The sequence below is a fragment of the Rutidosis leptorrhynchoides genome, chromosome 2, assembly GCF_046630445.1.
Source record: "Rutidosis leptorrhynchoides isolate AG116_Rl617_1_P2 chromosome 2, CSIRO_AGI_Rlap_v1, whole genome shotgun sequence".
In the NCBI taxonomy this organism is placed as follows: Eukaryota; Viridiplantae; Streptophyta; class Magnoliopsida; order Asterales; family Asteraceae; genus Rutidosis; species Rutidosis leptorrhynchoides.
This window is the reverse complement of record NC_092334.1, coordinates 9,481,991-9,554,079: the sequence shown is the minus strand read 5'-3', so window position 1 is coordinate 9,554,079 and position 72,089 is coordinate 9,481,991. Positions and strand designations below refer to the sequence as shown.

The 72,089-nt window shown below is 35.7% G+C and overlaps 2 protein-coding genes and 3 long non-coding RNA genes across 18 annotated transcripts in view; 3 read left to right on the top strand and 2 right to left on the bottom strand.

Moving 5' to 3' along the window:
* Positions 1-8,390: 8,390 nt before the first annotated feature.
* LOC139894273 (uncharacterized) lies at positions 8,391-10,286 on the bottom strand. The gene is made up of 3 exons (XR_011774872.1): positions 9,919-10,286; positions 9,112-9,233; positions 8,391-8,935 (listed from the first exon to the last, which is right to left on the bottom strand). It is a non-coding gene; the product is annotated as an uncharacterized lncRNA (long non-coding RNA).
* An 8-nt stretch (positions 10,287-10,294) lies between these two features.
* On the bottom strand, positions 10,295-14,695 carry LOC139894271 (uncharacterized). Of its 13 annotated transcripts, none has more exons than XR_011774869.1 (10): positions 14,507-14,695; positions 13,369-13,691; positions 12,461-13,075; positions 11,973-12,343; positions 11,769-11,861; positions 11,553-11,682; positions 11,417-11,445; positions 11,197-11,321; positions 10,884-11,033; positions 10,295-10,424 (listed from the first exon to the last, which is right to left on the bottom strand). XR_011774869.1 is itself a non-coding variant. In XM_071877477.1 (10 exons), the coding sequence occupies exons 6-9, from the start codon at positions 11,814-11,816 to the stop codon at positions 10,968-10,970; spliced, it is 447 nt and encodes a 148-aa protein (XP_071733578.1). In that variant the 5' UTR covers positions 11,817-11,861; positions 11,973-12,343; positions 12,461-12,740; positions 12,851-13,075; positions 13,369-13,691; positions 14,507-14,695; the 3' UTR covers positions 10,295-10,424; positions 10,884-10,967. The 13 variants fall into 13 exon arrangements, 9 of the variants coding, with proteins under 9 accessions (XP_071733578.1, XP_071733579.1, XP_071733581.1 ...); XR_011774870.1 differs by having other exon boundaries at positions 11,553-11,636; XM_071877477.1 differs by having other exon boundaries at positions 11,197-11,445; positions 11,553-11,636; positions 12,461-12,740; positions 12,851-13,075.
* A 3,017-nt stretch (positions 14,696-17,712) lies between these two features.
* Positions 17,713-31,408, top strand: LOC139890535 (uncharacterized). Its single transcript, XR_011773358.1, has 6 exons — positions 17,713-17,759; positions 17,878-18,010; positions 18,107-18,180; positions 18,312-18,421; positions 18,505-18,561; positions 31,356-31,408. It is a non-coding gene; the product is annotated as an uncharacterized lncRNA (long non-coding RNA).
* A 15,720-nt stretch (positions 31,409-47,128) lies between these two features.
* Positions 47,129-48,027, top strand: LOC139890534 (uncharacterized). The gene is made up of 3 exons (XR_011773357.1): positions 47,129-47,540; positions 47,633-47,691; positions 47,908-48,027. It is a non-coding gene; the product is annotated as an uncharacterized lncRNA (long non-coding RNA).
* A 24,026-nt stretch (positions 48,028-72,053) lies between these two features.
* Positions 72,054-72,089, top strand: part of LOC139890533 (uncharacterized) — a 2,808-nt gene continuing 2,772 nt past the window's right edge. For both annotated transcript variants that reach the window (XM_071873411.1, XM_071873410.1), the window contains exon 1: positions 72,054-72,089. This exon is cut by the window's right edge and continues 85 nt beyond it. The gene's annotated coding sequence lies outside the window, so the exon portion shown is untranslated.

The window sequence follows — 72,089 nt, the reverse complement described above, 5'->3', positions numbered from 1 at the left end:
ATCTAGGGAACAATGTTTTATTAAAATGACAATCAGCAAAACGTGCTGTAAAAACATCACCCATCATGGGTTCAATATATCTTATGATTGAAGATGTTTTATATCCAAAATATATTATCATCTTTCTTTGAAGAACCATTTTATTGTGTTGTGGTGATACAATTGGAACATACACTGCACAACCAATGTTTTAAGGTAGAAAATATTTGGCTTTTGGCCAAAATCAAGTATTAAGTGAAAATATTTACGACTTCCACATGGTATAATGCGAATTAATGTCGCAGCATGTAAATTTACATGTCCACATATAAATATTGAGAGATTTGTACTCATTATCAATTGTCTAGTTATTAGCTGTAAGCGTTTATCTATTGATTCAGCTAAACCAATTTTGTGTATGCACATGAGCAATTGGATGTTCAACAACAATCCCTGTAGATATATAATGATCATTAAATGCTTGAGATGTTAACTCACCAGCATTATCAAGTCTCATCCTTTTAATGGTGTAATCAGAATAATGTGTTCTCAATTTAATAATTTGTGCAAGAAACTTTGCAAATGCCATATTACGGCTTGATAACATACAAATATGAGACCATCCGCTAGATGCGTCTATTAGAACCATGAAATATCAAAATGGTTCACATGATGGATGAATTGGTTCATATATCTTACCTTGAATTCTTTCAAGAAACATTTGTGATTCTTTTTCACAATATACTTTTCATTAATCACCATATGTGCTTTCCATTAATCACCATATGTTTTTTTTTTTTTTTTTTTTATAAATCACCATATGTGTTTTTTTTTATCATATATCCTTTTCACCATATACGCTTTTAATCATATGCGCTGTGTTTTTCACCATATGCGCTTTTAATCATATGCGATTTTCATCATATGCGTTGTGCTTTTCATCATATTCGCTTGTTATCATATGCGCTTATCATATGCGATGCGCTTTTTATCATATGCGCTTTTTTATGTGAATAGTAAATTAATTAATTTCGTTTTACTATTCATATGAATTAATTTAGATTTACTATTTTGTTAATTGAGTAATATATATATACATCATATACTTGTGACTCCGAAGGCTCAAATGAATTTGACCATATAGTTATACGTTGTACCTTGCACATTAATTTTCAGTAGAAGCTTTAGATGCATATTATTTTCAGTAGAAGCTTTAGATGCACTTTTTTTTTTAATCACCAAATACCACAAACACTTTGTTTGCGTTTGTTCATAGTCATCAATGAAAACCATTTTCTTTAATTTTATTTTATACAATAAAATTAACGCATCATTATTCTTTTCAAAAACAATAATCTATTGTTATTGTTCACTTGTGCCATGTTTAACAATAAAAGTCAACAACCTCTGTCTTGTTTGTTGTGGCAACCAAAAACAACCTTTGCTTTTGTTACCGAGAATCCAAGACCAAAAAAAAAATAATTAATTTTTAATTAATCTTTTATCAAAACCATAAATGATTTTATTGATCTACGTTGATATGGCCATAAAGAATTGACGGCTGACCTACTTTTGTAAGTGTATTTCGGCTATCATCCCGAAAACGCACAACGACCTTTTTTTTTATGAACTATTTGTTTCATATCTAGCTTAGGCAATTATTGTGAACATTTGGTCCCTATAAGAGCATTTATTTTTTAGACTTTTAGTTGATTTGTACTTGTCACAATTAGGGATAGCACCCGCGGGTCGTGGATGCGGATCCATTGGATCCATCACCCGTATCCGCGGATTTTTTTTAAGAGACATCCAATTGAACCCTTGTTCGTTGAAACAATTTTACTATATTTTTACTCCCCATTATTAAACGGGCCATTTTGATGCACACTCTTAAAAAAATAATTTGTTTTTTAAGTTTTATTATTCAACCTCCTTTTTTCAACGGTCACGTTTTTAACAAAACATTTGACAAGTTTGGAAAAAAGTTTTTTATTGATTATCATCAAAAGTTTTCTATTGTCACTCTACTGGATGGAATTATGGCATACAACCAAAATTGCAACCCAACACTACATAAGAACAAAAAGGTTGTTTTTAATTAACATATGTATATGTGTTAAACTCGGAATAATAATAACTTATTTTAGAAAATTAACATAAGACATGTTGAAACATTTTTGTCACATTTAGCTCATCAAGTCTAATACTTATCATTGATAGATTTTATCACGTCTAGGAGATGTTTACTTTTTTCTTGTATTAAGTCCTACTTTCATTTACCTTTGTTTGGAAAAAAGTTTTTTTTTTTACTTTGCTTTCCCCCTTTCTGTAAAACTCATTTAAACACTTTCTTTGTTTTTTTTTTTAAAAAAAACTTCCTTTTTTTTACGTTACCCGTAAATTATAAATATATAAAAAAAACTTTTTGTTTAAATTTTTTTTCTAGTTTTTAAAATGCCACTTGACCAATTTTTTAATTCTTTCACAACACATGATATCGTGATCGTGACCTTTCACCAAAGCAAGAGATATTCTTGATAAACTAAACACGGACTCGTGTTTGAAATTGTCGGCCACAAAAAAATTCATTTGATAAAAGTATATATATATTTTTTTTAGTTATAGAAGGAGACCACTTCATTTTCAATACTTCATTTTTGACAAAAAACTATTCCATTTTACCATCCCTTTTTTTTTTTTCTTACTTTAACTTTTAAGATATACTTTTAATAAAAATACAAACTACTTTTTCTTATTTTAACTTTTAAGATTTACTTTTAATAAAAATACAAACTACTTTTTATATTTTAACTTTTAAGATTTACTTTTAATAAAAGTACAAACTACTTTTTCTTATTTTAACTTTTAAGATTTACTTTTAATAAAAATACAAACTATTTTTTTTATTTTAACTTTTAAAATTATAAATTTAAGAATAAACATTAGTATGCATGAAATAAATAATGATTAATTGCATAAGTAATCATAAATGTTAGATAACATATAAAGACCCCGTCGTATTCGTATTGATCGGAATTAATCTCGACCCATGGTACCGTGTTGTCAAATGACGTGTTGCGTACATAAAGTACCGTGTTGTCAAATGACGTGTTGCGTACAATCATGAGGTCTTATTAACATAAATATAAATGTTAGTGAAGTTAATAAGAGTTAGATTACAGAAAATATAATTCAGGTAGTATAACCGACCATATATAACTTAAATAACATAAATATAAATGTTAGTGAAGTTAGTAAAAGTTAGATTACAGAAATATAATTCAGGTGGTATAACCGACCATATATAACTTAAATAACATAAATATAAATGTTAGTGAAGTTAGTAAAAGTTAGATTACAGAAATATAATTCAGGTGGTATAACCGACCATATATAACTTAAATAACATAAATATAAATGTTAGTAGTCCAAAATTTGATATATTCGAGTCTGAAAATTATTAATAATTTCATACCTTGATTAGTGATTCGTGATCGTTTGAGATATCTTTTAATTACACTAATCTTTTCGTGCTGATAACGTGTTATAATTCAGTAGGCTTATAACTACCTTTAATGGTTATAAGAACAAAGAGAGAAAAAGAGAGAAGGAGAGAAGAAATATTGATATTGATATTTCAAGAGAAATGGTGCACCTTAAATGGCTACCATACATGTCTATTTATAGTATAAAATATTACTATGCAAGAAATATAATAATAATAAAATTAACATCCAATCTAGATATTTTATAACAAAACCCTTATTTTAACCCTTATATACTAAATGTGGTGTCAATATTTGTAGTTTTAGTTATTATCGATTGTAGTTTTGAGTTTGCGTTCACATTACAACCGGTTACTCAACTTCAGCGATATTTACACAACGGCTCAGGGGTAAAAAGTGTAAATATATAATTTTATTAATATAAAAGAAAATAATTTCACCTAAATTTATAACGGGTCTTATCTTCTCGCTCGACGCGAGTTAAATTTTTCCGAGACCACCGTTCAACTCGAAAAAATCTTACGAACCCAACGGGACTAACTATACGCGAAACGGACACTTCTCAAAAAACGCTAAACAAAACGACAGCCCGTATCTTTCCGCTCGCCGCGAGTTAAATTTTTTTCGACATGAGCGTCATACTCGAAATAATTTTATGAACAAAACAATAAAAAGTACGTTTGAAACGGACACTTTTTAAAAAACGCTAAAAACAACGACAGCATGTATCTTCCTGCTCGCCGCGAGTTATATTTTTTCGCCAGCACCCTCAGACTCGAAATAATTTTATCAACAAAACGAAACTAACTATGTTCGAACCTGACAGATTTTAAAAAACAGTAAAGACGACAACACCAACAACGACGCTTAACACATTGAGCGTTTTCCCTTCTGTAAATACATAAAGCTACGCTAAAATGAATACGCGGGCCGAAAGCCCCCACCGCATCGCGCGGGCTGGACTAGTTGTAATTATAATTATGTTATAACATCAATAATAAAAAATAATAATAAAAGTGGCTGACATTGTAACGTATTTTCTGTTTTTAATAAAATTTTAGTTTTATATTAATACTTTTTATGTCTAATTTTAATTATTTAATTGTTTAGAAAAAAATAAAAAGTAATTAAAAATTATGTAAGAAAAGTGTAACTCTTGAAAGTGTTTAGAGGGTTTAGTTTTGAGAAGAAAGTGCTGATGTGACGTCTAGTCGTGAAGGACTAAGATCAAACCATTAGAAACACTCTTAGAACACTCCTCTCCCGTAACTCTCTCTATGGACACAATAGCATTTTCAATCTATATAGAGTACTTTTTCAGAAATTAATTACGGTAGCTCTAGTTTTGTCCAAATCACGTTGACTATTCACCCAAGGTTTGATACTTATCTTTATAATCTTTAACTTATCACTAAATTCTTGTTCCTCCATAAACTCTTGAGAGTTAACCACCCCCTTAACCAACTCGTCATGACCAACAAGGGAAAGCCAAGAATGAAATCATTTAAATGGAATTGGCCCGAGGTCCAATTTGTTATCATGAAGCAAGATTGGCACATGATCCAAGAAACCTTTTGGTAAGACATCTAGCTTCAAATCTGGAAACACATCCAAAACACATTACTCGATACCATCACTCTATCTAACCGACTCATTTTAGAAGCCGATTTATTCATCCACGTAAATTTTCGGCCACCCAGCGGGATGTCAACCAAGCGTGCATTTCCCACGAAAGAATTAAAATACCCCTCATCTCTGTTTATAATCTACCCGGATCGTTCCTCTGCGTTTCTAACTGTTGGGAAATTACGGTCTCACTAATTCCCACCACCCAGCCCAACAATAATAGTAAAGAAATAAGAACAATACACAACACAAGATTTAACGTGGAAACTCCAAAACAGGAGAAAAACCACCGGCCCCCAAAGAGAGAAAATACACTATATCACAAATTGTTACAATGATATAGACGACTCTCTTAAGCCAACTACACTCTCCAAAATATTTAACTAATACAACTCTCAAACAAGGGTAAGAAAGAAAGAAATAATCAAATACTTAAAGTGTATTGATTGGTGCAATTTGGAATGAAGACTTAGCCCCTCTTATATAACCAAGTCACTCACCCCTCACATCTTCCTCCCACCAATGTGGGATAAACATATCTTCTACTAGCCAAAATAAACCAACAAATCTCCACATTTTGGATAGAAGAAGATAACCATGCTTCCACATTGCTAGGATAACCGATGTAGACGCTTCCTCGACGACAACTTCAAGATCCTCATCTTTATGCCGTTGACATTATCTCCCAAGAGACAAAACTTGCATCTTCATCGAACATTGTCTAAACCGACAATCATTGTCATCACAGACAAGCATAACTCTTAACAAGAATTATCATACTCCACCATTAAGAGTATAGCACTTAGAATATCACATTCCAAGCATTTCACCTCGGCACATGTTGTTGAACAACCAGCTGAAACTTTATGGTGCAACTTCCCTGTTTGGCTTTTCCGAAAGTCCCATCAGCTACAACATCAGTTTCCACCACACAACCTGCATAAATGCCAAACCAATGCCCATGTGTAATTGTGGAACCGCTAACGAACATCCCTTTCCACGGTGGCGCGGACACACCATGAGGATGACGTGACTTCAGAGGAATTCGTCACTCTCCGTAACAACGGAGACAATGTTAGCATCTTTGGAGCCATTTGCCGGATTAGCTCCACCGGGACAATTAACCCTTACATGCCCAGTCTTCCAGCATGTCAGATTCTTTCTAGAGTTTCTCTTCTGCCTATCCGAACACAACAGTACCGTAGCTTCTGATGACGAGACCCCGTTACCTTCCAATCTTTTCTCCTCGGATAGGAGCTTGCTAGTAACATCTTCAAACTTCAACGTTTCTTTCCCGTACATTAGAATAGGTTTCATGTGCTCATAGGACGATGATAAAGATAATATCAACCTCAAAGCTTTATCTTCATCATCCGTTTTAACTCCAATAGCCTCCAGTTCCGAAACAATACCGTTAAGAATACTTAGATGATCTGAAATCTTTGAACCCCCATCCATACGCAGAGTATGAAATTGTTCTTTAAGACACAACCGATTTGAGATGCCCTTGCCCTGGTACAACTGCTCTAGTTTAACCCAAAGCTCATTTGCCGTTGATAACCCGTGCACATTTGCAAGCACGTTCTTTGCAAGACACAAACGAATCGCACTTGCTGCCCTCAAATCCATATCATCCCATTCTTCTTCATCAAACTTACTGCTAGAATCACTGCCAGGAAACAAAGGTGGGTTTACCTTTCAATGCCTTGTGTAACCCGGACTGAATCAACACATCCTTGACTTGAACCTGCCATAAGCCAAAATTGATCCTCCCATCAAATTTCTCTACATCAATCCTCATTGGACTGAACTTCGACATCGTATCCGTATCCTATAGACAACAACTTTCTCTGATTTTGCTCACGTTTCGAATAGCCAAAAGATGTAGCAGGTAGCCAGGACCCTTTAAATCGGAAATCCACAACTAGGCCACTAACAAATCCAACTATTACTACGAATCAGAAAAAATATTGTCTAACCAGATACCCTATACGATCAATAGAACTCGTTTCTGATGTGGACGATCCACTCACGTGGCAACCACAGAGCATACTCCGACTCCTATAACCGAGACCCCCGTCAAACCTGACGCTCTGATACTAGTTGTTGGGAAATTACGGTCTCACTAATTCCCACCACCCAGCCCAACAATAATAGTAAAGAAATAAGAACAATACACAACACAAGATTTAACGTGGAAACTCCAAAACAGGAGAAAAACCACCGGCCCCCAAAGAGAGAAAATACACTATATCACAAATTGTTACAATGATATAGACGACTCTCTTAAGCCAACTACACTCTCCAAAATATTTAACTAATACAACTCTCAAACAAGGGTAAGAAAGAAAGAAATAATCAAATACTTAAAGTGTATTGATTGGTGCAATTTGGAATGAAGACTTAGTCCCTCTTATATAACCAAGTCACTCACCCCTCACATCTTCCTCCCACCAATGTGGGATAAACATATCTTCTACTAGCCAAAATAAACCAACACTAACCACGTTGAAATCGCCAAACAATACAAACTCACCATCATGATTATTAATGAAACTCAATAAACGGTTCCATAACCTCCTTTTTTTCCCCGAACTTTGAGGGCCATATATATTAATCATAAAAAGTTGAGTTCACCCATTTAAATATAAGTTAAGATCCGATATACTGATAACACCCCCGAGAAACCAGGGGACAAACTACAAGCATAATCGAAGGCGTAGTTCCCTCACATAGTCTTAATACGAAACACATCCAGCCTCGCCATTTTCGACTCCTGAACACCAATAAACTGAACAGTATGTGCGTAACTCATCCTTTAATCCACACCCTTTTCTTCCTCTATTTGCACCCACGGATATTGATCGATAGGAGCTTCATTTATTAAACATCAAAACCACCACCGACTGAGCTACATTCGAAAAAGGTTCTTGACATTTCGGTTTATCTAATCCAGCCTTAATCCCCACCTGCGAAAACACTTCCAAATTCCTTCTTTGACCAATCACCCTTAATCGACTTGGATGCTTGTGGGTTCGATGACACCCCCTTTTTACATTTGGATTGATGGTAACTCTTCTCAAACTCATCTTCTACCTCAACATTAATTTTAGTCCCCTGGTCTACTGAGTTGCAGTTTTGATCAGCCTCATTTACATTATTGTTGCACTCATATTGAAAATATGTTTCCTCAACAACAGACTCATAATTAGTCTCTGGAATAGTCGATGTATCATTTCTACCTCCTCCTCCTCCTCCTCCTCCTCCTCCTCCTCCTCCTCCTCCTCCTCATCCTCTTCTTCTTCTTCTTCCAATTTGATGGACCAAGAGCGCACCTCAAGAACGAACACTTCATACTCCACCCCGTTAATGCCAACCCGAATCCCCTCATTGATAAACATCTTGAGTTGTGTTTGCAATACACATCCTTCCCAAACACATTACGTCGTTACTCTCTTTTACCAAAAAACACAAACCGACCAAACAAACCCGCGACTTTCTTAAAAGCGCTGGATTTCCAAGCACATAATGGGATGCCGGAAATCTCCACCCAAGCAAAATAGGTCTCATAATCGAAAAAACAGTTTTCATTGTACCGTTTAATTTGAAAGCAGTGCAAGCATGTACCGAAGGAAACTTTAACCATAACCATAAGCCCCCAACATAATGGATTGACATGTCTTCAAAGCCTTCCTCCTTGCATACCGTTCGAATACTAGTCATTGTTTGCACGTCTTTCAATTTGACAATTATAGTCTCCATCGGGTTAGACATTTGAACTGAACCAAATTCAGCGTTTTGATCGGGGCAGTAGGTGTCTTCGCCTGAGAATTATTGCCAGAAATAACGTTAACATAAAAACCCATACCTTGTTTTGAACTTTCCGATTGAACAGTGTAATACATGCTAGCAGTCAAACACATATCTCGGCTTATAGTATGAACTAAGAGAAGTAGTACATACAGATATACAAATAACTAAAGTAGGGATATAGGGTTACCATTCATTAGATAAGTTGTTTCCTTGGTATCTTGTGTACGTATTGAACAAACAATGAAGAGACAGAATAGAAACATGACTGCCACAAACTAATACAACTTCAAACCAAGCAATTGTTGCTACCTGCAAAACTCAACATTTAATGGGGATTTTCTTATTTGCATTTAGTGTGATGATGAATAAAACTACAATTAATTATCAATTATTAACCATGAGAACCGTTAGTGAAATAAGTAATCACAATATATTAGGAGTAATTATTAAAGATATGTGTCAACTGTTTTTAAAAACATATAGTACAACTCAAAATTTATAAAACATCCGAACCATTTTTTGGAAATGCAAGCATAGAATGATATGGATATTGTACGGTAACCTGGGAAAGAACCGTTAGTGAAATAAGTAATCACAATATATTAGGAGTAATTATTAAAGATATGTGTCAACTGTTTTTAAAAACATATAGCACAACTCAAAATTTATAAAACATCCGAACCATTTTTTGGAAATGCAAGCATAGAATGATATGGATATTGTACGGTAACCTGGGAAAGGGGGCGCATATATGAATAGTATTGACATTGACAAAAACAGACAGTTGGCTAAGAGAACTAATTACATGAATTAATACGTCAGCAACAAGAAGTAGACACAGTGACAGAATGTCATAACTTAAAATATCATTAGACTACATAAATGTTAATTCAGTTTACCCTGAACAATTCTATTAAAGGAAGATACACAAGCAGCAAGCAAACGAGAACATGATGAAGAGAAATATCTGAAAGTATGTATGAGAATGACTTACCAACATCTCCTACCAGTTGCGCCGGTGAGCATTAAACACCAGACCCAGTTCCACCACCCACATCATTAAACACCATGAAACCCTGGGGACCAGTGCAGTTATCAGCAAGTTTTCGGGTGTGGTCCAGACATAAGTCAACAATAGCTACAAACGAAACGGATTTTTTCAAGAACCGATGATGAAAGAATGTACTTCGGCCCAACTTGAACTATATAGAACGCCCGATAGCCTCTTCCAACTAAACTCACTTCCTTCAATGTGTTCTTTTTTGTTTCTTGATTAAACCGGGACACAATGGAACAAAAGGAAGTCTAAATATGGCTTCCAATTCTCACAAGACTTGAACTTGAACCAATGACTATTCCCATATCAGCAAGTCTCCAACCGACCGTTCAATTCTTTTTCTTACTTTTCTCACTGTTTTACTTTTTCAGAATGTCGCTAAAAGCTTTAAGCTTGTCAATGGGAGACTCGACCTTTTAGGTGAGTAATACTGCTGACTTTAACTAAATATCAAAAATAATAATCACATCAAACGAATAATTAATAATTAATAATTAATAATGTATATTATATCAACAGCAAAAAGTGCAGTCGTGAGAGCTTTAAAGGTGTAGTTTTAGGTGAGTAATACTGCTGACTTTAAATGGAGCAAGATAAATGAATTCCAAAAATTTAATCATGTGAAGCTTTAAGAGAAGGCACAATTACAACTTATACTGACCTCGTAAACTTCGCTAACAAATTCAACGAGAAAAACAAAAGTTTAAGTGGAAACGAATAATTAATAATTAATAATTAATAATGTATATTATATCAACAGCAAAAAGTGCAGTCGTGAGAGCTTTAAAGGTGTAGTTTTAGGTGAGTAATACTGCTGACTTTAAATGGAGCAAGATAAATGAATTCCAAAAATTTAATCATGTGAAGCTTTAAGAGAAGGCACAATTACAACTTATACTGACCTCGTAAACTTCGCTAACAAATTCAACGAGAAAAACAAAAGTTTAAGTGGAAACCGAAGATGCTTGTTGCCATCCTGAGCAAGATCATGTAGGGTGGACACTTTTGTATTGTCTAGGAGCGATCATAGCAATTTCCTTGGTTTCTTTGACCTACCAACCATGCAAAAAAACATGATTTACTGAGGAAACTCACTTTATAAGAATCGATCCTGGTCCAAGACAGAAATATAGCAGCATACTATTATAGTGGTATGCCTCAAGCGTAAAATATATATGTATTCTCGATGAATAAACGACTGTTATTATCTATTACCTCTGTCAAACAAAGCCCTGGCTTAATTAAACTTGTAATATTAATGCAACCAAAGGGTAATGCATTTATAACGGTCAGACAGATATGAGATGTGCAACTCAAGGAAGTGACTGCTTGAATTTTACCTTCAAAAATAAATAGAAAACGGTCAAGCAAAGGGTCCCACGAAATTGAAAAAAAAAAAAACGTTAAGCCCTGCCCTTGGATAACCCATACATACATTGTAGATGCGCCTTCCTTGTTCAAAGCCTGAAAGGGGATAAGCAATGCAACTTCAAAAGTAAATCACGGATCATAACTAGTTGTTAAGGATATTGACGATAGATACTATAAAGCCATATCGCAAATATACCTACCAGTAGTAGTATTAGTGTACCAAGCATCTTCAAGAATGAGAGAACATGAACCACATACATGACCATATCTAACAGAAAAGATACCTATAAAACTTACGAACATCCCATTTTAGTTCACAGGGAAAGAACCCTATACCACAACATGCAACACATGTGAAGGAATATAAAGAAATATGAAAGCCAATAAAAAGCTAGAAGAATAAGATACGAACAAACCTTCAGATAGATAGGGAAGCACTGAAGTTTTAAAAACCTATCAACCATGAGAAAATAATCCTTTCTTTCGATCGGGTTTCCATTTTCAAGAACCTATCAACCATGAGAAAATAATACCGGCCCCGATTAGTTAAGTTTATTGTTGAAAAAACATAACACAACCAACCATCAAAGAAATATAAACATTGAAACGCTATATATCACCTTGTGAAGATGGAATACATAGATAGATAAGCAACAACAGCTTTTGCACCACCCTCTTAAATCTACGGTAATACCACTGTACACGTGGTCACAGTGACTACTGCTTGAAATTATCCTTGTAACAGACAAACAAACAATCCAATCAGACAAAAAAGTGCTTCTTCACGAAATCGATAAATATGTTTTGCCATTGAATAATCCATTCATTGTTGATGCACCCTCCTTGCTCGCAGCTTGAAAAGGGATAACAAAAGCAACTTGGAAATACGACATTTATATGTGATATAGCCACCCAACTTAAAGAATGCTACATGTTTCTCACAAATTTCTAATGTGATCTTTATGTCAATTAACCACAGCAAACGAATTACCTATATTACATCCACATCAAAAACTGCAGTCATGATAGGTGTTTTACTTGAAGTGAATTAATAAGAAGATGTAACTCAAGCAAGACTGAGTGAATTGAAGACGAACAAAATTTTTACCTCTTTATTAAAATAGATAAGAAGCAGCAAACAGTAGTCTATATCAAGATGATGTATGACAAACCTTAGAGCTCATCATGTCAATATCAACTAACGTAAACAACCCTAGAGCACAATAGTCAACATGTGAGAAATAGAAAGAAATATGAAAGCTACTAAAAAAAATACCTTCAAGCAGGGAAGCGCGATTTCATAACCATGAAGTTTTAAAAAAATGTCTCAATATCAGAAAACCAATTACTGTGTTTCTTTCAATAGGGTTTCATTTTCCAAATCCTATCTAGCATGAGAAAATAATGCCGACCCAGTAAGTGAAATTATACAGACACATGTTAAAAAGAAAGTAACACGGCCAAAAATTACAAAAATATAATATAGAACAGTTATTACCTTGTTAAAATATATATAGATAAGCAACAAGAGCTTTTGCATCTCCCTCTTGAATCTATGGTATATCATTCATACCCATGGTCGAAAGTGACTGCTTGAACTATATACCCTCGTAAATAGACAAACCAATCAAACAAAGCGCTTCACGAAAAACAATAAGACTGTTCGTTTAGCCATTGAATAATCCAAACAATGTGGATGCACCCTCAAATTACGCAAAGAACCCTACAGCTCAACAGGCAACATGTGAAGAAACAGAAAGAACTATGAAAGTCAATTGAAAGGTAGCAATAGATACGATAAAAATTCGGATAGGTAAGAGCATTTTCATAACTAGAAATTTTTAATAATGGCTCAATTTCAGGAAACTAAGTCTTTTATTCAAAAGGTAAGCTCATATGATAGTGTATAGGAGGAAAAATGTTAGTGTATTTAATTGTTGTTAACTTGTGCCCTTAGTGCACTAGTTAGCATTTCCCTATTACCAATAAGAAAAACTTGAACGTATCGAGTTGTACCTTATAACCATCAGATATGGAATGTAACTCGCTCAAGTCTGGCTGAACTGATGATCAAAAAAAGTCGATCTTTTTATTAGCAGAGACCAGCAGCTGCACACAGTTTATCTCATTGAGACGGAGATCATATCTCAGCTTGAAATCTTAAATTAATTAAACATCATGAAATGAGACAAAAAAAATATATAGTCAACTGAAGATAAAATAGATTATTATAAGTTTAAGCATGTGATGTAACAATTTGAACATCCTGAAGTGAAATTGGCCCTAAATCAGGAAACCTAACTTCTTTTGACTCTGCTCTATCAAGTTGGCTCTGGTAGCTACATATATAAATGTGAACAGTTAATTAGAACAAATAACTTACAAATTACAAGTCTAAGATGATATAAATTAAATAAACATACAACTTTCCTGAATAGACATATGTTCACCACTAAACTCAACCACTTAACCAAATCGATCTACAAACCAATCCCAATGAAAATATCATGCATAATTATGTAGACAATACAAGCTATTTATACACAAGTTTTCAACCTATCTCTTTCAATTAAAGACTTCTATACATCAAAATTATGTAAACGCATAAACTACTTCAAACAATGCCCTTTGATCTAACTATACGTATGTGTTACATTCAAATTATTACTCTTTCCCTTTCAAATACAACAATATACCTAAATTTATACTCATAGTCCAGTAATATAGTTAAATACAAAAACTAATGTGAATTCAACTACAAATTCAACATCTATATGTTTTTCTATCCATATCACTTGTTACAGACAATGTAGTAACCATTTCATTGAAACCATCAGTTAATAGACATACAAAATATATACGAAATCTTGTAAATCAAACATATACCTACTTTGACCAAAGTCAGAATCAAACATTTTAAGAAAGTAAAAGTCAAACATTCGAGAACATCATAATCAAATAATCAAGAAACTCAGAGTCAAACATTCAATAAATTTAATCACAATTCACACATTCAAGAGATTCGAAATCAAACATTCAAGAAATTCGGAATTGAAACATTCAAGCAAGACAGAATCAAATATTCAAGAAAGACAGGAACAAAATGTTGCAAAATAAATAAAGATATATAAACATATATATTAGAAATTAGTACCGGCAGAAGTGGAGCCTAATAGCTGCAGCGCCCGGAATATGTTTGCCCTAATTTTAATGGAGGGTTTTAGGTAGTGTGGTTTAGAACAATTTTGACGGCTATGGAGGAGTAGTAGAACTTGCGTGGACTATGGTGGAGAGTAGTGTTTCACCGGATATCATCGCCGGTTTTTGATCGGAGGGTTTTTGGGTGTGGTGTTAAAACAATTTGTGTTTAGGTGGGGTTTGGGGTGTTTTTATACAGCGTCTAATCATCACCGCGTATTTATTACCGTTACATATTTGCCCTAATTATCACGCGTAACTTGTTATCTGCTTGAGGATTACGCAAAATGCTAATATTACCGTTAACATAATTGAAAGAGTAGTGTCATGTTATGCTTAAAAAAGACTATAAGAAATTGATTGACAATCCTAAGAATTATTATTAAAGAATTTAAATAACCACATCTTTTTATGAAAAAAAATACCCACTAACTTGCAAATGTACAATTTTTATTGCATTAAAAAATTTCTTAATGACAACCCCAAGGATTGTCATTAGCATTTTTTAAAATTGAATTATATTTGTCACTCTTCTTTGTTTTTCTCTTTATTTAATTGGTGTTACTTCATTTTAGTCACTACAAATTAAAATTAAAATTAAATGCAAAAATATCTCCTCAAACAGAAAATAGTTAATTAAATCATCATATTGAAAATATACATGAAGTTTTTTCGATGAACAAATAAATAAATGTGTTTCAATCAATCTATACATGTAGGGGGTGTTTTGATTTACGTTTTAAAAATTAATTATGCATTTTAAATAATCATAATCAAATAATTAAGTGTAGCAAAAAGTGGTTTTGATAAATGATGTTTGAATTTGATTATGCTGCTTGAAATCATGATATTTAGATAATTATTTTCTGAGTGATTGATGAAATTAGATTATTTTGTTATTTAAGATGTAAATTTACCAAAAAGGAAGAATAAGTACACAAAAAAAAGAAAGAATAAAAAGATGAAAGAACATATAGATGTATATACATATATACACACACAAAGAAATTTATATTTATATGAGTATATAATTAACGTTAGTACCTTAACGACATGAGAGAGGGGATAGACGGACATATAGTGTGATTGAGTAGTCTTATACAACACTGACGGAATTTGTTTAATAGAGACCATCGCCAAAGGAGAACATCGCTCGAGAACATCGTCGAAGAGCATCGTCAGTCACCGTCGCCGTCGCTAAAGAACACCGCCAGAGACCATAGCCGTTGCAGAATGAGAGGGGAGAAAGAGAATGAGAGGGGAGAAAGGGGGGACTGATTTGCCCTAATTTAGATTGATGGTTTTATTAGGAAAGGGAGCATTTTAGTTTGTACTTATATATTTGTATCTACTTAATATATGTAAGCTAATAATATTACCGTTGGGGGATATTATTATTATTATTATTATTATAAAATAACATACGGAGTAAAAAATTAAAATCTATATATGATATATATATTTAATTTTTTATTTAATTAGTTAAAATTTAATTTAATTAGATTTGAGTGAATTTTCTATAATTTACATAATTAAAATCTATATATAATTTATAGATTGTTGAAAATATATTAACACTCTGAGTAGCCACCGAGTTGACCACTGAAACATACCACCCGAGTTCAAATTCTGGATATGCCATATTTGTTCAAAAAGAGAGTATGACTAGAGGGTGCCCATAATGCGCAATTTACCCGGTACCAGGTCTCGTGTTCGGGGGACTTGATTACCCGAGATTTTACCTTCTATGGGGAAACCAATGTGCTCGTTCATAGGAGAATTTACTCGCTTACCAATAAAATATATTAAATCGTTCTTATGAATAGATTTTAATTGTTGCACTACTCTGGTCGAATTCTTCACCTCAGATACAATAACAATTTGAATTTCAATCAAAAACAATTAAAATTCGGCTAGCTTTAGAGTCATTGTAATTTGTTATCAACTTTAATTTGGAGAATTATTCTACAAAATTCTCTTGTTTGTAATTTTTGTGCTTTTCATTCATTTGATGAAAAGTTCTCGCGATCTTTATATGTTCCCCGCTTTAACGCAAAAAAAAAAAAAAAAAAAAAAAAAAAAACAAGACAAAAAAAATAAATAAATAAAAAAGTATTGACCTGTTACTAATAATTTAGAAATGGTAGATTGCAGCGACGTAATAAAGTTAATCATTTGATACCGAAATAATAAAAGCGAAATTGACTTCTTCCCTAGTGAATTTATAGTAACAAATGCACGTACCAAAATAGACAACGTATGTTTAATCACCCGTTGATGTATCACTTAACACATGATCATATGAATTTTCAATCTAAGGAAGACCGAAAAACAGGTATCTCATGTGTAACTTGGGTGGGTGGCTTTTAATTAGGCCCTTAAATACTTTTCCGGCCAATAAAAGTGGCAGCTAGCTGGCTAGGTAGTTAATGGAGACGATCTAGCTAGTTCTGGCGGCAGAATGTGGTGGCCGGCGAGCAACGGTCAAAAGTTGAGGGAAGGGAGTGGTGTTGGGTTTAGGTTATTGAAGATATTGTAAAATGAATGAAAAGGAGAAAATGGGTAGGGGATGGCTAGGAAGGGTTATTATCATCTATCATATACATTATTTGTTTACTCCATAGTATTTTAATTGTAATAATATATATGGAATGGAAATAGAAATGATTGTTAAAAAAAAAAAACGGAACGGATTATGGACATACGGAAATATTATAGTTGACTTGATATTTAATCTAACTACCTTAATTTATTTATCTAAACCCGGTCTTTAAATTAAAGTCAATAGTATATCACATATGATGGTCAGAAAATGACCACATGATCATTTTTCAGGTATTCTTAACAAGTTACATCCAACAATTACATAAGTAGTATTAAGGTTTATCACTATCGTCTGAGTGAAATTAAACCCTCTTTCAGTAATCATATCCAACATCCAACATCTATCTATAGTTTCTATTAAATCTCTAAAATGATGACATCATAAATAAGCTTTTTCTTTCAATAAAAAAAATTAAAAAAGAAAAAGAAAAAAATGTAAGGCACTTGATGATATCATTAACACTAATTAATTAAATTTTAAAAAAATTAACAAAATATAAAAAACGCAGCGGTGTTTATATTTTGTAACCCTAATCCCTAAAATCGCAGTCGGTTCCCTTTTCCCAAATTCATTCTCCTTCCTCATTCATCTCTGTTCTCTACAGGTACAGATTGGAAAAAGAATCGCAGGCTTTCTCCTTAACCCATAAGCACGCCTGCCATATGCTATATTTCAACCAATCAAATATATCTCTGACAAATTCGTTTTGGTTGCGTCGTCAGGTTGATGTACCGGAAGAAGAGTATTTTCGTATATAGGTCGGAAAATGCAACTAGAATCTGCAAATCACGCGAGAATTGTTGTTGTTGAAGCTAAGATGAATCATATTTGACGATTGAAACAATTTCAGTGTAGGTATTGCTTCATATTATTATATATTCTAGAACTATCAATGTTAGTAATTTTTATTATAAATTGAGTAGTTAACATGGTATTGTACATACGATGCAGGGACTAATATCCAATAACAGAAAGAAAAAAAATTCCATGATTGAATGCTTATGTAGCTTCTTTATAGTATTGTTGTATGTTCTCTTTCTCATTTCAAATTACCTAACTTATCATGCTATGTATTTCCTATAATATACTTCAGCTCTTTTGCACATAAATCGCTTAAATAAGCTAAAAATCATGTATCATCTTCATTGCACACTAGATGTTCGATGAAATGACTGAGGTGAATTTGCGCTTTGTTAGCTGACTATTAAATTTGGATATCAAATCTAAGAAACAAGGTGTCCTGTTAGATTTCGAATTATACATCAGGTAGTATTTTCAAATTATACATCATGTTTATGTTTATTTTTATATTGACTGAATATCTCACATTATGCACATTTCTTTTGTAGTGATAAGGTTAAGGCTATATGGTTTATGATGGACTTTGCACTCAATGTTACATACTGGTATGATTATTTAAACTCAAATTGATACAAGTACATACCATCTATTTAAAGTAGCTTTGTGATATGACTTATGAGTAGATCATTGCTGGAAGTTTGTGTTGAAGCTTATAACGAGTTTCAGTTGAGGACACAGGGTGGTAAGGGAAAAAAATGCTAACTACTGTGATGCCCCGTACAAAACCATCGTGTACGAATCATCAACAACAGGATCATTACAAGGTTAAGTACTATATGCTGTAATTAAAGAAGTTGCATTCACGATAAAAAGGTGATGTCATAACCGACATCAAATGTTTTACATTTCAAAAGCATGCTTCACTAAGTAGAAGCAAATAATAAGTGTACGTGACCCCAAATGGTCGTTACAAGTCATAATTCAAAAGTACTAATGTTTGAATGCAAAGTAAAGTAGTTTCATGCGTGGACAACTCTAAGCAGCGGGTGTCTACAGCACAACAAGTAAGACAGCGGAAGCAACCTCAAGCACCTGAGAAATACATGCTTAAAAACGTCAACACAAAGGTTGGTGAGCTATAGTTTAAGTATAACAGTATGTAAGGTAGGCCACGAGATTTCAGTGCTACAAAGAGCGTTTCAAAACAGTATGATAAAGTATATGTTAACCGTGGGCACTTGGTAACTAACTTAACGTTTATACCCCCTGAAAGTACACTTGGCAAGTGCGTATGTCTACGAAGTATTAAACACTCGTTAAATGCTAGCGCGACTAGCCCGAGTGGGGATGTCAAACCCTATGGATCCATATCTAAGATTCGCGTTCATGGTTCAAAAACCAATGATTAAACGTTACCGAGCTAAAGGGAATATTTATGCCGTTGTATAACCCACACATATATAAGTTTAAGTACTCGTGCCTAGTATGTAAAATATAAAATCCGCTTGTATTCTCAGTTCCCAAAATAAGTTAAAGTAAAAAGGGAATGCTATAACTCACAATGATAATGTAGTCGTAAAGTCGGTCCGGTAAAGGTGTGCAAGTAAACGGTCCGAAGGTCCTCAACCTAAGGCAAATAATACTAAGTCAGTAAATCGTCTTAATAGATTTAAAAGTATGTATTTAAGGTCTTAAGGGTCATCATCAATCATCATTAAACAAAAGGCGTAAAGTAGGTTTCGTTTATGAAAGTAGCTTAAAACAAAGTCTGACTTCAGTCAGTCACCACGGCCTCTACCCTTACTGAATTAAGGTGAGACCAGTGGCCATGGCTCCGTCAATGAGTCCCTTAAGTGTGGTAAAATTTACAGAAGCAAACTCATCTTGGTTTGACCGTGGTGACGGTCTAAGTGCGAGTAGGTCAGAAATTTCTGCACAACGTTAAAGGACATAGTAACGATCGGAGGGCCATAAATCCTAAACCGTAACTCGGATTAAGACGAGTCCTATATGAAAAGTTATCTACTCGAAAAATTCTATCTAAAAATCAAGGTTAGAACATCCCAGGTCTACTGGTCTGTTCCAGAAGCATCAGGTCAGTAGGTTTTGGACAGAAGCAGTGAGTTTAAAAGGGTTCCGGTGGTCTTGGTGCTTGATGTTCATCATGGTTCTCATCCTTGATGCATATAGCTTCAAGTGTACAACTCATTGATGTATCTACATCATCTTAGCCGAGTCTTGACCATCATAACCCTAGTGCAAGTCTAAGACATGAAGCACAACTCACTTAAGAGTTGTAAGTGTTTTGATGAACCAAAGTTACATCAAAGTCTTAGTTTTAACACATACATGAAATATGAAAGTAATACAACTAAGTTTTGACAATTATAACACAAGTGTGAGTCTAAGACATGTAGATCAACTCACTTAAGAGTTGTATGAAGTTTGATGAACCAAAGTTACATCAAAGTCTTAGTTCTAACACTTTCATGAACTTTAAGAGTAAAAACAAGTTACAAACTTAGATTATCAACTAGTAAAGTGTATGTAAGCTTTAAAGCTCTTGTTTATAACAAAACATGTAGATCATAAGCTATAAAACTTAGATCCATTACAAGTATGTGAAGTTATAACTAAAGAGTTATACTTCTATGTTCTTGAAACTTAATAAAGTTAACTTTTGTTCAAGAGAAATGAGATCAAGACTAACTTGTAGTTCTTGACCAACAAACCAACAAACAAGTAATTTGAAGTGCATAAATGAAGTAGTAAACTTAAATAAACAAGAAAGATTCATGGTTGTTCATACTTTTAAAGATTCAACCAAAGTTGATCTTTAAGTAAAGTAAACTTTAAGTTTACTTCCATGACTTACAAGTATGATTTCAACAACAATGAACTTATAATCTTTTGAAACAATATATGTAGAACATAAACTAGTAAGTTTAGTTCTTGTGTTCTTGATAAATACAAGATATTATGAAGAATCAAACTAGTAAGTTTGATCTTGTAACTAGTAAAGATTAACTAACAATTACATGTAACAAACTAACAATAACAAGTAATCAATCTACAAGTAACAAAAGATTAAAAGAAACAAAGTATGATGATGATGATTTAGAGTGCTTTTGGTTTCGGTTTTAAGTCAAGAAAAGGAAGAAAGAAACTCATGCTACTTACAAGATTAGAGAGCAAAAGATGAGAGGAAGTTTTGAGAGAAAAAGCAAGTTAAGTGTGTGTGAGAAAATGAGAGAATAATCAAATGAACAAGTAATGAAGTTTGAAACAAAACTATCCCTTTACAAAGGGGTAGGCCGACGGTTTTTGGGTGGGGGAGGGAGGAGAGATTTGTTTGTTGGTCACTAGTGTGTAAGGCTTACAAAAGTGGGATATTAAGGGTATTTACATGGGGATTATATGCAACTAGATTCCAATTCAAAGTTAGCTAACTAGTTACCATTCAAACTAATACTTACAAGTTGAAAGAGTGGGCTAAAGGTCCATTAATAAATGTAGGGTGGGCTTATAAGCCCAAGTTCAAGAGTCCATTAGCTTAAAACAAGCTCAAGTTCCAATTATAACAAGTTAAGCCAAATAAAGCCCAAGTAACTAACTAGTCACCATAGTTAATTAAAATGATTAATAAAATTAATCATGAATGTAAATAATACTTGAAAATATTATTCGTGAAGTTTCGTGTGTCACAAAGACGTTTCGGTCTCTTAAAAGTCAAGTACGGGCAATCATGGCAACACGTAAATGTAATAACATACATTCGTCTAATCACACGTATTAATAACAATAATTATTAATAAATAAACGTTGGAAATTCCAGGGTCGTTACATTACCCACCTGTTAAACAAAATTTCGTCCCGAAATTTAAGCTGAGGTAGATGGAGGAGTCGGGAAAAGGTGAGGATACTTCCGCATCATTTGATCCTCTCGTTCCCAAGTAAACTCAGGTCCTCGTTTGTCATTCCATCGTACTCAGACGATTGGAATCTTGTTGCGTTTCAAAGTTTTGATCTCACGATCCATAATTTCAACAGGTTCCTCTACAAAGTGGAGTTTGTCATCAATTGTAAGTTCTTCCAGTGGTATGATAAGTTCTGGTGCAGCAAGACACTTCTTCAAGTTTGACACGTGGAAGGTAGGATGAACTGAGCTCAATTGTGCTGGTAGATCCAAACGGTAAGCAACGGGTCCAACACGTTCCAAGATTTCAAAAGGACCAATGTATCGTGGGTTCAACTTTCCACGTTTTCCAAAACGGATCACACCCTTCCAAGGTGCAACCTTTAACATTACACGATCACCAACGTTGAATTCAAAGTCTTTACGTTTAAGATCGGCATAACTCTTTTGACGATCACGGGCAGTCTTAAGTCTAGCTTGGATCTGAGCAATCTTCTCCGTGGTTTCGTGGACTACCTCGGGTCCGGTGATTTGCTTTTCGCCTACTTCGGCCCAACAATAGGAGATCGGCACTTACGGCCATACAATGCTTCAAAAGGTGCAGCATTAATGCTTGAGTGATAACTGTTGTTGTACGAGAATTCGGCGAGTGGCAAATGTCTTTCCCAGGCCTTTCCAAAATCAATGACACATGCACGCAGCATGTCCTCCAAGGTCTGAATCGTTCGTTCACTTTGCCCGTCAGTCTGAGGATGATAAGCAGTGCTCATGTCGAGACGAGTTCCCATGGCTTCTTGTAAAGAACGCCAAAATCTAGAAGCAAAACGGGGATCGCGATCTGAGATGATCGATAAAGGTACACCATGACGAGATACAACCTCTTTGATGTATAACTGAGCAAGTCTCTCCATTGTATCAGTTTCCTTCATCGCTAGAAAGTGTGCAGATTTGGTAAGGCGGTCAACAATAACCCAAATAGTGTCGTATCCGCCCACCGTCTTTGGCAGCTTAGTAATGAAATCCATTGTTATCCTTTCCCACTTCCATTGTGGGATTTCCGGTTGCTGAAGTAACCCAGAAGGTCTCTGATGCTCGGCTTTAACCTTCGAGCAAGTCAAACACTTACCAACATAAGTCGCAACATCCTTCTTAAGATTCGGCCACCAATACTGTTCTTTAAGGTCGTGGTACATTTTACCCGCTCCAGGATGAATCGAATATCTCGACTTGTGTGCTTCATCAAGTATCAGGTTCCGTAGATCTCCATAAAGAGGTACCCAAATTCTTCTGGCATAACATCGGAGTCCAGACTCCCTAACCTCGAATCGAGAGACAAGTATGTTCAAATGTTCATGAGATATATTCTCCTCCTTGAGAGCCTCATCTTGGGCTACTCTGATCTGACTGTTGAGGTTCGAATGAATGGTGATGTTCAGAGCCCTAACTCGAAGACGTGCCGTCCTCTCCTTTCGGCTTAAAGCGTCAGCTACAACATTGGCCTTGCCAGGGTGATAACGGATTTCACAATCGTAGTCATTGAGCGTCTCGATCCATCGACGCTGTCTCATATTTAGTTGTTTCTGATCAAAGATGTGCTGGAGACTCTTGTGGTCGGTGAAGATAGTGCTCTTAGTTCCATACAAATAATGTCTCCACAATTTGAGCGCAAAGACAACGGCTCCAAGTTCAAGATCATGTGTAGTGTAGTTCCGCTCGTGAATCTTCAATTGGCGGGAGGCATAGGCAATAACCTTTGATCGTTGCATCAGTACACAACCAAAACCACTCTTCGAAGCATCGCAATAAACAACAAAGTCGTCACTGCCTTCAGGAAGTGATAGGATAGGTGCGGTGGTTAACTTCTTCTTCAAAGTTTGAAATGCCGATTCGTGTGCGGGTTCCCAAATGAACTTCTTGCCCTTGTGAGTCAGTGCGGTCAAAGGACGCGCAATCAGAGAAAATCCTTCGATAAACCTTCGATAATAACCGGCGAGACCTAGGAATTGGCGAATATGCGTCGGAGTAGTGGGGGTCTCCCACTTGCTGATGGCTTCAATCTTGGCGGGATCAACTTTGATACCCTGGTCGCTCACAACATGACCCAAAAACTGTACTTCCTTCAACCAAAATTCACACTTGGAGAATTTGGCGTAAAGTTGCTCTTGTCTTAAGAGTTCAAGCACTAATCGGAGGTGTTGCTCATGTTCTTCTTCGCTCTTAGAGTAGATGAGGATATCATCTATGAAGACGATAACAAACTTGTCCAAGTAAGGCTTATAGACACGATTCATGAGGTCCATGAACACGGCAGGTGCATTTGTCAAACCGAATGGCATCACGAGAAACTCATAATGACCATAACGGGTCCTGAATGCAGTTTTCATCACGTCACTTTCCTTCACCCTCAGCTGGTGATATTCGGATCGCAAATCGATCTTTGAATAAACGCTCGATCCTTGTAGTTGATCAAAAAGATCGTCAATTCGTGGAAGAGGATACCGATTCTTGATAGTTAATTTGTTGAGTTCACGGTAGTCGATACACATACGGAAGGATCCATCCTTCTTCTTCACAAACAACACAGGTGCGCCCCAAGGCGAGAAGCTTGGTTGGATAAACCCTCGATCTAATAGCTCTTGTAGTTGACTCTGTAATTCTTGCATCTCGGAAGGTGCGAGTCTATAAGGTGCGCGAGCTACAGGTGCAGCTCCTGGCACTAAGTCAATCTGAAACTCTACTGCTCTCTGCGGCGGTAATCCAGGCAATTCCTCTGGGAAGACATCGGAAAATTCGTTCACAATTCGAACGTCGTTCACGCTCTTCACCTCAGTTTCTACCGCTTTCACATGTGCTAGGACAGCAAAACGTCCATTCTTCATAATCTTTTGCGCTTTCACGCAACTAATGAGGTTCAACTTCGAGGTACATCTCTCTCCATAGATAACCAGTGGTTCGCCATCTCTTTGTGGTATGCGAAGTGCTTTATCTCTACAGATAATATCGGCCTTTATCTTGCTCAACCAATCCATACCGACGATCACGTCAAAACTTCCTAGTTTGATAGGTATCAAGTCAATTTCGAAATCTGCACCAGCTATGTTGATAACAGCTCCACGACTAATATGGTCAACCTTTTCAAGTTTTCCATTTGCGACCTCGACAAGCATACTCTCTTTTAACGGGACTAATGACCAATTAATCTTATCGCAAAAATGTCTACATACATAACTTCTATCCGCACCAGTATCAAACAAGACAGAAGCTAAAAGATTGTTGATTTTGAATATACCTGTCACCAAGTCGGGGTTATCGCGTGCATCCCTTGCATTAACATTGAAGGCTCTACCTCGGGGTGGTCCTCCATCTTTTCGCTTGTTTGGGCACGAGTTTCTGAAATGGCCCGTCTGTCCACATTCATAACACTTCTTCGGTCCATTGGTGTTCGGTTTCCCATTCAAAGTGGTGACCTTGCAGTCCCTTCCGACATGCCCAGCCCGTTGGCACTTCTCACAAAAAACATTGCAATACCCAGTGTGGTGTTTGTAGCACTGTTTGCATTGTGGTAAGGTTCCTTTGTAGTTCGGGTTGGTGTTGGTGTTGTTGTTGGGATTAGGGTTTCCACCGTTGTTGTGCCTCTTGGCGGGAGTTTGATCGTAGTTTCTCCCCCTGTTGTTGTTGTTGTTGTTGTGGTTGTTGTGGTTGTTATCCCATTTCCTCTTTTCACTACTACCGGCTTCAAACTTAGCCTTCTCCGGCTCGTCAAGGATGATTTGATTCAGGAGAGTATGTGCCATGCGCATTGCTTCGGAGACATTCGGTGGCTTGGATGAGGTAACGTTACCCTTGATGGACTTAGGGAGTCCCGAGAAGTATTTCTCCATGCGCTTGAATTCGGGGGTGACCATGGTCGGACACATCAGTGCTAACTCCAAAAACCTACGATTGTAACTGTTAAGGTCGTTCCCTACGGCCTTCAACTGCATGAATTCAATTTCCATCTTCTGAATTTTGGTTCTCGGACAATACTCATCAATCATAGCCGCCTTGAATTCCTCCCATGGCGTAGCATACGCCTCATCGATACCTTTCGCTTGAGCTAACGTGTTCCACCACGTTAGCGCGCCGTCAGATAGCGTGCAAGATGCAAACTTGGTCTTATTATCCTCCGAACAGTTGCTAACTCGGAATACTGATTCAAGTTTCTCGAACCATCTGGTGAGACCAACTGGTCCCTCGGTGCTGCTGAAGTTATGCGGTTTGCAGCTCTGGAATTCCTTGTATGTACACCCATTTCGAACGGGTGGAATAACCGGTGGTGGTGGCGGTGGAGCTTCGAGATTTCTTTCTGCTAGGGCTGCAGCGACCCGTTCGTTGATCATGTCCTCAATCTGGGCGGCGGTAGGTGTGGACCTTCCGTTAGCCATGGTATTCTAAACAAAAATTTTGACTCAAGTCAAAATCCAGTATGCAAGTACTAATAATACAGTATATAGTGACCAACATGGAATCAAAACATCACATGTTATTAAATAATGCATCTAGGTACAAATACCACAGAATCATCGTACAGCAATGTAAATAGAATATCGTGCAAGAATTAAATAATGCAAAGTTCCATTCATTAATAATAATAAGTTTCATACATCTGAATAAGTTCGTACAATACATATGAAATACATGAAACTATATCTAGATTACATCATGAAATCTAAATACAAAGTCCTATGGTGAAGGCGGGTGAACTGCTCCTCGAGCTCAGTGACTCGAGCTCGGAGAGTCCCAATCTCCCTCATCAGTTCCTCGTTAGAGGGAGCTGGTGGGGCAGGCGGTGCAGGTGGGGCGGGTGGTGCCGGTGGTGCTGATGTAGATGGTCCGGCTCCGGATGTAGACGGTACGTCCCTAGATGTAAGTGATCCGTATCTAAATCTAGGTGGTACGGTTCCAGGAATAGTCAATACGTAACGGGGAACCTTACGTATCTGTGGGTCGGCAGGGTATGGCACAACTCGTTTACGAGCAGTAACCCTACGACGATGGCCAAATGCGTCAGTAAAAGCACGACCTCCATTCACCCCTGGAATGACGGTGCCGTCGAAATGGTATCGCTTCCTCGGCGGGGTGGAGGGTGCCTGAATAGGTCTATCAGCAGGATCCTCATCATCGCTGGAGTCGTCTGATGATGAAGAATCGGCGGATGATGAATCATCCGAATCGTGTGGTGGTGACACTGGTGGCTGAGCTGGTAATCCGAAGCGTCCGAAGGCGGCCAACATCTGTCTGTGTCTGCCTGGCGGAATCACGACTAAACGTCCGTCGGGAGTGCGTCAGCAAGGCGTGCGCATGTGGTTACGAAACGGCCCTTCCCCGAACTCCGCGGGGATCTCAATACCACCAATGCGGGGCTGTGACCTCGAGGGTCCGGGAACAGACACTGGGGCAGGTGCACTAGTACCCGCTCCGGAAGTAGAAGCACCGGGATCACTAGTGGGTGTCGGGGCCGGTGTATCGGCAGTAGCAGCAGCAGGTGTAGCAGTAGGTAGGGCGACGGGGTCTGAGTCTGTACTGCCCGAAATGCCAGCAGGTGGAACATCCGACATCTGAACAAGGAAAAATAAATTTTCCATGTCAGTATGTCATAAAGCAAGCAAATAATAGGCCAACAGTTTAAATCATGTATAACAGTAACTAGCATGGCAATAACAGTAATTCGTATGAAAGTAGCATGCAATCGAAAGCAAGTAGCATCATGCAGTAGTGAAATCATGTAGTAGCATACGGCATATAGCGGAAAAAGTAAGCAGCAGCATGTAGTAAGTTCAGCGGAAACAAGTAAACTAGCAAGTTGTAGATTAGTCCTATTAGTGAATCCTACTCGGGTCGGTCTTAGACTCACTAATGCAACCTAATTCCCTACAACCAATGCTCTGATACCAAATGTGATGCCCCGTACAAAACCATCGTATACGAATCATCAACAACAGGATCATTACAAGGTTAAGTACTATATGCTGTAATTAAAGAAGTTGCATTCACGATAAAAAGGTGATGTCATAACCGACATCAAATGTTTTACATTTCAAAAGCATGCTTCACTAAGTAGAAGCAAATAATAAGTGTACGTGACCCCAAATGGTCGTTACAAGTCATAATTCAAAAGTACTAATGTTTGAATGCAAAGTAAAGTAGTTTCATGCGTGGACAACTCTAAGCAGCGGGTGTCTACAGCACAACAAGTAAGACAGCGGAAGCAACCTCAAGCACCTGAGAAATACATGCTTAAAAACGTCAACACAAAGGTTGGTGAGCTATAGTTTAAGTATAACAGTATGTAAGGTAGGCCACGAGATTTCAGTGCTACAAAGAGCGTTTCAAAACAGTATGATAAAGTATATGTTAACCATGGGCACTTGGTAACTAACTTAACGTTTATACCCCCTGAAAGTACACTTGGCAAGTGCGTATGTCTACGAAGTATTAAACACTCGTTAAATGCTAGCGCGACTAGCCCGAGTGGGGATGTCAAACCCTATGGATCCATATCTAAGATTCGCGTTCATGGTTCAAAAACCAATGATTAAACGTTACCGAGCTAAAGGGAATGTTTATGCCGTTGTATAACCCACACATATATAATTTTAAGTACTAGTGCCTAGTATGTAAAACATAAAATCCGCTTGTATTCTCAGTTCCCAAAATAAGTTAAAGTAAAAAGGGAATGCTATAACTCACAATGATAATGTAGTCGTAAAGTCGGTCCGGTAAAGGTGTGCAAGTAAATGGTCCGAAGGTCCTCAACCTAAGGCAAATAGTACTAAGTCAGTAAATCGTCTTAATAGGTTTAAACGTATGTATTTAAGGTCTTAAGGGTCATCATCAATCATCATTAAACAAAAGGCGTAAAGTAGGTTTCGTTTATGAAAGTAGCTTAAAACAAAGTCTGATTTCAGTCAGTCACCACGGCCTCTACCCTTACTGAATTAAGGTGAGACCAGTGGCCATGGCTCCGTCTATGAGTCCCTTAAGTGTGGTAAAATTTACAGAAGCAAAATCGTCTTGGTTTGACCGTGGCGACGGTCTAAGTGCGAGTAGGTCAGAAATTTCTGCACAACGTTAAAGGACATAGTAACGATCGGAGGGCCATAAATCCTAAACCGTAACTCGGATTAAGACGAGTCCTATATGAAAAGTTATCTACTCGAAAAGTTCTATTTAAAAATCAAGGTTAGAACAGCCCAGGTCTACTGGTCTGTTCCAGAAGCATCAGGTCAGTAGGTTTTGGACAGAAGCAGTGAGTTTAAAAGGGTTCCGGTGGTCTTGGTGCTTGATGTTCATCATGATTCTCATCCTTGATGCATATAGCTTCAAGTGTACAACTCATTGATGTATCTACATCATCTTAGCTGAGTCTTGACCATCATAACCCTAGTGCAAGTCTAAGACATGAAGCACAACTCACTTAAGAGTTGTAAGTGTTTTGATGAACCAAAGTTACATCAAAGTCTTAGTTTTAACACATACATGAAATATGAAAGTAATACAACTAAGTTTTGACAATTATAACACAAGTGTGAGTCTAAGACATGTAGATCAACTCACTTAAGAGTTGTATGAAGTTTGATGAACCAAAGTTACATCAAAGTCTTAGTTCTAACACTTACATGAACTTTAAGAGTAAAAACAAGTTACAAACTTAGATTATCAACTAGTAAAGTGTATGTAAGCTTTAAAGCTCTTGTTTATAACAAAACATGTAGATCATAAGCTATAAAACTTAGATCCATTACAAGTATGTGAAGTTATAACTAAAGAGTTATACTTCTATGTTCTTGAAACTTAATAAAGTTAACTTTTGTTCAAGAGAAATGAGATCAAGACTAACTTGTAGTTCTTGACCAACAAACCAACAAACAAGTAATTTGAAGTGCATAAATGAAGTAGTAAACTTAAATAAACAAGAAAGATTCATGGTTGTTCATACTTTTAAAGATTCAACCAAAGTTGATCTTTAAGTAAAGTAAACTTTAAGTTTACTTCCATGACTTACAAGTATGATTTCAACAACAATGAACTTATAATCTTTTGAAACAATATATGTAGAACATAAACTAGTAAGTTTAGTTCTTGTGTTCTTGATAAATACAAGATATTATGAAGAATCAAACTTGTAAGTTTGATCTTGTAACTAGTAAAGATTAACTAACAATTACATGTAACAAACTAACAATAACAAGTAATCAATCTACAAGTAACAAAAGATTAAAAGAAACAAAGTATGATGATGATGATTTAGAGTGCTTTTGGTTTCGGTTTTAAGTCAAGAAAAGGAAGAAAGAAACTCATGCTACTTACAAGATTAGAGAGCAAAAGATGAGAGGAAGGTTTGAGAGAAAAAGCAAGTTAAGTGTGTGTGAGAAAATGAGAGAATAATCAAATGAACAAGTAATGAAGTTTGAAACAAAACTATCCCTTTACAAGGAGGTAGACTGACGGTTTTTGGGTGGGGGAGGGAGGAGAGATTTGTTTGTTGGTCACTAGTGTGTAAGGCTTACAAAAGTGGGATATTAAGGGTATTTACATGGGGATTACATGCAACTAGATTCCAATTCAAAGTTAGCTAACTAGTTACCATTCAAACTAATACTTACAAGTTGAAAGAGTGGGCTAAAGGTCCATTAATAAATGTAGGGTGGGCTTATAAGCCCAAGTTCAAGAGTCCATTAGCTTAAAACAAGCCCAAGTTCCAATTATAACAAGTTAAGCCAAATAAAGCCCAAGTAACTAACTAGTCACCATAGTTAATTAAAATGATTAATAAAATTAATCATGAATGTAAATAATACTTGAAAATATTATTCGTGAAGTTTCGTGTGTCACAAAGACGTTTCGGGCTCTTAAAAGTCAAGTACGGGCAATCATGGCAACACGTAAATGTAATAACATACATTCGTCTAATCACACGTATTAATAACAATAATTATTAATAAATAAACGTTGGAAATTCCAGGGTCGTTACAACTACAATGGAGACCTAATGAGAATATGAAAAGGGAAATTAGGGCACTTTTAATTTGAAATGGATAGATGTTACGAAAAGGAATTTTGGGGCACTTTTCTGCTGTTGTATTGAAATTGTCTTTACAATTCATTATTATCTCTTTTATGTTTCATTTAAGAGATAAAGTTCATGAAAAAAACATATGTTGTTTTGCTCAGATCTTATGTTAGAATTGCATTAGAAAATAGTTGGATTTCACCAACAGATTTGCAGTTACTAAATCGTTGTTTATTACTTGACCCATTACCCAAACCACTCATTTTGCTACCTTTACTATGTAAGTTGATGACACCATCTATGCATTTGATACCATATAAGATATTGAGCCCAAATATATGTATGCGGTATTCTTCCTTGAAACATTGCAATATATTTGAGATGGATACTTTTTAAAAGGAATTGATCATTTTTAGCACATGTATTATCAGATGGAAATTAGATGTGTTTGAGGATGTTGGATCACTTTATGCTCATCATAGAAGGATGGAGGTATTTGGCCTTATTTTTTGGCCGTTTTACTTATAATGAGTGCTTCGTATTAGTTTTTGATTTGTATTTCGAATTTAAAAAGAGATAGTTTATTGTGTCCTATCACAAGTATTCCAATGGTTGTACTAATAAGAAAGTTTTTTATCGTGGGCCACTTTTTATGTTACTACGGCCGGTTGGTCTCTAATAAAATTTTTGTTTCAGATTATTATCTTGCAGATACCACCATACATTCTTGCTTCAAGTTATGCGTTGCAATAGGTGGTCAGTTTTAGTTTGTTGATGCCATCTACAACAATCAAATTCTTATGTTGTGATTAAATATAGAGTTGAAGTTGATGTTAGAGCTTTATATTGTAAGTTTCTTAGTTCTGTTATCAACTCAAAATTATGAATATTTTTTTAAGCAATTCAATACTACACAGCTTACAATCCGTATTAATACAAAATTCAAAAATATAAATCCGAAAGATAGTTATACATGTGGTGGCTTTCTTAGTCATATGAATCTTTCAAAGTGGAAGGATTCTAAAAGTTCAAATGGGTCAAAATATTATTTTTTATATATACTTTTTGGATTTAGTTTAGAATAGATTTAGTTTAAATATTCAATTTTGACCCATAAACTATTTTTAATATCTAAAAACAATTTAGAAAAGAAGTGATTATGATAATGATTGAAAATAAAAAGTTGTTATAGGTTGATTCACTTGATTGAAAATTTGAATTCTAGACAGCTTTGTTTTTTAAGAATTGAACATGGCAATTTGTTGTATGTATGAATGCAAAAATAAAACTAACGTTTGGATGATGTTTGATTGTCATGGTAGCATGGGTCCTGTTTATGATGTGAAAATATTTTGGTTCGGAAATGTTAAAAGTTTTAGGTGGATTACTGGGTCAATACATGCCATTGTGATTTGTTTGGATTTTTTAGTATATGTGCAATTTGACCAAATTTGTGGTTTTGGTCATTAAGTTATGGTGGGGTTTCAAGATGGGAAGAGATAGAATGATCCGAAGAGAAGACCCAAAGACTTGCATATATGTTTTCTTCTATATCACCTTTGTCCCTCTTCAATGGATTTATTATAAATATAAGAAATGACATTATATAATTTTTAATTCTTATATTCACATAATATATTTGTTTGAATCTTTTTACCATCTTCTAATTTCATGTCAGCAGGTCTATTGCTACTTACTCCTCTATTGAGACTTGCACTTGAAATTGGATTCGATTACTAATATACTAGAGAGTACTCAGTAACAAATGTTAAGTAAGTTAACATTATGTTTTTTTTAGTTGTTCAAATGTCATTAAATTGTAGTCTTAGTAAGGTTAGTTTGACCTATATAGTATGCAAATATTTGATATAGTTTGGCAGTAGCTTTGTACATTGGTAAACTGCCCCATCTATAGAAATTGGTAAACTGACCTAGGGTGTGTCACTTTTTGTTGCAATTAGAAAATAGCTTACAATAATAATGATAGACTATGAGTATTGTTGATGAAATTTACTTTTTAGAATAATGGACCTATACAATGATGATCTGATACAAGTAGGGAAAACATCTACTGTTTGTGCTTTAAACTTAGTCATTCGTTTACACAAATCCGTGATTTAATAATGAAATTGTTGTCATTGATGTGCCGCCATGTCTTTATTTTGTTGTTGGTTAATTAGAGTTTTTGGCAATTGGCCTGAAATCATCATCAGTCATCGTCGTAAACGCTAGACGGTATTACTTTTTATGCTAATAGGTATATTTTTTTTTTGCCAATGTGTTTATTTTGTTGTTGCTTAGTTGATTTTTTTTTATATTCAATTTTGCCATCGACGTTGGTGAACTTAAGTGTTTATGTTCCTGGTTTTTAAGATTTTTACATACATACATAACATCTTCTGTTAGTTGTATATTTATATAATTTGGTAATGTACCAGGGATGTCTTATTTGTATGTGTTTAATATGCTTTTTTGTTTCCTGATCTGCAAAAAAAAGTGTTTCAGAGAGATCCTGAAATACATATTGAATGGTACATGTGTTCCTTTAATGTTGAATATGAAATATGATTGATAACAATAAAAATGAAGTCCAATGGTGTTTTTAATAAGGTGTATAACATATATGTGATGTTAAAAAGCTCATAATATTTAACATATATATCCCTATATATCAACAAAAAGCTCATAATATTTTTAATAAGGTGTATAACATATTGAATATACATATATATCCCTATATATCAACAAAAAGCTCATAATATTTAAGGTCCAATGGTGTTTTTAATAAGGTGTATAACATATATGTGATGTTAAAATACTATATGTCATATATTGGTAGGGCATATGTGTTGCAGTCATGGTTATCCCTACTGCTTTGCTTTCATTTAAATTGAAAATATACTTTTGCTCCGATTATACGTTGTGAGGAATTCTGAATTGTGATATAACTAATGTGACGCTGTGATTATCACTTGAGCCTTACAATGGGATAAAAACAGGTCATATCTGAAATGTTCCGTTCTTATTGATTAAAAACGTTCCATATTAATTGATTTCGTTGCGAGGTTTTGACCTCTATATGAGACGTTTTTCAAAGACTGCATTCATTTTTAAAACAAACCATAACCTTTATTTCATAAATAAAGGTTTAAAAAGCTTTACGTAGATTATCAAATAATGATAATCTAAAATATCCTGTTTACACACGACCATTACATAATGGTTTACAATACAAATATGTTACATCGAAATCAGTTTCTTGAATGCAGTTTTTACACAATATCATACAAACATGGACTCCAAATCTTGTCCTTATTTTAGTATGCAACAGCGGAAGCTCTTAATATTCACCTGAGAATAAACATGCTTTAAACGTCAACAAAAATGTTGGTGAGTTATAGGTTTAACCTATATATATCAAATCGTAACAATAGACCACAAGATTTCATATTTCAATACACATTCCATACATAGAGATAAAAATCATTCATATGGTGAACACCTGGTAACCGACATTAACAAGATGCATATATAAGAATATCTCCATCATTCCGGGACACCCTTCGGATATGATATAAATTTCGAAGTACTAAAGCATCCGGTACTTTGGATGGGGTTTGTTAGGCCCAATAGATCTATCTTTAGGATTCGCGTCAATTAGGGTGTCTGTTCCCTAATTCTTAGATTACCAGACTTAATAAAAAGGGGCATATTCGATTTTGATAATTCAACCAAAGAATGTAGTTTCACGTACTTGTGTCTATTTTGTAAATCATTTATAAAACCTGCATGTATTCTCATCCCAAAAATATTAGATTTTTAAAAGTGGGACTATAACTCACTTTCACATATTTTTACTTCATCGGGAAGTAAGACTTGGCCACTGGTTGATTCACGAACCTATAACAATATATACATATATATCAAAGTATGTTCAAAATATATTTACAACACTTTTAATATATTTTGATGTTTTAAGTTTATTAAGTCAGCTGTCCTCGTTAGTAACCTACAACTAGTTGTCCACAGTTAGATATACAGAAATAAATCGATAAATATTATCTTGAATCAATCCACGACCCAGTGTATACGTATCTCAGTATTGATCACAACTCAAACTATACATATTTTGGAATCAACCTCAACCCTATATAGCTAACTCCAACATTCACATATAGAGTGTCTATGGTTGTTCCGAAATATATATAGATGTGTCGACATGATAGGTCGAAACATTGTATACGTGTCTATGGTATCTCAAGATTACATAATATACAATACAAGTTGATTAAGTTATGGTTGGAATAGATTTGTTACCAATTTTCACGTAGCTAAAATGAGAAAAATTATCCAATCTTGTTTTACCCATAACTTCTTCATTTTAAATCCGTTTTGAGTGAATCAAATTGCTATGGTTTCATATTGAACTCTATTTTATGAATCTAAACAGAAAAAGTATAGGTTTATAGTCGGAAAAATAAGTTACAAGTCGTTTTTGTAAAGGTAGTCATTTTAGTCGAAAGAACGACGTGTAGATGACCATTTTAGAAAACATACTTCCACTTTGAGTTTAACCATAATTTTTGGATATAGTTTCATGTTCATAATAAAAATCATTTTCTCAGAATAACAACTTTTAAATCAAATTTTATCATAGTTTTTAATTAACTAACCCAAAACAGCCCGCGGTGTTACTACGACGGCGTAAATCCGGTTTTACGGTGTTTTTCGTGTTTCCAGGTTTTAAATCATTAATTTAGCATATCATATAGATATAGAACATGTGTTTAGTTAATTTTAAAAGTCAAGTTAGAAGGATTAACTTTTGTTTGCGAACAAGTTTAGAATTAACTAAACTATGTTCTAGTGATTACGAGTTTAAACCTTCGAATAAGATAGTTTTATATATATGAATCGAATGATGTTATGAACATCATTACTACCTCAAGTTTAGTAGGTAAACCTACTGGAAGTGACAAGAAATGATCTAGCTTCAAAGGATCTTGGATGGCTTGAAAGTTCTTGAAGTAGGATCATGACACAAAAACAAGTTCAAGTAAGATTTTTACTCGAATTAAGATAGTTTATAGTTATAGAAATTGAATCAAAGTTTGAATATGAATATTACCTTGAATAAGAAAGATAACCTACTATATATAAAAAAGGTTTCTTGATCTTAGATGATTACTTGGAATGGATTAGAAAGCTTGGAAGTAAATTAGTAAACTTGAAGGGATTTTTGAAGTGTTCTTGAAGTGTTCTTCCTATGATGATTATAGCTTGATTCTTGAAGTGATTTTTGATGAAGATGATGATTAACTAGATTTTTGATGAAGATGATGATTAACTACTGGAAAAATACGTTCATAATAGTGTGGGTGTGTTGAGAGAGAATTAGAAAGAGAATTGGAAGTGAAATGGAGTGAATGATGAGTGGTAATTGGTGAGTGGTGAGTGGGGTTAAAAGGAGTTCTAGTTAGTTGACTAGCTCATGGTAGAAGTTAAAATTGATTAGTCATACATGACATAATCAAGAGTGGAATCCCATGCTAGTTTCTATTGGTATATACCCATAGTAAGTACGTTTTGAAGCTGTGTATAATACGGGTAAGAATACGACTAGAATTCTTGATGAAAGAAAAGAATGGGAAAGTAACTGTAACCATTTTTGTTAAGTATGAGTGTTTTGATATATGTCTTGAAGTCTTCCAAAAGTATTTTAATACATCTAAATACAATACATGTATATACATTTTAACTGAGTCGTTAAGTCATCGTTAGTCGTTACATGTAAGTGTTGTTTTGAAACCTTTAAGTTAACGATCTCAATTAATGTTGTTAACCCATTGTTTATTATATCTAATGAGATGTTAAATTATTATATTATCATGATATTATGATATATTAATATATCTTAATATGATATATATACATTTAAATGTCGTTACAACGATAATCGTTACATATATGTCTCGTTTCGAAATCCTTAAGTTAGTAGTCTTGTTTATATGTATATAACTCATTGTTAATATACTTATGGAGATACTTACTTATCATAATCTCATGTTAACCATATGTATATCCATATATATATAGTCATGTCGTTTTTACAAGTTTTAACGTTCGTGAATCGCCGGTCAACTTGGGTGGTCAATTGTCTATATGAAACATATTTCAATTAATCAAGTCTTAACAAGTTTGATTGTTTAACATGTTGGAAACATTTAATCATGTAAATATCAATCTCAATTAATATATATAAACATGGAAAAGTTCGGGTCACTACAGTACCTACCCGTTAAATAAATTTCGTCCCGAAATTTTAAGCTGTTGAAGGTGTTGACGAATCTTCTGGAAATAGATGCGGGTATTTCTTCTTCATCTGATCTTCACGCTCTCAGGTGAACTCGGGTCCTCTACGAGCATTCCATCGAACCTTAACAATTGGTATCTTGTTTTGCTTAAGTCTTTTAACCTCACGATCCATTATTTCGACGGGTACTTCGATGAATTGGAGTTTTTCGTTGATTTAGATTTCATCAAACGGAATAGTGAGATCTTCTTTAGCAAAATATTTCTTCAAATTCGAGACGTGGAAAGTGTTATGTACAGCCGCGAGTTGTTGAGGTAACTCAAGTCGGTAAGCTACTGGTCCGACATGATCAATAATCTTGAATGGTCCAATATACCTTGGATTTAATTTCCCTCGTTTACCAAATCGAACAACGCCTTTCCAAGGTGCAACTTTAAGCATGACCATCTCTCCAATTTCAAATTCTATATCTTTTATTTTAATGTCAGCGTAGCTCTTTTGTCGACTTTGGGCGATTTTCAACCGTTGTTGAATTTGGATGATCTTCTCGGTAGTTTCTTGTATAATCTCCGGACCCGTAATCTGTCTATCCCCCACTTCACTCCAACAAATCGGAGACCTGCACTTTTTACCATAAAGTGCTTCAAACGGCGCCATCTCAATGCTTGAATGGTAGCTGTTGTTGTAGGAAAATTCTGCTAACGGTAGATGTCGATCCCAACTGTTTCCGAAATCAATAACACGTGCTCGTAGCATGTCTTCAAGCGTTTGTATCGTCCTTTCGCTCTGACCATCAGTTTGTGGATGATAGGCAGTACTCATGTCTAGACGAGTTCCTAATGCTTGCTGTAATGTCTGCCAGAATCTTGAAATAAATCTGCCATCCCTATCAGAGATAATAGAGATTGGTATTCCATGTCTGTAGACGACTTCCTTCAAATACAGTCGTGCTAACTTCTCCATCTTGTCATCTTCTCTTATTGGCAGGAAGTGTGCTGATTTGGTGAGACGATCAACTATTACCCAAATAGTATCAAAACCACTTGCAGTCCTTGGCAATTTAGTGATGAAATCCATGGTAATGTTTTCCCATTTCCATTCTGGGATTTCGGGTTGTTGAAGTAGACCTGATGGTTTCTGATGCTCAGCTTTGACCTTAGAACACGTCAAACATTCTCCTACATATTTAGCAACATCGGCTTTCATACCCGGCCACCAAAAATGTTTCTTGAGATCCTTGTACATCTTCCCCGTTCCAGTATGTATTGAGTATCTGGTTTTATGAGCTTCTCTAAGTACCATTTCTCTCATATCTCCAAATTTTGGTACCCAAATCCTTTCAGCCCTATACCGGGTTCCGTCTTCCCGAATATTAAGATGCTGCTCCGATCCTTTGGGTATTTCATCCTTTAAATTTCCTTCTTTTAACACTCCTTGTTGCGCCTCCTTTATTTGAGTAGTAAGGTTATTATGAATCATTATATTCATAGATTTTACTCGAATGGGTTCTCTGTCCTTCCTGCTCAAGGCATCGGCTACCACATTTGCCTTCTCCGGGTGGTAACGAATCTCAAAGTCGTAATCATTCAACAATTCAATCCACCTACGCTGCCTCATATTCAGTTGTTTCTGATTAAATATGTGTTGAAGACTTTTGTGGTCGGTATATATAATACTTTTGACCCCATATAAGTAGTGCCTCCAAGTCTTTAATGCAAAAACAACCGCGCCTAATTCCAAATCATGCGTCGTATAATTTTGCTCGTGAATCTTCAATCGTCTAGACGCATAAGCAATCACCTTCGTTCGTTGCATTAATACACAACCGAGACCTTACTTTGATGCGTCACAATAAATCACAAAATCATCATTCCCTTCAGGCAATGACAATATAGGTGCCGTAGTTAGCTTTTTCTTCAATAACCGAAACGCTTTCTCTTGTTCATCATTCCATTCAAATTTCTTCCCTTTATGCGTTAATGCAGTCAAGGGTTTTACTATTCTGGAAAAGTCTTGGATGAACCTTCTGTAGTAACCAGCTAGTCCTAAAAACTGGCGTATGTGTTTCGGAGTTTTCGGGGTTTCCCACTTTTCAACAGTTTCTATCTTTGCCGGATCCACCTTAATACCTTCTTTGTTCACTATGTGACCGAGGAATTGAACTTCTTCCAACCAAAATGTACACTTTGAAAACTTAGCGTACAATTCTTCCTTCCTCAATACTTCTAACACCTTTCTCAAATGTTCACCGTGTTCTTGGTCATTCTTTGAGTAAATAAGTATGTCATCAATGAAAACAATGACAAACTTATCAAGGTATGGTCCACACACTCGGTTCATAAGGTCCATGAACACAGCTGGTGCATTAGTTAAACCAAATGGCATGACCATAAACTCGTAATGACCGTAACGTGTTCTGAAAGCAGTCTTTGGAATATCATCTTCTTTCACCCACATTTGATGATACCCGGAATGTAAGTCAATCTTTGAATAAACAGACGAGCCTTGTAGTTGATCAAATAAGTCGTCGATTCTCGGTAGTGGGTAGCGGTTCTTGATGGTAAGTTTGTTCAACTCTCGATAGTCGATACACAACCTGAATGTACCATCTTTCTTCTTGACGAACAAAACAGGAGCTCCCCACGGTGATGTGCTTGGTCGAATGAAACCATGCTCTAAAAGTTCTTGTAATTGGCTTTGCAGTTCTTTCATCTCGCTGGGTGCGAGTCTGTAAGGAGCACGAGCTATTATTGCAGCTCCTGGTACAAGATCTATTTGAAATTCAACGGATCGATGTGGGGGTAATCCCGGTAATTCTTTCGTAAATACATCGGGAAATTCTTTTGCGACGGGAACATCATTGATGCTCTTTTCTTCAGTTTGTACTTTCTCGACGTGTGCTAGAACAGCATAGCAACCTTTTCTTATTAGTTTTTGTGCCTTCAAATTACTAATAAGATGTAGCTTCGTGTTGCCCTTTTCTCCGTACACCATTAAGGGTTTTCCTTTTTCTCGTATAATGCGAATTGCATTTTTGTAACAAACGATCTCTGCTTTCACTTCTTTCAACCAGTCCATACCGATTATCACATCAAAACTCCCTAACTCTACTGGTATCAAGTCAATCTTAAATGTTTCGCTAACCAGTTTAATTTCTCGATTCCGACATATATTATCTGCTGAAATTAATTTACCATTTGCTAATTCGAGTAAAAATTTACTATCCAAAGGCGTCAATGGATAACTTAATTTAGCACAAAAATCTCTACTCATATAGCTTCTATCCGCACCCGAATCAAATAAAACGTAAGCAGATTTATTGTCAATAAGAAACGTACCCGTAACAAGCTCCGGGTCTTCCTGTGCCTCTGCCGCATTAATATTGAAAACTCTTCTGCGGCCTTGTCCATTCGTGTTCTCCTGGTTCGGGCAATTTCTAATAATGTGGCCCGGTTTTCCACATTTATAACAAACTACATTGGCATAACTTGCTCCGACACTACTTGCTCTGCCATTACTCGTTCCGACACCATTTGTTCCTTTCGTTCTATTAACCCCTGGTCCGTAGACCTCACACTTCGCCGCGCTATGACCATTTCTTTTACACTTGTTGCAAAATTTGGTGCAGAACCCCGAGTGATACTTTTTACACCTTTGGCATAGCTGCTTCTGATTGTTGTTGTTGTTGCGGTTATTATTGTTGTTGAGATGATTGTTGTAGTTGCTGTTGTTGTTGTTGTTGTTGTTGTTGTTGTTGTTGGGCCGTTTGTTGTAGTTGCGATTGATGTTGCGATTGTTGGGATAATTGTTGCGATTATTGTTGTAATTGCTGTTGTTGTTGTATTGGTGATTCTTATCACTGTTTTCCTCCCACTTTCTTTTGACTTGCTTCACATTGGCCTCTTCAGCCGTCTGTTCTTTAATTTTTTCCTCAATCTGGTTCACTAGTTTGTGAGCCATTCTACATGCCTGTTGTATGGAGGAGGGCTCGTGTGAACTTATATCTTCTTGGATTCTTTCCGGTAATCCTTTCACAAACGCGTCGATCTTCTCTTCCTCATCTTCCAACGCTCCTGGACACAATAGGCACAATTCTGTGAATCGTCTTTCGTACGTGGTAATATCAAATCCTTAGGTTCGTAACCCTCTAAGTTCTGTCTTGAGCTTATTGACCTCGGTTCTGGGACAGTACTTCTCGTTCATCAAGTGCTTGAATACTGACCACGGTAGTGCGTACGCATCGTCTTGTCCCACTTGCTCTAGATAGGTATTCCACCATGTTAACGCAGAACCTGTGAAGGTATGCGTAGCGTACTTCACTTTGTCCTCTTCAGTACACTTACTTATGGCAAACACCGATTCGACCTTCTCGGTCCACCGTTTCAATCCGATCGGTCCTTCGGTTCCATCAAATTCCAAAGGTTTGCAGGCAGTGAATTCTTTGTAGGTGCATCCTACACGATTTCCTGTACTGCTAGATCCAAGGTTATTGTTGGTATGTAGCGCAGCCTGTACTGCGGCTATGTTTGAAGCTAGAAAAGTACGGAATTCCTCTTCATTCATATTCACGGTGTGTCGAGTAGTCGGTGCCATTTCCTTCAAAATAGTCAAATGGAACAAGTTAATCATACAGAATATTAAGAGTAGTTAATAGTATTTCGTAGCATAATATGAACTCATTTATAAAAGCTTTTTCTTCATATTAGCGTTTTATAAGTTTAAATTCGGGTAGTACCTACCCGTTAAGTTCATACTTAGTAGCTAATATACAATTTAACTACTACAATTCTATATGAAAAACTGATTATAATAATATTTCGCGTTCAAACTTTTACACAATATTTTACAAACTTACAATACCGCTTATTTTACATATAGCATGAAATATAGCACACAATAAATTTGATACAAGATGGTTGTGAAGATAATTCTAGCTAGTACACAATTCATACGTCCAGAAACAAGTCATGCATTCTGGTTTTACTAGGATTACTTCCCATCCTTGGTCTTGTGGAACATAACCGTTATGGCCGTTGATAACACAGCGTGTTGTAACGTCGTCAAAGGGACGAGGGTTACGTAATGTCCAACAGTCCCGTAACAATCTAAAAACCTCATTTCTTACCTCAATTACCGACTCCGTCACTTATGGGAACGTTTTGTTTAATAGTTGTAGCCCGATGTTCTTGTTCTCACTTTGGTGAGAAGCGAACATTACTAATCCGTAAGCATAACATGCTTCTTTATGTTGCATGTTAGCCACTTTTTCTAAATCACGAAGTCCAATATTCGGATATATTGAGTCAAAATAATTTCTTAACCCATTGCGTAAAATAGCATTTGGGTTCCCCGCAATATATGCGTCAAAGTAAACACATCGTAACTTATGGATTTCCCAATGTGATATCCCCCATCTTTCGAACGAAAGCCTTTTATAAACCAAGGCATTCTTGGAACGTTCTTCGAATGTCTTACAAACTGATCTCGCCTTAAATAGTTGTGCCGAAGAATTCTGACCGACTCTAGACAAGATTTCATCAATCATGTCTCCGGGTAGGTCTCTTAAAATATTGGGTTGTCTATCCATTTTGTGTTTTTATACTGTAAAATAGACAAGAGTTAGATTCATAAAAAAAAATACTTATTAATACAAGCAATTTTTATATATATCATAAAGCATAAGCACACTATATTACTTATATTACACCACACGAATACAACTATCTTATTCCGACTCGCTTGTTTCTTCTTCTTCGGTTTTGGTTCGTTTTGCCAAGTTTCTAGGGATATATGATGTTCCCCTAATACGAGCCGTCGTTATCCACATTGGTTTAGAAAAACCTGGTGGTTTAGAGGTTCCAGGGTCATTGTTACAACTTAAGGACTTCGGGGGTTGACGATACATATAAAGTTCATCGGGGTTGGAATTAGATTTCTCTATTTTTATGTCCTTTCCCTTATTATTTTCTTTTGCCTTTTTAAATTCAGTTGGGGTAATTTCTATAACATCATCGGAATTCTCGTCGGAATCCGATTAATCGGAGAATTGGTAATCCTCCCAATATTTTGCTTCCTTGGCGGAAACACCATTGACCATAATTAACCTTGGTCGGTTGGTTGAGGATTTTCTTTTACTTAACCGTTTTATTATTTCCCCCACCGGTTCTATTTCTTCATCCGGTTCCGATTCTTCTTCCGGTTCCGACTCTTCTTCCGGTTCCGACTCTTCTTCCGGTTCCTCTTCGGGAACTTGTGAATCAGTCCACGAATCATTCCAATTTACATTTGACTCTTCATTATTATTAGGTGAGTCAATGAGACTTGTTCTAGAGATAGACATCTACCACATAATATCAAACGCGTTAAGAGATTAATATATCACATAATATTCACATGTTAAAAATATATAGTTTCCAACAAAATTTGTTAAGCAATCATTTTTCAAGTAAACACGGTCGAAGTCCAGACTCACTAATGCATCCTAACAAACTAGATAAGACACACTAATGCAAAATTCTGGTTCTCTAAGACCAATGCTCGGATACCAACTGAAATGTCCCGTTCTTATTGATTAAAAACGTTCCATATTAATTGATTTCGTTGCGAGGTTTTGACCTCTATATGAGACGTTTTTCAAAGACTGCATTCATTTTTAAAAAAAACCATAACCTTTATTTCATAAATAAAGGTTTAAAAAGCTTTATGTAGATTATCAAATAATGATAATCTAAAATATCCTGTTTACACACGACCATTACATAATGGTTTACAATACAAATATGTTACATCGAAATCAGTTTCTTGAATGCAGTTTTTACACAATATCATACAAACATGGACTCCAAATCTTGTCCTTATTTTAGTATGCAACATCGGAAGCTCTTAATATTCACCTGAGAATAAACATGCTTTAAACGTCAACAAAAATGTTGGTGAGTTATAGGTTTAACCTATATATATCAAATCGTAACAATAGACCACAAGATTTCATATTTCAATACACATCCCATACATAGAGATAAAAATCATTCATATGGTGAACACCTGGTAACCGACATTAACAAGATGCATATATAAGAATATCCCCATCATTCCGGGACACCCTTCGGATATGATATAAATTTCGAAGTACTAAAGCATCCGGTACTTTGGATGGGGTTTGTTAGGCCCAATAGATCTATCTTTAGGATTCGCGTCAATTAGGGTGTCTGTTTCCTAATTCTTAGATTACCAGACTTAATAAAAAGGGGCATATTCGATTTTGATAATTCAACCATAGAATGTAGTTTCACGTACTTGTGTCTATTTTGTAAATCATTTATAAAACCTGCATGTATTCTCATCCCAAAAATATTAGATTTTTAAAAGTGGGACTATAACTCACTTTCACAGATTTTTACTTCGTCTGGAAGTAAGACTTGGCCACTGGTTGATTCACGAACCTATAACAATATAAACATATATATCAAAGTATGTTCAAAATATATTTACAACACTTTTAATATATTTTGATGTTTTAAGTTTATTAAGTCAGCTGTCCTCGTTAGTAACCTACAACTAGTTGTCCACAGTTAGATATACAGAAATAAATTGATAAATATTATCTTGAATCAATCCACGACCCAGTGTATACGTATCTCAGTATTGATCACAACTCAAACTATACATATTTTGGAATCAACCTCAACCCTGTATAGCTAACTCCAACATTCACATATAGAGTGTCTATGGTTGTTCCGAAATATATATAGATGTGTCGACATGATAGGTCGAAACATTGTATACGTGTCTATGGTATCTCAAGATTACATAATATACAATACAAGTTGATTAAGTTATGGTTGGAATAGATTTGTTACCAATTTTCACGTAGCTAAAATGAGAAAAATTATCCAATCTTGTTTTACCCATAACTTCTTCATTTTAAATCCGTTTTGAGTGAATCAAATTGATATGGTTTCATATTGAACTTTATTTTATGAATCTAAATAGAAAAAGTATAGCTTTATAGTCGGAAAAATAAGTTACAAGTCGTTTTTGTAAAGGTAGTCATTTCAGTCGAAAGAACGACGTCTAGATGACCATTTTAGAAAACATACTTCCACTTTGAGTTTAACCATAATTTTTGGATATAGTTTCATGTTCATAATAAAAATCATTTTCTCAGAATAACAACTTTTAAATCAAAGTTTATCATAGTTTTTAATTAACTAACCCAAAACAGCCCGCGGTGTTACTACGACGGCGTAAATCCGGTTTTACGGTGTTTTTCGTGTTTCCAGGTTTTAAATCATTAAGTTAGCATATCATATAGATATAGAACATTAAAAGTCAAGTTAGAAGGATTAACTTTTGTTTGCGAACAAGTTTAGAATTAACTAAACTATGTTCTAGTGATTACGAGTTTAAACCTTCGAATAAGATAGTTTTATATATATGAATCGAATGATGTTATGAACATCATTACTACCTCAAGTTTAGTAGGTAAACCTACTGGAAGTGACAAGAAATGATCTAGCTTCAAAGGATCTTGGATGGCTTGAAAGTTCTTGAAGTAGGATCATGACACAAAAACAAGTTCAAGTAAGATTTTTACTCGAATTAAGATAGTTTATAGTTATAGAAATTGAATCAAAGTTTGAATATGAATATTACCTTGAATAAGAAAGATAACCTACTATATATAACAAAGGTTTCTTGATCTTAGATGATTACTTGGAATGGATTAGAAAGCTTGGAAGTAAATTAGTAAACTTGAAGGGATTTTTGAAGTGTTCTTGAAGTGTTCTTCCTATGATGATTATAGCTTGATTCTTGAAGTGATTTTTGATGAAGATGATGATTAACTACTGGAAAAATACGTTCATAATAGTGTGGGTGTGTTGAGAGAGAATTAGAAAGAGAATTGGAAGTGAAATGGAGTGAATGATGAGTGGTAATTGGTGAGTGGTGAGTGGGGTTAAAAGGAGTTCTAGTTAGTTGACTAGCTCATGGTAGAAGTTAAAATTGATTAGTCATACATGACATAATCAAGAGTAGAATCCCATGCTAGTTCCTATTGGTATATATCCATAGTAAGTACGTTTTGAAGCTGTGTATAATACGGGTAAGAATACGACTAAAATTCTTGATGAAAGAAAAGAATGGGAAAGTAACTGTAACCATTTTCGTTAAGTATGAGTGTTTTGATATATGTCTTGAAGTCTTCCAAAAGTATTTTAATACATCTAAATACACTACATGTATATACATTTTAACTGAGTCGTTAAGTCATCGTTAGTCGTTACATGTAAGTGTTGTTTTGAAACCTTTAAGTTAACGATCTCAATTAATGTTGTTAACCCATTGTTTATTATATCTAATGAGATGTTAAATTATTATATTATCATGATATTATGATATATTAATATATCTTAATATGATATATATACATTTAAATGTCGTTACAACGATAATCGTTACATATATGTCTCGTTTCGAAATCCTTAAGTTAGTAGTCTTGTTTATATGTATATAACTCATTGTTAATATACTTATGGAGATACTTACTTATCATAATCTCATGTTAACCATATGTATATCCATATATATATCGTCATGTCGTTTTTACAAGTTTTAACGTTCGTGAATCTCCGGTCAACTTGGGTGGTCAATTGTCTATATGAAACATATTTCAATTAATCAAGTCTTAACAAGTTTGATTGCTTAACATGTTGGAAACATTTAATCATGTAAATATCAATCTCAATTAATATATATAAACATGGAAAAGTTCGGGTCACTACAATATCTTGGCATGGCAACATATGAGTTGCAGCCATGATAATATGTGTTCCCATGATTAGAATAATCAAATCCATTACTTGATATAAGAATGATGGAAGGATGGTGGTTTCCTTTTGGGATTGATGTGATGATGAAGAACTTGGCGTTTGATACTCGATATCATAAAATGGATCGTTTCCTTGCAAGGCTATATATGATTTTCTAATGAATTGCAGTCGTGACGATTGTCATACTTCGACATGTTAGCCAATATTACTTGCATTTCCCAACTTTTAAAAAATAGAGGTTATGATGATCAATAATTTATGGCTTAGTTGAGGTTTGAGAAATAACGAGTTCGTATCTTAGTAGGGCACCATAAATGTTGCAACCATGGCGAATTGCGTTTTCTTGCTTCACTTTGTACATAACTCTGAGCCTCATATTTCTTTTGAATTTCTTTTTAATCAATCTTCTCTTTGTTGCACTAATGTAAAAGATACAGGGGAACTGCGCTTAACGGTACAAAAGTAATTATGTGAGTAAGTTTCTGCTTTAAATTGTTATTATCTAATTATCTATACGTTACTCATTTTAGTTATATTTGATGTTGATTATTGGGATGTGCAGAAGTGTTATCCTTTCACATAGGAATAGCACGGGTTTTTAGGATTGACGACGAATAACAAGTAAGTTTTAACCTTTAAAGTTTGCACCTTATTTTTCTTTTTGGTTTTTTTTCAATCAATGTTGCCTTTGTTATGTTGCTGTTGAAGATATGTGGGAAGTTCAATTTAGTTGTATTTATTAAAATGTTTGTTTTAAACAAACCCGTGATTTCACGGGTCATTTCACTAGTTCAATATTATAAGCTTAATTTTTATTTATAAATTTTTATTTATAAGACCATTCCCAACGGTATCCGTCCTCAAGCTTCCTCAACTCCGCCCTCGAGGACTCCATTGGCAATCACCTCGCCCTCACTCTTCCTCAAGCTCCCTCAACCACCCCGCCCTCCTTTCTTTCTTCACCATGCAGTTTTGAGGACGGGTATTTTTTTTATCTCTCCTACTTTTTGTGCTTTATTTACTTGTACCAATATCATTAACAACTTGTACATTAATTAATTAATTAATTTTGTGGGTATGTGATGGGGAGAAAGTATGTCATTGTTGGTAATGGTGTGTGATGAGGAAGAAGTGAAAAATAAATGGAGAGAGAAAGCTGATGTGGCGCTAATGTGACAGTGTGTCCTGAGAAGGAAGTGCGTCATGGTTGAGAGTGGTCTAACTGTATAGTATTGAATGTGGAACCTAAATGAGAGAAACAAACACGATGATGTGTTGGTGATTCTTAGCAAATCAATCTAACTTTGCCGACCGTTACACGTAATAATTAACTCAAGAGATATTAAGCGCGCATGTCAACTGGGTCAAAGTCAAAACAGTCTTTCATGTGATCCACTCTCATTTTGATGTGAAATTGTGCATGCCCATGTGATTGTTTTACATTGTTCAATAATAACACTATTAGAATTAGATTTAGATAGTCTTTCTTGTAGACTTCAGGACTACCAATATGATTTTTATAATTTGATTCAACATAGTCTATGAGTTTGACCCACAAAGATACTTTAAAATTAAACTTCACTAACAATTTATAGGGGTGATCAGAAAAATAGTTAAAAATAAACATCAAATACCTTGAATATCTATCCTTTTTATCATGGTAAAAAATTGCTCAATTTTTCGTGTAACACGAATTGAAAAAAACCTTATACGTTTATCGGTTTGAAAAGTTTATCGGTTTGAAAAGTTTAGTTAATCTTCAAAACGTATAGTATTTTTAGTTATTTATACAACAACAACACAACAACAAAATTCAATACTACATGAGTGGTATATGGGGAGGTGAGATGTAGACAATCTTTCCCTTACCCTAGAATAAAAACAAGTCATTTATCTACCCGGGGTGAAACACTCTCAAAAGTAAAGAAAGCAATCACTCTCTCTATTCGACGGGTAAAGAGATTGCTTCCGAGTGGAGCTCCGACCAAAAAGTAGAATTTTTTTAAAGTTAAATTAAAATAAAAATAAAAATTGAGACGCCATGAAAATGGTAGAATCAAATTTCTATGGGTTCTAAAAACCTGCTTGGGATTCAATTTAGGCTCAAAACGGCAGTCAAGACGCCAATAAATCAACGTTTGTTGTTGACTCCAAAATAGAGCCAAAAGACCTTGTAAACAGAACACGAAAGGCATGCTAGGTGGAAGTTGTTAAGGAGGCAAAGAGCCAACCACCCATACAAATCAAAACACCACTCATGCACCTTTACGGTAGACATCCCCGAAGCCACACAGCTAAAAGAAAACCACCCAAGCTCAAGAGCAAAGAAGGTCGTTCTCCGCCATAATGGCCTCAAGATGCACTGAACGATGCGCGACACCCCCCACCCCCCTTAGTTATTATATAGTGCATTTTAAATCGATCGGGTAGATGTAAACCCATCAAAAACTAACTACGTCATTTATATATAAACTTTATAGGTATTGCGATGATTAAAAAAGGATTTGCAAAATATTGTATGAACTGAGGCCCCATGTGTAACGACCCGACTTTTTCGACTTGCTTTTGTGCTTTGTGTTTTCGCGAAACTGCGTATTTGTGCGTACTGAGCTACATTATACTCTGGAGACTCCCTACATGTTGAATACTTTCGTTTATATGTTAAAACATATCATTAAGTACGTAGGATACTTAACTTAACCCTCGAAAGCCTTTATGACCGTTAGTGTCACTTGACGTTTTTAACAAACTGCGTACTGCGTACACGTTTAACTTTTGTCGTAATCAGAATATTATGACTACGAAATACTAATTGTTATTTTATAATAAAAATTACTTGGGCTTTTGGATGCTTAATTACGCTTAGTAATTTACTAGAGCACACTAGTTAGTCTTGTTGGACTTTCTACCTTGTTGGACCTTAGCCCACCCTACACTAGCTAGTGGACTATTTAATTAGCCCAATTTAATTAAGTTAGTGACCCATATTAATGAAATACAAATGCCCATTTATTAGAGGGAACATACTAGCATTTTTGTCAAGTATTATCCTTAATGTTGCATGGGATCCTAACATAAGCACCAACTTTAGACAACCATTAACCAAAAAGCAAAAAGGTGTTACCCTTGTCCTCCATGTCCACCCACCCACACCCTCACCACCTATAAATACAAGCCTTATTCCATCCATTTTACACTTGCTTTCATTTGTAATTTACACACACTTACTCTCTAATTCTTTCTCTAGTTCTTTTTCTCTCTAAAAAGTGTAAGTAATTGATTTTTCTTCTTCTTCTTCCTCTCACTTTCACGATTTCATCATCATCATCATCATGGGTCTAGCTTTTTAGCTTTTAATCTTGATTACATCTTGTAGATTCAAACATGGATTTGAATCCTTCAAGAACATGGAAGATTCAAGCTTTCTAGCTTTGAATCTTCACCTATTTTGTAGATCTAAATATTTTAGCCTTAATCTTGTTATTTTATTATAAAGATTCAAACTTGTATTTGTAATCTTCATGTAACTTAAAAATCCAAGCATTATGCTTCAAGATTTTCAAGAACAACCAATATTCAACTTTCTAGCTTTGAATTTTCATTTTTTTTTGTTGGATCTAAGTTTTCTAACTTATGATTTCATTATTATGTTATAAAGATCAAAACTTGTGTTTGTGGTCTTCATATAACTTGAAGATCTAAGCTTTATGCTTCAAGGTCTTCAAGAACACCAAAGATTCAAGCTTTCTAGCTTTGTAATCTTATAACTTGTGTGAAAAGGATCCAAGCTCTCTAGCTTAGGGTTTCATCACTTCATTTTATTAAGATTGTGTTCATATTTGTTTGATTGAAGTAAAGTTTGTAGCTTTAGTTGTAAATAGGACTTGTATTTGTGTTAAGACTAAGGATATGATGTAACCTTGGTTCATCATCCATCTAAGACTCTTAAATAAGTTGTGTTCTTACTTGGTCTTAACATATTGTGTGTTCATGGTTGAATCTTTGTATAGGTGATGATAACCCATCAATGAGTTGTACACTTGAAGCTTACGAGCATCAAGGATGAGAACCGTGATGAGCATCAAGCACCAAGAACCCCACCAGAGCACTTGTTTACTGTTTTTTGGGATCTAATCAGATTCCTGGACTTCTGGAAAATTGATTTTCCGTTAGTTCGTTCCGAGTAGACGACTTTTCGTTTAGGCCTCGTCTTAATCCGATATACGGTTTAGGATTTATAGCCCTCCGAAAGTCACTACGTCTTTGTAACGTTGTGCTGAAATTTCTGACCTACTCGCACTTAAACTATCGCCACGGTCAAACGAAGACGAGTTAAGTTCTGAAAATTGGTCAGCGGTTAGAGGACTCATATACGGAGTCATATCCACTGACTAAGCATCTTTTCATTTTGTATAGAGGTCGTAGCAGCTGACCGAATTCAGCCTATTGTTTCGATCTCTATTCTTGTCAAACTTACTTAGCTTTTATGATGATGAATGATGATGATGATGACACTTAAACTTAATTTATTCACTTTTAAACCTTTTGGGACAACATACTGACCTAGTGACCTTTGACTTAGATTGACGACCTTTCGGACCGTGCAACGACCTCCCAATAGGGTCTGGAAGGAACGTCACTATTATCAAAACATACCAACATATTATAATAAACGAGAACAATACTAAATGATGAATTTAACTTTAATGAGTACGCAGCGGAAAATGAAATGTCGATACAATGACAGGAATAACAATATCGTAAATGTTCACATGCAGAAGTAATAAATGCGATATCTCTTGATCTTATGTCCAAGTAGCATCACATAAGCAGTAAGTATAAGAGCTTGAATCAAACAACACCTGAGACAAAACATGCTTAAAGTGTCAACCAAAAAGGTTGAGTGAAGTTCATAGGTTTAACAAAAAAGTTTGTCGTTGTTTTAGACCACAAGATTTAGTTTGTAAAGTTGATCTCCCGCAGGATCAAAAATTTATGCCAATGCGTGATATTTAGACTAAACGTTCAAGTTTGCCCTATGACAAGTTAGTTCTCCTTGTCGGTTAAATTTCATTATCAAGTAATACAAAGACTTAGTCAAATGTATCGGGGACGTTACTCCCGATAGGCCTACCCCCAATAATTAAGCATGCCGCAGCACTTAAAAATATCACTGTAGGGACTTAGTCGGACATAGCCGGGTATAGCATAGTTTAACAGTTTGGTACTTGTGTCTAAAGTGTAAAAAGTAAAAACAGCATGTGTCTCACCCCAAGTAAAAGTAAGTAAGTTTGCTAGCAATTAAAGAGGGGCTATGAATTCACCTTAGTAAGTAGAGAGAGAGTTATTCCTCGAAATAAAGAGTTGAACGAGTGAGCAGGAAAGTCAACCTATTGACATTTAAGAGTAGTTAAGTGTTATGCCCATGTTTAAGTTTAAGTATGTGTTTAAGTATAGTTTGTTTTACTAAGTTTCTTTTCCTAGTAAGTTACTATTTTTATAAAGTTTCCATTTTTAGAAAGTTTCTTATTTTACTAAGTTTCTATGACTAGAGAGTTTCTACTTTTATCAGTGTTTTCCATTTTAGGATACTTGCCGTATTAGATAAGCTTCCAATCACCCCTTTCCCTTCGAATGGCTAATTTAGATCTAGGGGCTTGAGCCATAGGACCCTTTAAATCGAAAATCCAAACCCTCTGCCTAGAATCTCATAGAAACCATTCGTCAAGAAAGTTCGAAGATCTATACATCTCTAATACATATCCCAAAATGTTTTTATGTTACAATATAAGTAGTAGGTTATAGGTGCTAGTAATAGTAATAGTGTATACATGTTATTTATTTTATTTTTAATTGCATATAATTTATAACATTATTTACATATTTCGATAAAAATAATAACCGAAGTAAAAAGTAAAAAGTAAAAAGTAAAAAAAATAAAAAGTAAGAAAAGAATACTTACTAGTAGTAATTCTTCAAAGAGAGAATGAGAGAAATTTTGGTGTGAGTTTGAATGAGAAATGAGGGATATTTATACTTGAAAAAAATTAGGTAAAAAGAATAAAATAATTAAAAGAAAAAGAAATATTTAATTCTTAATGGGATTTTAAAATTAAAAAGTATTAAATATTAGGTCATGGGATAATGCACAAAATAAAATAATAAAAGTAGTTTTTTCATTACAATTTTTAATTAAAAAGTAATTTATTTATTTATTTATTTATTTATTTTTTTATATTTATTTTAAGGATTTTTTTTATGTAAATAAACAAATTTATTTAATGTTTTTCCAAGAATATTTGTCAATAATATTTTATTTTTTTTTATTTTTTTTATTTAATTAATAAATACAAATTTTGCATAAAAATAATAAATAATTCGGTATTTTGTATTTTTAATAATAATTATGATTTTAATTATCAAACTATAGCTTTAGTAAGTTTGTAAATATTATTACATTTATATATAATTGGATATATTATATACTTAAATATATAATACATTAACTAAATAATAAAAGTGATACAAAGTTTATATACTTAGTTAAATTATGTCAAATTATATAAATTAATAATATATTATTTATTTAAGCGTACATTGTTGACTAAAAATTACTATTCGGTCAATATTTAATTGTATATAACAACCCTTAATACATATAGTCAGACATATAACCCTAGGGTTAATTCAGTAAATTTAGAAGTCGAAAAGTGAGGGTTGTTACAGTACCTCCCCGTTAATAAAAACTTCGTCCCGAAGTTTTAGGTAGACTTCTCGGATGCATCAGCGGTTGAGAAGAGATGGGGATATTTCTGTTTCATTTGGTCTTCACGTTCCCAGGTATACTCGGGGCCACGTCGTGAATTCCAACGGATCTTAACAATAGGTATGGTGCTTTGTTTTAAGCGTTTAGCAGATCGGTCCATGACTTCTACGGGTTCCTCTATGAAGTGCATTTTATCATCAATGAGAATGTCATCCAAAGGAATAACGAGAGTGTCATCAGCGAGACACTTTTTAAGATTCGAGGCATGAAATATGTTGTGTACGCTGCTAAATTCAGCAGGTAATTCTAATCGATAAGCCACGGGTCCGATCCTTTCAGTAATCTTGAAGGGTCCAACAAAACGCGGACTTAGTTTGCTTCGTTTACCAAAACGAACGACGCCTTTCCAAGGGGATACTTTCAACATGACTTTGTCACCAACTTGGAATTCCAAATCTTTCCGACCTTTATTAGCATAGCTCTTCTGTCGACTGCGGGCAGTTTCTATTCGTTTCTTAATCTGAACTATCTTTTCGGTTGTCTCGTGTATGATTTCAGGACCAGTTAACTGTCTGTCCTCTAATTCATCCCAGCACAGTGGGGATCTACATTTTCGTCCGTATAAGGCCTCAAAAGGTGCAGCCTTAATACTTGAGTGGTAACTATTATTGTAAGAGAATTCAACCAAAGGCAAATGTCTATCCCAGCCTTTGCCGAAGTCGATAACACAAGCACGAAGCATATCTTCCAATGTTTGAATGGTTCGTTCACTTTGACCATTGGTTTGCGGATGATAAGCAGTACTCATGTCGAGTTGAGTTCCAAGAGCACATTGTAAGGATTTCCAGAATCTGGAAGTGAATCTACTGTCGCGATCGGATATGATTGATATAGGAACACCATGACGAGAGACAATTTCTTTGATATCCAGTTGTGACAATCTCTCCATCTTGTCGGTCTCCTTGATCGGTAAGAAATGAGCAGATTTAGTAAGACGATCTACTATGACCCATATAGTATCATTGCCACTAGAAGTCTTGGGCAATTTAGTAATAAAGTCTATAGCGATACATTCCCACTTCCACTGCAGAATATCGGGTTGTGTCAACAGACCAGAAGGCTTTTGATGTACAGCCTTGACTTTCAAATAAGTGAGACACTTACTAACATAAGTAGCAATGTCGGCTTTCATATTAGGCCACCAGTAGAATTCCTTCACATCGTGGTACATCTTACTGGAACCCGGATGAATAGAATACCTAGTCTTATGCGCTTCATCCAAGACTAGTTCACGGAGATTACCGAAGCGAGGAACCCAAATTCTGTTGCCAAAGTACCGTGTACCATTAGCTTTCACTTGGAGTTGGTTCTCGAAACCGGTAGGTCCTTCACCTTCGATGAGTGTTGGTTTAATAGCTTCCAGTTGAGCTTCACAGATTCGTGATATAAGATTTGATTTGATTTTCAGGTTTAAGGCACGAACACGTTTAACATCGTCTTTTCGACTGAGGGCATCGGCAACTACGTTTGCCTTGCCAGGATGATATTCCATCTTACATTCATAATCGTTCAATAACTCGAGCCATCTGCTTTACCTCATATTCAGCTGTTTTTGATCAAAGATGTGTCGAAGACTTTTATGGTCAGTGTACACCGTAAACTGGGTACCATATAGATAATGTCTCCATATCTTTAATGCAAATACCACGGCACCTAACTCAAGGTCGTGTGTGGTATAGTTCTCCTCGTGTTTCTTCAACTGTCTAGATGCGTAGGCAATAACCTTTTCACGTTGCATTAAAACACAACCAAAGCCTTGCTTTGAGGCATCGCAGTAAACAACAAAATCGTCAGTACCTTAAGGTAAAGATAGAATCGGGGCTGTGGTCAACTTCTCTTTCAGAATCTTGAAAGCAGATTCCTGTTCTTCGGACCACTCAAACTTCTTCCCTTTTAGAGTTAGCTTCGTAAGAGGTTTGGCAAGAAGGGAAAAATCCTTTATGAATCTCCGATAATAACCGGCAAGTCTCAAAAATTGACGAATATGCTTCGCAGTCTTTGGTATCTCCCAGTTCTGGATAGCGGTAATCTTAGCTGGATCGACATGTATTCCATTACTATCAACAACGTGTCCGAGGAATTGTACGGTTTTGAGCCAAAACTCGCACTTAGAAAACTTAGCGTAGAGTTGTTCCTTTCGTAAGAGTTCAAGAATCACGCGCAGATGTTGCTCATGTTCCTTCTCACTCTTGGAGTAGATCAAAATGTCATCAATGAAAACAATGACGAATTTATCGAGATAAGGTTTGCAGACACGGTTCATGAGATCCATGAAAATGGCAGGAGCATTGGTCAAACCAAAAGGCATGACACAGAATTCATAGTGCCCATAACGAGTGCGAAAAGCAGTCTTAGGAATATCAGATTCCTTGACTCTAAGTTGGTGATATCCGAACCTCAAATCAATCTTTGAATAAACAATTGACCCTTGAAGTTGGTCGAATAGATCATCACTACGTGGCAACGGATAACGGTTCTTGATAGTAAGCTTGTTAAGTTCGCGGTAATCAACGCACATCCTTAACGTACCATCCTTCTTTTTAACAAATAGAATAGGAGCTCCCCATGGGGACGAGCTTGGACGAATGAAACCTTTATCCAATAGTTCTTGGAGCTGGTTGGAAAGTTCCTTCATTTCGGAAGGTGCTAAACGGTATGGTGCTTTAGCAATAGGAGCAGCACCGGGAGCTAAATCAATTTGAAATTCAACTTGTCGAGGAGGTGGAAACCAGGAAGATCTTCGGGAAACACATCGGGATAGTCTTTAACCACTGGTACATCTTCAATACGCTTCTCTTTCGATTCGATCAGCTTAACGTGGGCTAGAATGGCTGGATAACCTTTCATAAGGTATTTGTGGGTTTTGATATAGGAGATGATATTGAGATTAGAACCACTCTTTTCACCTTGGATGATGAGAGTATCTCCATTCCCCAATGGAACATTAACAGTTTTATCGTAACACATGATAGCATCATGTAATGGACGTAACCAATCCATACCAACTACGACGTCAAAACTTCCGAGTTTGACCGGCAAAAGGTCTATCTTAAATTCTTTATCGGCTAAGATTAGGTTGCAGTTTTTATAGATTTTATCAACTTGCATGATTTTTCCATTGGCTACTTCTACTAGTCGTTTAGTTTCTAAGGTTTGAGGCTTTTCAGTGAATAAAGTGCAAAATTCACTAGACACGTAACTTCTGTCGGGTTGAAAAGAGTCATTTTGTTCGCTTGATAAAAATTAGACATTCTAACATTAGGAAAGAGACTTTGATTAGCATTTTAAGCCATGATTATCAAAGCAAGGTTGTTAAGATTATAAGGTAATCCTAAGTGCTTTAAGTCTAAGGCAGGAAAGGTTATAGTTTCCTAGATTGCTAAGGCACCCTAGCTAACACATAAGGCACACACAAAAATGCAATCCTGGTTCTCTATAACAGCCTGGTTATGCTCTGATACCAATCTGTAACGACCTCCCAATAGGGTCTGGAAGGAACGTCACTATTATCAAAACATACCAACATATTATAATAAATGAGAACAATACTAAATGATAAATTTAACTTTAATGAGTACGCAGCGGAAAATGAAATGTCATTACAATGACAGGAATAACAATATCGTAAATGTTCACATGCAGAAGTAATAAATGCGATATCTCTTGATCCTATGTCCAAGTAGCATCACATAAGCAGTAAGTATAAGAGCTTGAATCAAACAGCACCTGAGACAAAACATGCTTAAAGTGTCAACCAAAAAGGTTGAGTGAAGTTCATAGGTTTAACAAAAAAGTTTGTCATTGTTTTAGACCACAAGATTTAGTTTGTAAAGTTGATCTCCCGCAGGATCAAAAATTTATGCCAATGCGTGATATTTAGACTAAACGTTCAAGTTTGCCCCATGACAAGTTAGTTCTCCTTGTCGGTTAAATTTCATTATCAAGTAATACAAAGACTTAGTCAAATGTATCGGGGACGTTACTCCCGATAGGCCTACCCCCAATAATTAAGCATGCCGCAGCACTTAAAAATATCACTGTAGGGACTTAGTCGGACATAGCCGGGTATAGCATAGTTTAACAGTTTGGTACTTGTGTCTAAAGTGTAAAAAGTAAAAACAGCATGTGTCTCACCCCAAGTAAAAGTAAGTAAGTTTGCTAGCAATTAAAGAGGGGCTATGAATTCACCTTAGTAAGTAGAGAGAGTTATTCCTCGAAATAAAGAGTTGAACGAGTGAGCAGGAAAGTCAACCTATTGACATTTAAGAGTAGTTAAGTGTTTTGTCCATGTTTAAGTTTAAGTATGTGTTTAAGTATAGTTTGTTTTACTAAGTTTCTATTCCTAGTAAGTTACTATTTTTATAAAGTTTCCATTTTTAGAAAGTTTCTTATTTTACTAAGTTTCTATGACTAGAGAGTTTCTACTTTTATCAGTGTTTTCCATTTTAGGATACTTGCCGTATTAGATAAGCTTCCAATCACCCATTTCCCTTCGAATGGCTAATTTAGATCTAGGGGATTGAGCCATAGGACCCTTTAAATCGGAAATCCAAACCCTCTGCCTAGAATCTCATAGAAACAATTCGTCAAGAAAGTTCGAAGATCTATACATCTCTAATACATATCCCAAAATGTTTTTATGTTACAATATAAGTAGTAGGTTATAGGTGCTAGTAATAGTAATAGTGTATACATGTTATTTATTTTATTTTTAATTGCATATAATTTATAACATTATTTACATATTTCGATAAAAATAATAACCGAAGTAAAAAGTAAAAAGTAAAAAGTAAAAAGTAAAAAAAAATAAAAAATAAGAAAAGAATACTTACTAGTAGTAATTCTTCAAAGAGAGAATGAGAGAAATTTTGGTGTGAGTTTGAATGAGAAATGAGGGGTATTTATACTTGAAAAAATTAGGTAAAAAGAATAAAATAATTAAAAGAAAAAGAAATATTTAATTCTTAATGAGATTTTAAAATTAAAAAGTATTAAATGTTAGGTAATGAGATAATGCACAAAATAAAATAATAAAAGTAGTTTTTTCATTACAATTTTTAATTAAAAAGTAATTTATTTATTTATTTATTTATTTATTTTATTTATTTATTTTAAGGATTTTTTTATGTAAATAAATAAATTTATTTAATGTTTTTCCAAGAATATTTGTCAATAATATTTTATTTTTTTTATTTAATTAATAAATACAAATTTTGCATAAAAATAATAAATAATTCGGTATTTTGTATTTTTAATAATAATTATGATTTTAATTATTAAACTATAGCTTTAGTAAGTTTGTAAATATTATTACATTTATATATAATTGGATTTATTATATAGTTAAATATATAATACATTAACTAAATAATAAAAGTGATACAAAGTTTATATACTTAGTTAAATTATGTCAAATTATATAAATTAATAATATATTATTTATTTAAGCGTACATTGTTGACTAAAAATTACTATTCGGTCAATATTTAATTGTATATAACAACCCTTAATACATATAGTCAGACATATAACCCTAGGGTTAATTCAGTAAATTTAGAAGTTGAAAAGTGAGGGTTGTTACAGACCGACTTACTACTTGCATACTTTCATTATCGACTTTACCGCTTTTATCACTGTGAGTTATAGCTTCCCTTTTTTACTCATACTATTTTTGGGACTGAGAATACATGCGTTTTTTTTATGTTTTACTTACTTTACACTAGTACTTAAACTTTACATATGTGTGGGTTATATAACGGCATAAACATTCCCCTTAGCACGGTAACGTTTAATCATTGGTTTTGAACCGGTGAACGCGAATATTAGATATGGATCCATAGGGTTTGACATCCCCACTCGGGCTAGTCGCGCTAGCATTTAACGGGTGTTTGATACTTCGAAGACATACGCACTCGCCAAGTGTACTTTTAGGGGGTATTACTATTACGTTAAGTTAGCTACTGGGTGCCCACGGATAAGCATATATTTTTCATACTGTTTTGAATACGATAACTCATGGTCTACATTACTTTACTGATTACAAACTATAGCTCACCAACATTCGTGTTGACTTTTAAGCGTGTATTTCTCAGGTGCTTAGACGATGTTGCTTCCGCTGTTAGACTTGCTATCTTGGTGTTATAGACTTGCTGTTATGGACCTGCTGTGTTAGATTTCCACTGCATTACTTAGAGATGTCTCAATCATGAAACTTTTCTTTGCATTCGTAACTTATGTTATTTTCAAATAATGACTTTGTAATGACAATTGTGTCACATTATCTTTTGTAAACGCTATCTTTTTATGAATGCAAAACTGGTTTTCAAACAGCATGTAGTATTTGACCATGTAAAGATCATGTTGTTGACGAATCGTACACGATGGTTTTGTACGGGGCGTCACATTTGGTATCAGAGCATCGGTTGTAGGAAATTAGGTTGCATTAGTGAATCTTGACTGGACCGAGTAGGATTCACTGCTAGGACTAATCTACAACTTGCTTGTTTAACTGTTTCTGCGGAACTTACTATATGCTACTGCTTACTTTTACTACTATGTGTACTTGCTGTATGCTACTGCTTATTCTCGCTATTGCATGCTACTATCTGCTTTCGATTGCATGATACTTTTGTAGGATTTTGTTAATATTGTCGTGTTATGTACTGCTAGGATGCTGTAGTGCCTAATTACATGCTTGCTATATGTTTACTGACATGGAAAAAGTTATTTTTCCTTGTTCAGATGTCAGACATGCTGCCCATGATCTTTGACTTCGAGAGTGACTCAGAGACGACTGTTGTCTCGCCTACGATTGTTGCTGACTCACAGATCCCTTCACCGCTACCCTCCGACGACTCTGGCGATTCACCTTCCAGTGGACTCGTGCTTGACCTTATGGACGTCTCAGACAGAGACGAGGATCCATAGGAGGTTCCAGCTCCACCTAGCCCTAGACTCCCGGGGCCACAGCACCATTCTAGTGGTACTGTGATTCCTAGGGGAAATGGGGACGGTCCTTTACGTAATGAGCGAGGACATTGGGTCAGACGCCTTGCTGATGGACGTGTCGTGCCGATCCCGCCTAGCAGATATCGACTTATGACCACTGGCTGGGCAGATCCTCCTTCAGATGATTCATACAATTCGTCATCCGACGACTCCAGTGAGGAGGATCCCGAGGAGGATTCTGAGGAGGACCCTGAGGAGGAGCCCGTGCAGCCGCCTTTTACCCCACCGAAGAAGCGGTATCGTTTCGATGGTACCGTTATCCCAGGGATTAACGGAGGAAGACCGTTCGTGGATGCACATGGACAGTTGGTTAGGGTCACAACCCGTAAGAGGGTCGTACCGTATCCCGCTGATCCATCCGTGCGTAAGACCACCCGCACTGTGCCGTCTACATCTGCACCACCTGCACCATCTGCACCATCTGCACCGCCTACCCCACTAGCATCCCCCGTCGTCGAGGAACTGATGAGGGAAGTGCATATCCTCCGTGCTCGGGTAACTGAGCTCGAGGATCAGATGTCCCACCTGATGGACATCATTTACCCTCCATCACCGTAGGATTATTGTATTAGATTTCCTTATGTAACTCTGTTAGTAGTTTCATGTTTTACTCGCGTATTGTACGAACCTTATGCGAATGTATGCAACTTTCTTATTAATGAATAGAACTTAATGTTGTTTAAATTTTGTACGGTGTTCTATTTACGCTACTGTATGATCTGTATCTGGTTGATTTACTTAATTAATTGCGTGTCGTGTTGATTCCATAATGGGTGCCTTATGCTATAATATTATGGAATGCTGGATTTTGACTTGAGTCAAAACTTTTGTTCAGAGGAACAATGACAAATGGAAGAGTCCCAAGGGAAACGCCCACAGCAGCACAGATTGAGGAAATGATTTCTGCTCGAGTAGCCGCAGCTATGGCGAATGCCAACCCTGTTCCAGCTCCACCGGCCAACCCGGCTGTTCAGAACGGGTGTACCTATAAGGAATTCCAGAGCTGCAAGCCCCATAATTTCAGTGGTACTGAAGGGCCAGTTGGACTGACGAGATGGTTTGAGAAGTTGGAAGCTGTGTTCCGAGTGAGCAACTGCTCGGAAGGGAACAAAACTAAGTATGCCTCCCATACTCTGTTGGACAGCGCTTTAACCTGGTGGAACACGCTTGCTCAGGCTAAAGGAATTGACGAGGCTTATGCTACACCATGGGAGGAGTTTAAGAGTGCTATGATCGAGGAGTATTGCCCCCGAACCGAAATTCAGAAGATGGAAGCTGAGTTTTGGGAGCTGAAGGTTGTGGGAACCAACCTTGATGGCTATAACAGAAGGTATTTGGAGTTAGCTTTGATGTGCCCCACGATGGTTACCCCTAAATTTAAGCGAATGGAACGATACTTGTGGGGACTTCCCAAGACCATTCAGGGAAATGTTACCTCTTCGAAACCAGCAGATGTCCCAGAAGCTATGCGCATGGTGTATACCCTGATGAACCAGATCATCCGTAAGGAACCAGAGAAAGCGAAATCAGAATCAGGAGCTAGTTATGAGAATCGTAAGTGGGAAAGCAACAAAGGGAAGATCTTTGATCAGAACCCAGCTAAGAGACATGAGGGTTTCAAGGAAAACAACGACTGGAGGAACCCCAACCCGAACCCTAGCTTGAACCCTAACTACAAGGGTAGTCTTCCACAGTGCAAGATATGCTACAAGCATCATACAGGGTACTGCAATGTGGTCTGTGAAAAGTGTTAGAGGACTGGGCACATTGGCAGGGACTGCAAGATCACCACCCTAGCTGTGAAGACAAACCCTACTGGACCAAGAAAGTGTTTTGAGTGCGGTCAACGGGGCCACTTCAAGGATGAGTGCCCGAACAAGAAGAAGGAATGCGGACCAGTACGTGGAAGAGTCTTCAACATGAACGCCCAAGATGCCCGTGAGGATCCTGATTTGATCACAGGTACATTCACTATCAATAACCTATTAGCTTCTGTTCTGTTTGACACCGGTGCTGATAGGAGTTATGTAGATAGACACTTTTGCTCTAAGATAGATTGGTCATTAGTACCTTTGAAGGAGAGTATGCTTGTTGAAGTAGTCAATGGAAAACTTGAGAAAGTCGACTAAATTGGCCGAGGAGGTATAATAAACTTAGCTGGTGAAGATTTCGAGATTGAATTGATACCCATCAAGTTGGGAAGTTTTGATGTGATTGTCGGTATGGACTGGTTGTCCAAGGTAAGAGCCGAAGTTATGTGTCGTGAGAAGATTATTCGGATATCTCGCGACGATGGTGAGCCTCTGATTATCTACGGAGATAGATGCAGTTCGAAGTTGAACCTCATTAGTTGCATGAAGGCACAGAAAGTCATGAGGAAAGGGCGTTTTGCTATTCTGGGGCATGTGAAGAAGTTAGAAACCGAGGAGAAGAGCGTTGATGATGTACGAATTGTGAACGAATTTCCCGATGTCTTTCCAGAAGAGTTACCTGGATTACCACCGCAGAGATCAATAGAGTTTCAGATCGATCTAGTGCCAGGAGCTGCACCCGTAGCTCATGCACATTATCGACTAGCACCTTCCGAACTGCAAGAGTTGCAGAGTCAACTACAGGAATTGCTAGATCATGGATTTATCCAAACGAGTTCATCGCCTTGGGGTGCACCTGTTTTGTTTGTGAAGAAGAAGGACGGATCTTTTCGCATGTGTATCTATTATCGTGAACTGAACAAGTTGACGATTAAGAATTGATATCCCCTTCCCAGGATTGATGATCTTTTCGATCAGCTGCAAGGATCCAGCGTTTACTCCAAGATTGATTTACGATCAGGTTATCACCAGTTGAGGGTGAAGGAGAGCTATGTGATGAAGACTGCGTTCAGAACCCGTTATAGCCATTATGTGTTTCTTGTGATGTCATTCGGTTTAACCAACGCACCTGCTGTATTCATGGATCTCATGAATTGTGTATGCAAGCCATACCTGGACAAGTTCGTTATCGTCTTCGTAGATGATATCCTCATCTATTCCAAAAGTGAAGGAGAACATGAACAACATATTCGACTAGTGTTGGAACTTTTGAGACAAGAGCAACTTTATGCCAAATTTTTCAAGTGTGAGTTTTGGTTGAAGGAAGTCCAATTTCTAGATCATATTGTGAGCAACCAGGGTATCAAAGTTGATCCCGCAAAGATCGAAGCTATCAACAAGTGGGAAACTCCCACTACTCCTACTCATATCTGCCAATTTTTAGGCCTCGCCGGTTATTACCGAAGATTCATTGAAGGTTTCTCTCTGATTGCACGCCCATTAACCCACAAAGGGAAGAAGTTCGTTTGGGCAACCGAGCAAGAGTCAGCATTTCAAACCTTGAAGCAGAAGTTAACCACCGCACCTATCCTATCTCTTCCCAAAGGCAGTGATGATTTTGTTGTGTATAGTGATGCCTCAAAAAATGGTTTTGGTTGCGTATTGATGCAAAGAAAGAAGGTTATTGCTTACGCCTCTCGACAACTGAAGATTCACGAGCGAAACTACACAACGCATGATCTTGAACTTAAAGCTGTTGTCTTCGCACTCAAACTGTGGAGACACTATCTTTATGGAACCAAGAGTACTATCTTCACCGATCACAAAAGCCTCCAACACATATTCGACCAGAAACAACTGAATATGAGACAACGACGGTGGATCGAAACATTGAACGACTATGATTGTGAACTACATTATCATCCCGAAAAGGTAAATGTTGTAGCTGATGCCTTGAGCCGAAAGGAGAGAATGGTACCTCTTCGTGTCCGTGCCTTGAACATCACCATTCAGATGAATCTCAATAACCAGATCCGCGTAGCCCAAGAGGAAGCTCTCAAGGAGGAGAATATTTCTCAAGAGCACTTGAACATTCTCGTTTCTCGATTCAAGGTTAAGGAGACTGGACTCCAATACTTTGCCGGAAGAATCTGGGTGCCTAGTTATGGGAATTTACGGAGCCTTATTCTAGACGAAGCCCACAAGTCAAGGTATTCGATTCATCCAGGAGCTGGTAAGATGTACCATGACCTCAAGGCTCAATATTGGTGGCCGAACCTCAAAAGGGATGTTGCAGCTTATGTTGGAAAGTGTTTAACTTGTTCCAAGATCAAAGCTGAACATCAGAAGCCATCTGGAATACTCCAACAACCCGAAATGCCGCAATGGAAGTGGGAAGGAATAACAATGGATTTCATCACAAAGCTACCGAAGACGGTAGGAGGTTATGATACCATCTGGGTTATCGTTGACCGTCTTACCAAATCTGCTCATTTCCTAGCCATGAAGAAAACTGATACGATGGAGAGACTGGCGCAGCTATACATAAAGGAAGTTGTATCTCGCCAGGGTGTACCCTTATCGATTATCTCAGATCGCGACACCCGTTTCGCTTCTAGATTTTGGTGTTCTTTGCAAGAAGCCTTGGGAACTCGTCTCGACATGAGCACTGCGTATCACCCGTAAACTAACGGACAAAGCAAACGAATGATTCCGACTTTGGAGGACATGTTGCGTGCTTGCGTTATTGATTTTGAAAAAGCTTGGGAAAAGCATTTGCCGCTAGCCGAATTCTCTTACAACAACAGTTATCATTCGAGCATTAATGTCGCACCGTTCGAAGCGTTGTATGGCCACAAATGCCGTTCTCCTATTTGTTGGGCCGAAGTAGGTGAAAAACAACTCACCGGTCCCGAACTCGTCCATGAAACAACCGAGAAGATTGTCCAAATTCAAGCGAGACTCAAGACGGCCCGTGATCGTCATAAGAGCTATGTCGACCTTAAACGTGGAGATCGCGAATTTCAAATCGGCGACCGCGTTACGTTGAAAGTTGCACCTTGGAAAGGTGTAATCCATTTCGGAAAGCGTGGGAAGTTGAATATGTGATACATTGGTCCTTTTAAAGTTTTGGAACTTGTTGGACCCGTTGCTTACCATTTGGATCTTCCGACTCAGTTGAGTGCTCTTCATCCTACCTTCCATGTATCGAATCTGAATAAGTGTCTTGCGGAACCAGAACTCGTCATACCACTTGAGGAGCTTACGATTGATGACAAACTTCATTTCGTGGAAGAACCTGTCGAAATTATGGACCGTGAGGTCAAAACCTTGAAACGCAACAAGATTCCGATCGTCCGAGTCCGATGGAATGCAAAACGAGGATCTGAGTTTACTTGGGAACGAGAGGATCAAATGATGCAGAAGTATCCTCACCTCTTCCCGACTCTACCGTCTACCTCATCCTAAAATTTCGGGATAAAATTTTCATTAACAGGTGGGTAATGTAACGACCCGACTTTTTCGACTTGTTTTTGTGATTTGTGTTTTCGCGAAACTGCGTATTTGTGCGTACTGAGCTACATTATACTCTGGGGACTCCCTACATGTTGAATACTTTCGTTTATATGTTAAAACATATCATTAAGTACGTAGGATACTTAACTTAACCCTCGGAAGCCTTTACGACCGTTAGTGTCACTTGACGTTTTTAACAAACTGCGTACTGCGTACACGTTTAACTTTTGTCGTAATCGGAATATTATGACTACGAAATACTAATTGTTATTTTATAATAACAATTACTTGGGCTTTTGGATGCTTAATTACGCTTAGTAATTTACTAGAACACACTAGTTAGTCTTGTTGGACTTTCTACCTTGTTGGACCTTAGCCCACCCTACACTAGCTAGTGGACTATTTAATTAGCCCAATTTAATTAAGTTAGTGACCCATATTAATGAAAGATAAATGCCCATTTATTAGAGGGAACATACTAGCATTTTTGTCAAGTATTATCCTTAATGTTGCATGAGATCCTAACATAAGCACCAACTTTAGACAACCATTAACCAAAAAGCAAAAAGGTGTCCCCTTGTCCCCCATGTAAACCTACGGCCTAGACCACCCAGCCACACCCTCACCACCTATAAATACAAGCCTTATTCCATCCATTTTACACTTGCTTTCATTTGTAATTTACACACACTTACGCTTTAATTCTTTCTCTAGTTCTTTCTCTCTCTAAAAAGTGTAAGTAATTGATTTTTCTTCTTTTTCTTCCTCTCACTTTCACGATTTCATCATCATCATCATGGGTCTAGCTTTTTAGCTTTTGATCTTGATTACATCTTGTAGATTCAAACATGGATTTGAATCCTTCAAGAACATAGAAGATTCAAGCTTTCTAGCTTTGAATCTTCACCTATTTTGTAGATCTAAATCTTTTAGCTTTAATCTCGTTATTTTGTTATAAAGATTCAAACTTGTGTTTGTAATCTTCATGTAACTTAAAGATCCAAGCTTTATGCTTCAAGATCTTCAAGAACAACCAAGATTCAAGCTTTCTAGCTTTGAAGCTTCATTTCTTTTGTTGGATCTAAGTTTTCTAACTTATGATCTCATTATTATGTTATAAAGATCAAAATTTGTGTTTGTGGTCTTCATATAACTTGAAGATCTAAGCTTTATGCTTCAAGGTCTTCAAGAACACCAAAGATTCAAGCTTTCTAGCTTTGTAATCTTATAACTTGTGTGAAAAGATCCAAGCTCTCTAGGTTAGGGTTCCATCACTTCATTTGATTAAGATTGTGTTCATATTTGTTTGATTGAAGTAATGTTTGTAGCTTTAGTTGTAAATAGGACTTGTATTTGTGTTAAGACTAAGGATATGATGTAACCTTGGTTCATCATCCATCTAAGACTCTTAAATGAGTTGTGTTCTTACTTGGTCTTAACATATTGTGTGTTTATGGTTGAATCTTGGTCTAGCTGATTCTAACCCATCAATGAGTTGTACACTTGAAGCTTACGAGCATCAAGGATGAGAACCGTGATGAGCATCAAGCACCAAGAACCCCACCGGAGCACTTGTTTACTATTTTTCGGGATCTGATCAGATTCCTGGACTTCTGGAAAATTGATTTTCGGTTAGTTAGTTCCGAGTAAATGACTTTTCATTTAGGTCTCGTCTTAATCCGATATACGGTTTAGGATATATAGCCCTCCGAAAGTCACTACGTCTTTGTAACGTTGTGCTGAAATTTCTAACCTACTCGCAGTTAAACCGTCGCCACGGTCAAACGAAGACAAGTTAGGTTCTGAAAATTGGTCAGCGGTTAGAGGACTCATATACGAAGCAATATCCACTAACTATGCGTCTTTTCGTTTTGTATAGAGGTCGTAGCAGCTGACCGAAGTCAGCCTATTGTTTTGATCTCTATTTTTGTCAAACTTACTTAGCTTTTATGATGATGATGATGATGACACTTAAACTTAATTTATTCACTTTTAAACCTTTTGGGACAACATACTGACCTAGTGACCTTTGACTTAGGTTGACGACCTTTCGGACCGACTTACTACTTGCATACTTTCATTATCGACTTTACCGCTTTTATCACTGTGAGTTATAGCTTCCCTTTTTTATTCATACTATTTTTGGGACTGAGAATACATGCGCTTTTTATGTTTTACTTACTTTACACGAGTACTTAAACTTTACATATGTGTGGGTTATATAACGGCATAAACATTCCCCTTAGCACGGTAACGTTTAATCATTGGTTTTGAACCGGTGAACGCGTATATTAGATATGGATCCATAGGGTTTGACATCCCCACTCGAGCTAGTCGCGCTAGCATGTAACGAGTGTTTGATACTTCGAGGACATACGCACTAGCCAAGTGTACTTTTAGGGGGTATTACTATTACGTTAAGTTAGTTACCGGGTGCCCACGGATAAGCATATACTTTTCATACTGTTTTGAATACAATAACTCGTGGTCTACATTACTTTACTGATTACAAACTATAGCTCACTAACATTTGTGTTGACTTTTAAGCGTGTATTTCTCAGGTGCTTAGACGATGTTGCTTTCGCTGTTAGACTTGCTATCTTGGTGTTATAGACTTGCTGTTATGGACCTGCTGTGTTAGATTTCCACTGCATTACTTAGAGATGTTTCAATCATAGAACTTTTCTTTGCATTCTTAACTTATGTTATTTTCAAATAATGACTTTGTAACGACCTTTGTGTCACGTTATCTTTTGTAAACGCTATTTTTTTTATGAATGCAAAACTGGTTTTCAAACAGCATGTAGTATTTGACCATGTAAAGATCCTATTGTTGACGAATCGTACATGATGGTTTTGTACGGGGCGTCACACCATGTGGAGAAGCCTCGTGTGAAGTAGCCTTTGACAAAAGTTGACGTGGGTTCGAGTACCGTGAGGAGCATATATTTTACCTTTGAATTTTGGACCGTTATCAACCTGCATGCAGATTTGACGCCCCTCGGGCTGTATCAACCTATTTGTAGATCTAATCCCTGGATATGATTGGTACTATACTTACCTCTCGGAACAAGCTCCGTGTTATACTTGTATATGTGGAGATATTTCACAAGCATCCGACTCTTACGCAGTGTCGTCTTGTTAGTTTTTGAGGCCGTGTTAAAAGAAGTAAAAAGTAGCCTTTGTATACAAAAATTTTCACATATATATTTATATATGTGTGTGTTTATATATATATATATATATATATATATATATATATATATATATATATATATAAGGTTAAGTTCAATAATAGCAGTTAACAGTTGCAAATAAACATAATATCAAAACTATATAAATAAATGAACCATAGAAAGACATTAGTTTTTTAATTTTCAAAACCTTATAAATAAATGAACCATATATAGATATATCTCGTCGAATTATGCGTATGCTTGTCTACACAATTTTGATAAATATATATATATACATATATATATATATATATATATATATATATATATATATATATATATATATATAGTGGTAGGATCAAGAGGGAAGTAACCAATCGGGGGGAAGCGGGGGAAGCAAAAACTTTTTTTTTTCGTTTTTTGAAAAAACTTTGTTCACGAACATTATAGATGAGATGAAAATATGAACATTTAGTAGAGACACTTTGTGATAAATGTTTTTATTTTGGCGGAAAAACGCTAGAAGAAGTAATATATAACAATTATCGTGTTTTTCGAGCGTATTTTGAGGTTTTAGCTATTGGGGTTTAGATATTAGGGTTTAGATATTAGGGTTTATAGGGTTTAGATATTAGGGTTTAGAAATTTAGGGTTTAGATTTAGGGTTTAGATTTAGAATTTAGATTTAGTTTTTAACATGAACGGTTTAGAGTTCAGGGTTTAGGGTTTAGGGTTTAGGGTTTGGTGTTTTGGGTTTATTCCATAAACCCAAAACACCAAACTCTAAACCCTAAACCCTAAATCGGGCTAAATTTTACTTCACAAAACATGAAGAAAAAAAACGTTCATATTCTTCACGAACAATATTATCTTGAATGTTATTTTTGTCGATCGTTTTCCCGCCTAAATAATAACATTCATCACGAAGTGTCTCTTCTAAATGTTCATATTTTCGTGTGATCTTGATGTCGGAAAAAAAAATTCAAAAAAAATGAATTTTTTTTTTGCTTCCCCCCGCTTTCCCCCGATTGGATATATATATATATATATATATATATATATATATATATATTGTGCGATAAATTCAAAATCAAAAATCATAAGCACTTTAATTTAATGGTGTGTTTGAGTGACAGCTTTTGAAAGCTTATGGAAACTTATGAGAACTTACGTTTATGAATTTTAAAAGCTACAAACCATAAGTTTTGTTTGACACACACATAATAAAAGTTGATGTTGTGAAAAAAAAAAAAAAAGAAGCTTTAGAAAATTAAGCTTCTAAAAGAAAGAAGCTTTTTTTATAAATGTAGAGCATGTGATAATATAATTACTAAAATGCTATTATTTTTATTATGTTACATGTTTTATTTCAGTCCTTTTAAATTAATTCATATCTATAAGCTTTAATTTCAACTATTTTATAAGTAAAATACTTACCAAAATTAATAAGTTATGTTCCAATTATAAACTTTAATTTCAACTATTTTTTAAGTAAAACACTTACAAAAATTAATAAGTTACGTTCCAATCATAAACTTCACCGCTTCAACTATAAGGATAGGGAGGTGATATTTTCACCATCCAAATTACTTCATTCACCACAAACTTTGCATTAACAGGTTGTAATGTACAACTAAATAATGCATATCTGTGGTGGATGAAGTAATTTCGATAGTAGATATATCATTACCCATAATGATAGTATGCATCTAGTTTCATTGAAGACAAAATTGCCAAAATGGTCCTTGTTTTTGTTCATTTTTGCAATTTTCATCCATGTATTTTAAAAACTATTATTTTCTTCCTTAATAGCGTAAATGTGTCCCATTTAGTCTCTGCATTAATGGATGGTTAAATTGTCAGTTAGTGTCACCTCGTGCATATCACGTGATTATAAACCATTTCATATTCTAATGTATAATGTATTCTTCATACTAAACCTATACATGACACGCCGTTATATTCATATTCCTTTTATTAATTACTCTGTGATTAATCTAAGACTGAAATAATTTCAATGGCCGAGCACATATGGTTTGATTTCGTAAAAAATTATTAATGAAAGCTTACACTTCTAGCTCAACAATGGAACCTTCGATCTGCATTTTTTGATGTCAATGACGTATGAATAATCGACAGACTACCTCAAACACAATACACATTCATTCTGAATTAGAATCGAAGGTTGATTTAGGAAAGTTTTGTATGGGCACAAAACCAAACTGAATTATGACTTCCTTCGTTATATTGTGTATATGTTAGATTGGGGTTTGTAAATACGTGGTATGCACGAGTCTACACTAACGGGGAATCAAAACATCCCTTAACGCAGTGACTAAATTGGGACATATTTACACTATTAAGAATGAAAATTGTTGTTTTCAAAAACAAGGATGAAAAGGACATAAATGGTCAAACACAGGGACCTTTTTGGCAATTTTGTTAAATATACCATTAAAAAATTATTCAATTTCATTTCATTTCACAACAATCGATACGGCGCCGACTTAAGTTAAAGAAGACATCGTTTAATAAAATTCAAATAATTGGGTCCACGAGCGAACATTACTTTGCCACGTCAGCACATACGCAAAATCTTCTTCTGTATATAAAGAGAATTGTGCTATACTCCTATTTATCGCTTTATCGAAGCTCCATATAGCTCGTCAAAATCGCTCTCGA

What these genes read in the sequence shown, in the direction of transcription:
- LOC139894271 (XM_071877476.1), bottom strand. Translation starts at nt 11,816, where the DNA reads ATGGTTGATAGGTTTTTAAAACTTCAGTGCTTCCCTATCTATCTGAAG. An exon ending in GCTTCCCTATCTATCTGAAG is followed by an intron (nt 11,637 to 11,768) that starts GTTTGTTCGTAT and finishes TAAGTTTTATAG; the next exon opens with GTATCTTTTCTGTTAGATAT. An exon ending in CAGGGCTTTGTTTGACAGAG is followed by an intron (nt 11,034 to 11,196) that starts GTAATAGATAAT and finishes CATGGTTGGTAG; the next exon opens with GTCAAAGAAACCAAGGAAAT.